The following is a 64,239-nucleotide window of genomic DNA, read 5'->3' on the forward strand; positions in this document are numbered from 1 at the left end:
ACTGAAACCATTTCGTGTGATTACAGGTGCTTGTGATTTATTTTCCCCCATTCCCCATCTCAGAATAAGCTAACCACTGACTACTTATCTAAAAAACTGTGCCCTGAACCACAGAATCATAATATAATCATAATAACATCAACTGAGAGTTAGAAGAGATGTCAGGGGATCATATTGTTCATCACTTTAACTGCACAAATGAGGAAATTGAGGTTCATAGAGACCAAGATAATAAAGCCCATATGTTCATAAGATCATAAACTTAGATAGAAGAAGGGACCTAAAAGCTCCTCTGGTCCAATCCTTCCATTATGCAATTGAAAAAACAGAGGCTCAAAAAAGCTAAGTCACTACCTGAAATGTTAGGGGTAGTAAGGAACAAAGGCAGGATTGGAACTCCAATCCTTTGACCTATTCTCTCTCCACAATGCCTCACATTTTTCCCAATTCTGTGACACCATAAAAACAGACAATGTGGGAAACTGGGACACATACATTGTTGGTAGAAAATGAACTGATCCAACCATTCTTAAGAGTAATTTGATAACTATGCCCAAAGGGCTATAAAACTGGCTATATCCTTTGATCACTACTGGCCTGTCTCCCAAAGAAATCATAAAAGAGGGAAAAGGACCTACATGTGCAAAAATGTTTGTAGTATTAAGGAATTGAAAACTTAGTGCCTGCCCATCAGTTGGGAAATGGCTGACAAAATTATGATTATATGAATGTAATGGAATATTATGGTTCTATAAGAAATGGTGATCAGACTGATTTCAGAAAGGCCTTGGAGAGACTTACATGAACTGATGCTGGGTGAAGTAAGCAGAACCAAGTGAACATTGTCCACAGCAACAAGATTATATGATAATCAACTATGATATAAACTCTTCTCAGCAGTGCAGTGATCCAAAACAATCCCAATAGACTTGGGATGGAAAATGTGATCCATACTCAAAGAACTGTGGAGTCTGAATGCAGACTGAAGCATATTATTTTCACCTTTTTTTGTTGTTGTTTGATTTTTCTTTTTCATGGTTTTCCCCTTTTGTTCTGATTTTTTTTCATAACATGACTAATATGAAAATGTTTTAAATGATTGAACATAATCTATATCAAATTGCCTGTTGCCTTTGGGAGGAGATAAGGGAAGGAGGGAGAAAAAAATTTGGGAACTCAAAATCTTAAGGAAATGAATGTTAAAAACTTTCTTTACATGCAATTGTAAAAATAAAAAGCTATTGAAATTTTTAAAAAGAAAAGTTATTTCTTATTATAATATTGACTTTCAACTTCTGGAGAGAAGAATATTGCCTAGTCCCCTCTGTATTAATCCCTGAGCTATTCTCTGTGAGCAAGCTCACATAATAGGCCCTTAATCAACATGGTAAATGGATAAGAAAATTCAGAGCAAGGTCAGAAAAAATTCTGCATTCAGAGTGAAAGTGAGATGGGTAGCCTGGAGGGGGAAAAAGATAAGAGTCGGTCAGGAAAGACTGCTCTCACATATTGCCCAGGTCAAGAGTCAGTATAGTATAATAGGAAAAACAATCACAAAATCTGCATTCCAATGAGTGTAAATTGTTTGCATTTTTGTTTTTCTTCCCAGGTTATTTTTACCTTCTGAATCCAATTCTTCCTTTGCAACAGCAACCACAACAAAAATATTCCGTTCTGCACACATATATTGTATCTAGGATATACTATAACATATTTAATATGTATAGGAATGCCTGCCATTTAGGGGAGGGAGTGGAGGGAAGGAGGGGAAAATTCGGAACGGGAGGGAGTACAAGGGATAATGTTGTTAAAAAAAAAATACCTATGTACTGTCAAAAAAAAAGTTATAATTATAAAATTAATTTAAAAAAAAAAAAGATCTGGGTTCCAATACTGCCTATGACCCAAATAACCTTGGACAAGTAACTCAACCTTCATGGGTCTGAGTCCTTTCACCTGTAACATACAGGAGTAGATTATATGGTCTCTTATGTCCCTTCTCAATCTTGGACCCCAGTAAGGTAACCTTTCTGCATAAATGGTGAGTTTTCTTCCCCTGGAGTTCCAGTGTGTACTGATGAACTCCCCATCATAGAGCAAAGAAACAACTTCCTTCCCAGCCCCGTAACAAGTAGGAAGGGCCATAGGCTCACCCAAAGAGGAGGCATGATACTTCAAAAGCATCAGAGCATTTATGAATGCAGTCCCTGCCCTTCCCATAGTATCCCACCTCCATTCTGGCCTTCATTTTCATCTGCCCTACCACCAGCAGAACCTTCAGCTCTATGCTGGGATACAGGGCTTGGAAAAGTGAGCTTTTACCTTATTGTGCCAGGAACCATCTCCCACATTGTGCCTCCTAAATGGTCTACCACACTCCCCTTCCCCTGCCCCCACCAGCTCCCCATTATCATTTTTTTGGTCTTCTTCCATTAGGATGTAAACCCTATGTAGGCAAGAATTGTCATTTTTGTTTATATTTGCATCCTCAGTGCTTAGAACAGTGCCTGACATATTCTAAGTACTTAATCATTTATCATTTTTATCAAACTTTATCATTATGTATCTATCTCCTATAGAGAAATGAGGACTTGAGGTTTTGGGAATCAAAGTTTTAAATACATTTCTCTAAACTTAGCTAAGCGGGTCCTTCCCCAGGCCAATGAACAATGCCTTTCTGGTTCTCCCTCCCAATAGCATTGGGAATGACAACAGTCCCATATCACTGAGGGAACCAGCAAGTGAATAGTAGGCAGATGGCAAGGCTGGAGTCAGATGGTAAATGAGAGACAGCAGCTTGAACTCTAAGGAATCCACTGTCCTCTGAGGGGAGCGCATTATCCCAAACTCCAATCTCAGGATAGATTTTCTTGAACAGAGAAGTTCTAGAAGGAAAAGAAATACACCCTAGAAGCGACTTGAGGAGAAGAAAAAGGGCACCTGGGAGCAGGCTGTCCAAAATCCAGCAGCCATGGCCTCCTCCTCTAAGGGACAGGACAAAACTTTAGAAAGTCAAAGAATTGAAGGAAAAGAAAAGGGGCTAAGAAAGTCCTTGCCTCACCACTCCAAAAGTGCACAACCAAGGCTAGAAATCTGCACAAACTACTATAACCAATATTTTCTAGGTACAGAGCCTTATACTGGATCCTCAAGAGTTACAGATTTTAGATAAACCCAGCCCTTTTTTAATTTTTTCTTTCTTTTTTTTTTTTTAAATAGTTTTTACCAGATATATGCATGGGTAATTTACAACATTGACAATTGCCAAACCTTTTGTTTTAATTTTTCCCCTCCTTCCCCTCCCCCAGATGGCAGCCCTTTTTTTCAAGGCACTCAAGAAGGCAGATAAGATACCAAAACAGAGACCTAAGATATACACTATTACATGAACTGTCCAAAGCAAGAACCATGCAAGGTCTTTAGGAATTGCACAGAGCTCATTGGCCTCCGGTCAGAATCTCTGCATTCAGATATGATCTTCGAAGTTGGCTCTCTTCCACCCTTAGACATGTTAATTTCCGTGGACCTCAGTTTCCTCATCTGTAAAAAATAAAGAGCTTGTAGCCAACGGCCTCTGAGCTTCCCTCCAGATCTAAGTCTGTGATATTTCTCAGGTCTCAGATTTTCACAACCTCCATCCCTGCAGCTTTTCCCACTGCTCCCAGGCCCACTGTCTGAGGTCAGGCCTTGTCCCAGCCTCGTTGCGCTGCACAAGTGTGGAGGCAGCGAGCCTCCTTCCCTGAATTCTCTCTAGTTCTCAAATCTCAGGCAATTTTACAAAAACCAGAATTTACATAGTGGCCACACGGTGGCGCTGTGGCTACCAGGTTAGATAGACATCACAGGCTAAACAGATGAATCAAGTCCTTGGACTTATCAATAGCAACCATAAGGTGGCGCTGGAGCGAAACAAATTAAAACACATCCGGCCACACTTATAGAGGCCACAGGATGGCGCTATGACTACATATTTAGATCCGCTCTCCCAAGCTTGCTTATAACTCTCACCCATGCCCATCTCGCACTCCCCAGTCCTGGAGATCTCTGCACTGTGTCTGGTTGCCCCACCTCCCGTCTAGAGGATTCTAAAGACCGCGGCGTTGGGGGAGGGGCAAGGCAATGGGGAGTCCTGCCGCTCCTTCCCCTACCCCATCCCTCCCTTCCGCCTGGACCAGGCTGGAATCCGCCCACGTGGCTGACTAAAATGAAGGACAAAGGGCTAACTTCGCCAAGGCGGAAATGGAAGGGGCCGCTGTGACCTCTGGGAAATAGACAAGACCACAGAACAGAGGATTCTGGGAGTAGTAGTAGTCCTGCTTCCTAGGGACATGACTGTTACCTGCGAAGGGTGACTTTCTCCTGAAACGCTTAGAGTTCTTACTAAGAAGCACAGGAGGGGGAAGAGCTTGTAAGGAAGAGTGACCCCCTTAGCTGTGGCCCCAAGCAACTCACTTGTGTCCAAACCTCCTCATTTAAGATAATACTTGTTAAGTATTATCCTATTCATACTTTATAAATCATTATCTTTTCATACTTTTAAAGTACAATGCTCGGCACATAACATGGCACTAAATAAATGCATGTTTCTCCCCTGCCCCCCACTTGTAAAACATTACAATTTATAACACCTGTAGTAGTAAGCTTTACAGAGTTTTTGTGAGGTTTGTAAAAGAGATAATTTGTGTAAAGCACTTTGCAAAATCTTAAGTATTTCATACCGGTAAATTGCTGTCAGTAGAAGCAGGGAGATTGAGGCTCAGAACCAGGAAGATGACTTTGTGCCCCTTCTCTGATGCTGACTAGCTGCATGCCTAGGACACAACTTTTCAGCATCCCACTCTCAAAGGCCATTCTCTAAGCCTATAATTTGTAGTCAGTCAATAAGCATGTAATAAATACCTACTGTATGCCAGGAACTATATTTGGCACTAGAGAAACAAAAGCAAAAAACAGTCCTTTGCTTTCAATTTAATGGAAAGGGGTAAACAAGTACAGAGTATATGTAAATAAATATATGTAATTGTGTTTATACAATTTATATCTAATTATAATAATATATAAGATAAAACTAATAATTATATATAATTTATTTGTGTATTGACATAAGTATATGTATGTATGTATACCCACAAGATCAATTAGGGCTAGTTTTAGAGAGAAGGAAAGAAAGATGGAGAAAGGATCTTAGCTGAAACTTGAAGGAATCCAGGAGAATCAAAAGGAGAAGAAGAGAAAGGGTTCCAAGTAAGACCAAAGCCATATGGAAAAGAAAAAATAAAGATGGTCAAAAAAGGAGTAGCACAATTTCCAGAAAGGGAGAGCTTATGATGCTGCTATCTTCTGTCATGATCAAACCAGATGGATAGTATTATTGCAGTGGGAGAACAAGTTCCACAGGTAAGAATTACCTGGACACCGAACTGGTTACTCAAAGGAAAAGGCATATAGAGCAGGATGGGACCAAGCAGCATCAGGGGACTGGCTGGTCCAAGGGGTATTTCTGAATGGGTGTTTTGTAGGGAAAGGTAGGGCTAAAGGGGTGGGGGAGATGCTTATTCTTTGCTTATTGGTTAGACCCCCTCAAGGGAAATGTTTACTTCTTAACTATTGGCAAAATTTTGAGAAAAATAAGTAAAAGGTAGCAGGATCCAAGCTACCTGGCATGCTGTTTACCACAACCCAAGCCCCCTGCACTTGTCCTGGTGGGCAACAACAACTTGTTTTTCTTCCCCCCTATCCCTAACTACAAACAGAAGCCCTGCTGGGATCCATTCCACTGTATCATATGCCCCATTTGCATATTTGTTTATACACTCAAAGCCTAACACACAATCCTTGACACATAACATCAAAAATGTTTAACACCCAAAGAAATACTAAAGAAGGGAAAGGGACCTGTATGTGCCAAAATGTTTGTGGCAGCCCATTTTGTAGTGGCTAAAAGCTGGGAAATGAATGGATGTCCATCAATTGGAGAATGGTTGGATAAATTGTGGTACATGAATGTTATGGAATATTGAACAATAGTTCTGTAAGAAATGACCAGCAGGTTGATTTCAGAAAGGCCTAGAGAGACTTACCTGAGCTGATGCTGAGTGAAATGAGCAGAACCAGGAGATCATTATATACTTTAGCAACAATACTGTATGAGGATGTATTCTGATGGAAGTGGATGTCTTCAACAAAGAGAAGATCTAATTCAGTTCCAATTGATGAAGATGGACAGAATCAGCCATACGCAGAAAAGGAACACTGGGAAATGAGTGTAAACTGTACTTTTGTTTTTCTTCCCAGGTTATTTTTATCTTTTAAATCCAATTCTCCCTGTGCAACAAGAGAACTGTTCGATTCTGCACACATATATTGTATCTACTATATACTTTAATGTGTATAAGACTGCGTGCCATCTAGGGGACAGAGTGAAGAGAAAAGGGAAAAGTCGGAACAGAAGTGAATGCAAGCGATAATATTGTAAAAAATTACCCAAGCATATGTTCTGTCAATAAAAAGTTATAATAAGATAAATAAATAAATGCTTGACAAATGTTTTGTCATTCATTTTGGGAATCATCCCAGGAGGGGCATTAACAAATAGGGCCATATTCATAGGATAGTGATAGGGGGGGTCAGGCTTCTGGAGATCATTCTACATGAAAATCAACTGAGGAAAATGGGAATGTTTACCCTAGAAAAAAAGAAGATACAAGGAAGAGAGGAAGATTACATCTGGAAGACCAATTAAAATTAGTCTAATTGGCCTTAGAGGATGGGGGAAGGGAGGGATATCATTCGAAACATTTGGATATAATATTTTTAAAAAGAAAGAAAAAAGAAAACTTTCTAATCATTAGAGATGCCCTAAAGTGGAACACAGTGCACTGGAAATCATGGGATTTCTCCATCACTGGAAGTCTTTAAATGGACATGGGTTGTCATGGCGATTCTGTCTAGGGGGCACCCAGGTGGCACAGTGGATAGAGCACCAGCCCTGAAGTCAGGAGGACCTGAGTTCAATTTGACCTCAGATACTTAACACTTCCTAGCTGTGTGACTCTAGGCAAGTCACTTAACCCCAATTGCCAATTGCCTGAGGGAGGGAGAAGGGGAGAGATTTCTGATGGAGTTTGAATTAAGAAGTTGGAGAAAGCCTCAGCTGTGGATCTAGTCACTCCCATAGAGTTCTTGTCTCACCTGCAAACAGAATAAACTATGTGAATGACATGGGACAGAGTAGCAAGAGACCCAGCTCAGATATTTTCTCTTTGTGTAGCCCTGGGAAGGTTTGAACCTCTTTTCTTATCTGAAAATGAGGATTTCTAAGATACCTTCAAGCTCTGTCTGCGATCCTATGAGTTGAAGTTTTCTCTGTCAGTTTTCTCATCTATAAAATGGAGCAGCTTGCAACTGGCCTGCAACTTTGAAGTCTTAGAGAGTGAAATTTTCCTTTTTCTGACTCAGCTTTCTCTTTTTTCTTTAAATAATAGCTTTTTATTTTCAAAATATATACAAATATATTTTTCAATATTCATCCTTGCAAAACCTTGTGCTCCAAATTTTTCTCCCTCCCTTCCTCCACCCCCTCCCCTAGAAACAAGTAAATCAATTATGTTAAACGTGCAATTCTTCTATACATATTTCCACAACTATCATGCTACACAAGAAAAATCAGATCAAAAGGGGGGGAGTAATGAGAAAAAACAAAAAGCAAACAAACAACAAAAAATGGTGAAAATATTATATTGTGATCCACGCTCAATCCCCATAGTCCTCTTTCTGGATGCAGATGGCTCTCTCCATCACAAGTCTATTGAAACTGATTTGAATCACCTAATTGTTGAAAAGGACACATCTGACTCAGTTTTCTCCTCCGTGAAATGGAGCAGTTTGAACCTGGCCGGCAACTTTGCAGTCTTAGAGAATTCCCTGAGAATTAGGGACAGATTGATCACACTCACCCCAACATTCTATTCGATACTCATGCGATTTTTCTCCTAACTTAGAAACAGTAAGCACTTAATTAAGATTTACTGAACTGAATGGTACTGAGACAGGTGAAAAGCCCAGTCTGCAACATCCTAGGGTAACCCTGCCCTCACCCAACCAGGACACCACAGCCCCTAAACCGAACTATCACTCCCAAAATGCATTGAGAGTCAAACCTATCTGCCTCTACACTACATTTCCCAGAGATCTCTACGGTGCTCCTCAACTTCCAACCTGGGCGTTCACCGCTTTGTCTCGTCCAACCTCTGGTCACTTTAACAGCTTTTCGGTCAAACCAGGGTGGGCCTGGAGACCGACCCCGGAGGCGCAGGGGCGGAGGGAATGGTGAGGATGTGAATGGGGGAAGGGGCCCTGCTGGGTTGGGGGCGGCTCTCCATTCCCTTCCCTCTACAAGGACCCAGGGATGCTGAACAAGTCTGTATGTCCTCACTGAAGATGTGTGCCCATTTAGGACTGTTCTGATCTCTATCACCCAAATGCCATCAGGTGGTAACCTATATGACTTCAGCGCCACCGTGTGGCCATTGTATGCAGGGGCTAGACTTTAAGAATTTAATCTAATCTATGTGACCTCAGAGATACAATGTAGCGACTGTGTGCATAAGATAGACTAAGAATCCAGTCTAACCTATGTGACCTCAGAGCTACAATGTAGCCACTGTCTGTATAGGATAGACTAAGAATCCTTTCTAATCTATGTGACCTCAGCGCCACCATGTGGCCATTGTATGCAAGGGCTAGACTTTAAGAATTTAGTCTAACTTATGTGACCTCAGAGATACAACGTAGCGACTGTGTGCATAGGATAGACTAAGAATCCAGTCTAACCTATGTGACCTCAGCGCCATGGGCTAAACTAAGAATAGTCTAAACCTATATGACCTCAGCGCCACCATGTGGCCATTGTGTGCAATGGCTAGATTCTAAGAATATAGTCTAACCTATATGACTTAAGCGCCACCATGTGGCCAGTTATGTATATGTCCTAGTTCTATCCTAGCTAGGTTTCCAAACACTCTAACTCAGGTGGCTACTGCGCCATCCTGTGGCCGCCTTATATAACATCTTCAGCATCATTGTGTGAACACTGGATCCGTAGGTTACCCTATAAAGCCACGAGCATCATTGTGAAGCTACTGTTTACAGATCCTGGTCTCTATCCTAAGCTACCCTAGGTTTCTAGCCCTAGCACTCCTGTGCATATGACCTGGGTCTGCATCCTAAACTTTTCCTCCAGGGCTACCACATGGCCTGTTAGTTTCCTTACTTGCATAGACTCAGTGACCCCATGTATGTCAGATCCATCAGACCACCCATCCTCTGAACATCGTGATCCATTCTGATTTTTTTTTATTATAGGCCTGGTTTATGGCCATCGCCTTTGTTGTCACCTCTCTGATCATAATATGGCCTTCTTTTATGCAACCTGGGCCTTCCCTTGCCAGTGTGCTTGCAGCACCACCTATGGCTAGTCCACTCCTTGGTAACCAGAGAGCTCTGTACACCCTCTAAAATTTGTTGGCTTTTCAGTTTAACATTCATTCCTATAACATCAGAGCTGAAGAAAATCAAGTTCCCTGATTTTATGGGAGGAAAAACCAAATGTCAGAGAAGGAATATTCTTGGATATATAGGGACAAAACTAGGACAGTCTCCTAACTCTCCCAACCAGGAATTTTTCTAAGACTGCCCCAAAAATTCAGGAGAGAATTTTCAGATTCCAGTCTGAGGTTCTGAAGGGCTTCTTCCTAGATGACAAATGGGGGTCCCAGAAAGGTCTCAGCTAAAGAAAGACTCTGATTTTAACCTTGTAGTCCCTCAGATCCACTGTGGGATTGTCAAAAACCTGGTTCTGGGCCATAAAATAGCTGAGAGAGGTTAGCCTGAATAAAAGAAGATCCATGGGGGACATAATCAAATATGTCAAAGCTGGTTATCACTTGGGAGAGATTTGTTATACTTGTTCCCCAGAGAGCAGAACTAGGAATACTGGGAAAACATTGCAGGATGAGATTTTGGTTTCATAAAAGAGGAAATTTGCAATTAGGCCTGGTCAGAAGGAGAATCTATCTTTTGCAATGGAGTTCAATTACTACTTATATGGAGTTAGGCTAATCATATAACTTTTCTGGGTCTATTTTCTTACATATAAAACATGAGGGTGTTAGATGAGATGATTTTTAAGGTCCCTTCCAGTTCTAAATCTATGGTCCTATGATTCTCAAGAGATAGTAAGCTCTCAGTCAGTGAAAGTCTGTCTCCAAGTGGTAGTCAGATGATCAGTTATTAATCTAATTGTAGAGGGACTTTCTTTTCAAATAGGCATGGGACTTAAGTTCTTCTAGGGTTTATAGCATTTGGAAAAAAGCTCTGAGGGCAAGAATATGTCCTAGGAGAAGCAGTGACCTCAAGTCCCTTCCACATTTCAGGAAAGCTGAAAGAGGAGTGGATCCTGTCCTTGCTGGTGCTAAAGCCTGCCTGGGAGCTCAATGACCAAGAGTGAGAGGAGGAAGTGACTTGGAAAAGTTGAACCAAAATGGCTGGAAGGAGAGGTGAGAACTCCAGAAGAGTTGGGGGACCAAATGATATGTTCTGGATGTGCTATAGGCCATAAGACTCGTGGAACACTTATTCTGAAAAAAGAAGTCTGGGCTTTCAGCTGCAGTATATCTTCCAACTTCCCTCTTTAGTAGAGATCTTAGGAAAACATCTTTTTCCCATGGAACAGAGCAGTCGCTTTCAAAAGGATTTTCTTTCCTGGCTTTTAGTCAGAGAATCTAAGAACTTTGCTTTGATCTTGTTCAAACACCTTCCATGGCTTTTCATTATGTGTTCCTGATCATCCTTTGGCACAGAAAATGGCTACTATACTAAGCTTCCTGCTGGCTCATGTTAATAGTAAGAGCAGAACAAGAATCCGTACCTCCTTATGCCAAGTTCAGAACTGGTCTGATTTCTTGGTCTCTCTGATGGCAAAACAAACATATCACAATTGTAGGACTCTAGAGTAGTCAGTGAATGCCCCCTTCCCATGTGAGCCACTGGAAGTATTTCAGCTCAGTCAGTGAGGAGCTGAAAAAGACTTTGGGTTTAACAGAATTGGGTTTAAACTTTTAATTAAAAGTTTAAATATCCTATAGCTGAAAACAGAGCTGAGAATTTAATTCCTGGGTTCCCCCCACCCAGGTCTACCCTTGTGTAGACCTGCTATGACCTTAGAGCCGGAACATTGGCTCAGTGTTCTAGAGAATATTATCCATGAATTTCATATCTCAGGTCCTAGGAAACTGTTCAGGCCCTTCTTGAGTTCCTTTTGAATATGGGAGCAGCATCCCTACCTTCTATTTCTTCCATATAGCCTTCTCTGGTTTTTAAAAATCAGGAATATTCCTTCCCCCAATCACTATTTCACAAATAGCGTTGTTCATGTACTTTCCCAATGGATTTATCCTATATTATTGTCTTATCATTTGTTGTTGTTTCAGTTGTGTCCAACTCTTCATGATCCATGGCATACCAGTACTGTGCATGAGGGTTTTTTGGTAGAGATATTAAAGTGGTTTGCCATTTCCTTCTTCAGCTCATTTTACAGATGGGAAAACTGAGACAAACAGTTAAATTATTTTCCCAGGGTCATACAACTAGTAAAATGTCTAAGTCCATATTTGAAAATGAGTCTTCCTGACTTCAGGCTCAGCATTCCATCCACTGTGCCACCTAACTCCCCTTATCATCTGTCTAGTTATCTGTATATTTGTGATTTAGCCATATACTACTCTTTGAACCATATATCATGTCTTAGCTAAATGCCATGCGTAATATTATTTACCTAATAGATCTTTAATAAATTCTTATTACAGTATATTGTTATTTTGTATTGTATTGTGGGGATTTCCAGCCTAGACTGGTATGGGATAGGATTTTTCCCTTATACTTACCTTCTCTTCCTTCAGCTATACCCTTCCTGGACTATCTCCCAGAGGAGGCAGAAAAGGTTGTTGGGCTCCAGACAGTGCAATTCCAGGTGAATTGGACTTATTCTATCTCCTTAATTTCCCTCTCATGTTTCAAAGGCATTTCCTTCCCTTATCCCACAACTTCTTTGCCCCACAAGCTTTATTTTTAGATCTGAACCTCTCAGTGGTTTTCTACCAGGAGAATGGCACAAAGAATTAGCAAACTAATACATTGAATGACAGAATCAGGACTCAAAGTATTTACAGTATGGAAGGATGAGACAAACTAATTGGACAAAGTCTAATGGTGATAAGTGTAAAATTCTCCACATGGGTTCAAAAAGTCATCTGTCCTATCCAAGAGTAGAGAAGGCATCAAGCTAGATTTTTCTTTGCCTTCTACTTATCATGAACCAACAGTGGGTTTTGTTAGACAAAAACATTCAGAGTCCTAAATAATCTTAACTAAAAAAGTCTAGTGCTCAGAACAAAAGGGCATAATAATCCTGTTGTCTGCTGCTCTGGTTGGAACACACCTAGAGTTATGGAGAGAAGATTGAGAAACTAAGGATTATCCAGAAGAGGAAAGGTAGAATGACCTTGTCATGTGAGAGTCAGGCAAAGGAATTGGAAATGTTTCATAAAGAGAAGATATGAAATAATAATGTGAATAACTAGAATTTGTGTAATACTTTAAAGTTTGCAAAATATCTACATTGTTGTTCAGTCTTGTCCAACCCTTCATGACCCTATTTGGAGTTTTCTGGGCACAGATACTGGAACGGTTTGCCATTTCCTTCTCCAGCTCATTTGACAGATGAAGAAATTGAGTTAAGTGATTTATAGGGTCACACAGTTAGTGTCTGAGACTGGATTTGAACTCAGATCTTCCTGATTTCAGGGCAGGCACTCTATTCACTGTACCACCTAACTGAACATCAGAACAACCCTGTGATTCAAACATCTTCCCAGGTACATAAAAGACTAGCATGGGGAGCAGGGATTTGATGTGTTCTCCTTGGCCCCACAGGGCAGAACAAGGACCTGATGTATCTGGTCCCTGGGGACATGGTCTCCTCCAACACGATCCTGCACCCCACTCTGTGCTCTTCATCCAGTAAGCATTTAGTAAATATTTGGTGAATAGCTAAGGCTGTTTCTTTAAAAGGAAGAGCCTCCTTACAAAAATAGAATCAGCTGCTTTGTGAGAAACCAAGGACACTTATATGTCAAAAGTCCTTGAGATCATTCATCAAAAAAACATTTACTAGTGATTGGAGCTACAAATATAATCCAGGCAAGGAAACATGGAATAAACTAGGACTTTGTAGTCTTTAGGAAATAAGATTCATGGGAAGGTGAAAAAGAGGAAGGAAGGAAGGAAGGAAGGAAGGAAGGAAGGAAGGAAGGAAGGAAGGAAGGAAGGAAGGAAGGAAGGAAGGAAGGAAGGAAGGAAGGAAGGAAGGAAGGAAGGAAGGAAGGAAGGAAGGAAGGAAGGAAGGAAGGAAGGAAGGAAGGAAGGAAAGAAGGAAGGAAGGAAAGAAGGAAGGAAGGAAGGAAGGAAGGAAGGAAGGAAGGAAGGAAGGAAGGAAGGAAGGAAGGAAGGAAGGAAGGAAGGAAGGAAGGAAGGAAGGAAGGAAGGAAGGAAGGGAGGGAGGGAGGGAGGAAACAAACATTTACTAAGCACTTACTATGTTCCAGGCACTGTGCTAAGTGCTTTATAAATCTCTCATTTAAACCTCACAACAATTCTGTGAAGTAGGTGCTATTACTATACTCATTTTACAACTGAGGCAGAGGTTAAATGATTTGCCCAGGGTCACATAGCCAGGAAGTATCTAAGACTAGATTTGAACTCTCCAGAGGCAGAGCTCTCCCCTGGACATAACAGTTGTGTTGTGTTCAAGGATTCAAAAGTCAGTCATATTTATTAAAAAAAAAAAAAAAAAAAAGATCTTAGATTGTCCTGCTTGAGCAGCATTGGGAGCTGGCTGGATATCAGGAGAAACTTCCTAATTGTTAGAGGGACTGACCCTTGATGGAACAGCCTGCTTCAGACGATGGCATGTTCCCTCTCACCAGAGGCCTTCGAACTAGTTTTGTACTTGATGAGCACTTTGCAGTGGGAATTCTTTCCCTGCATGAACTGACCTCTGGGATCCCTTCCATCCCTGAGAATCTGAGCCAGAGAGTTCCTTTTGATGGTAAGGATGAGATTAGGAGAATGTAAGCTCTTTGAAGGCAAGGACCATGTCATTTTGGATGTATAACCCCAGCCCCAAGCATGGTGCCAGCCAACACAATAATCACTTACTGATTGATTGATACTACAATTGGACTAAACAGCCTATAGGTCAATGCTGTCAAACTCAAATAGAAACTAATCTTTTCAGGTGCCTATTGATTCCGAAAACTACAAAGTAACATTATCCACCTAGAATTCTATTGTTATTTATTTTGTTAAACATTTCCTGATTACATGGTAATCTGGTTCAAGCATTCAAGAACAGTTGGTGACCAGAGAGAGTGCAATGGGTTTGACACCTCTGCTCTGGGGCATTATCAAATCTGAAATTATCTTGATTATCCTGGCAAACTTTTTCTTACTAATTCAACTCACTTTCTTCTCTGATTATCTGGGTGATCACTTTCTGAGCTCCACAATTTCAACCTTGATTATTTAAATATTCATCTTTATTAAGCCTCTAAGAGTTTGATGTTCAGGCTTGAGTAAGGGATCAGATCTCAGAGAGCATTTGATCCACTTCCTTCCTGAGAAGGAACCCACCTTGACACCATCCCTGACAAGAACTCCATTTCCACAACCACTTCCCATATAATTTGTTTTAATTCCTCCCCAACCCTCACAATGGTAAGACCTTCACTCTTCTCCCTCAGACCCCTGAGGTCTCTGGATGAGCAGAAACATGTTCTGTGTTTCAGAAATCCATGGCATTCAAGGACGTGGCCATGGACTTCACCCCACAGGAGTGGGTACAGCTGAACCCTGCTCAGAAGGAACTGTACAGGGAAGTGATGCTGGAGAACTTCAAGAACCTGGTCTCCTTGGGTAGGAACAGTTTCTCATTACTCCCAACTGGCCCACTCAAACCACTCATTTTGGTGGCCATTCTCCTCTATTCAGAGAACAAAGAAGTGGGAGAAGAGTTTGAAATCAAGACTCCCACCTTCCCAGTCCTCTTGGGTCTCAGAACCAGGGCATTTCTGCCAAGTTAATAATTTATTAAGCATACTTACTGACTTGATAGAAAGCTCTGGTTCTGGGACCCAAAGGGACTGGGAAGGTAGGAGATAAGCGCTGGGGATTCAAAGAGAGAGGGAGAAATGTTCCTTCCTTCAAGGAATTCACAATCTAATGAGGGAAACAACATGGAAACAACTATGTACAAACAAGCTATATAAGGATAAACTGAAGGAAGATGTTAATATTGAGAATTGTGGGGTTTTAGCTGAGATTTGCAGGAAGTTAGAGAAGCCAGGAAGAAGAGATGAGGAGTGAGAGAACTCCAGACATGGAGGACAGCCAGTGAAAATGCCTGGAGTCTTATTCCCTGTTTCCCAGAAAAAGTTTTGTGCTTTATATGGGTATTTTTTATGAGAATTTTTCATTATGTAATTCCTAAGGCTGTAGTTTTCCCATCTTCTATTTCCCCAATTTGATGACTCCCTCAAGGAGCCAAGGGAGATGCCTCCATTGATCATTAGAGAGAAATCATTGGTTGATCTCCTTCTGAAGTCTTCCACGGGGTTTCCCTATTATCTTCTCTTCCCCCAAAGACCAAGGCACTACAATGTAAGCCCCATGAGAGCAGGAACTATCTTCTTTCAATTGTGTCTTACCCTAGCCCTAAACATGGTGTTCTGCATGCAGTGAATGTTTAAAACAAATTTATCAAATGAATGATGCTGGCTGAATGGAGTTCCTATAGAGCAAAACTATGGGGTGACTGTGTCCCAAGCCTGGCCTCTTTTCCCATAAACAGGACAGTAATTAAACCTGAAGATTAATCACCTATTTGGAGCAAAGGAACATTCCTTGGGCCCAAAAGAGAAGCAGCTCTGGAGCCATCTGTCCAGGTGAGTGAGGGCCAAAAACAGTTGCAAGTCATTGAAAGGAGTCCCTCAGCTGGTTCAGGAACATGGAAACCCCTAATCAACTAATTTATTAATCTTATCAAAAAAAAGAAAATGTAATTAACCTGTGTTTGATGAAGCCTAAGTCTTTGTAATCCCTGTATCCATTTCTAAATATTTGCCACCCATCTCTTTAATGAACTGTCCTTGAACTTTCCTAGGACTAGAAGTCAAGCTCAGTAATCTGTGGTTTACAGACGCTGTCCTCAAGGCCCTTCTTTTGAAATTTGGGACATTTGCCCTTCTGTCCTCCATGATCTTTCAGACATCACTGTTAGTGGCTCCACCATCACATCTACCAGCTTTCTCTGGCCATGTGATTTGACTCATCAAAAGCAACAAGATACTCCTTTTTATTTCATTGCACTTATCTTGTTTCTGGTATCAGTTAGTCATATTTGTTGCTATTTCATCATTTCTAGTATGAAGCTTCTGCCAAGGAAAAAACAGAAATAAAAATAAGTTCTGAACAGCTCTACCTTCTCTCTGTTCTTAGTTATCATCATCTCATCCACGCCAAGCAAAGGTCTTATCCTTTCTTTGATATTCCTTTTTCTTCCAAATAAAACAAAATTCCTTTTTGTGGTCCTTGAGCTTCCCTTGCCTGCCTCTGCTTATTCTGAGCCTCTGTGTTCCTCACACAGTTTTTATAGAATTATACATTCACATCTTGTTAGCTAAATGGCATATTTAGGCAGAGCACTGGAAATCTTCCTGAAGGATGAAGATATTTGCAGACTGTGTGATCCCGGGCAAGTCACCTAATCTGTTTGTTTTTTCATCTGTAAAATGGGGATAATAATATCACCCACTTTACAAGATCCAATAAGATAATCATTATAAAGTGCTTAACAAAGCTTGCTTTGCAAATGCTTGCCAATATTAAGTACTATATAAATGTTAGTTATTACTATAATTATTATCTTCCATCTTTTTTATTTTTTCAACCTCTAAGTTAGTTAGTGAGTTCCTTGTGCAGCCATATTGGTCTCTGGGGGTCCTCTTTACTAGAATTGTTTCCTTTCATTTCTTCAGAACTTCATTCTTGAGAGCAAAAAAAAAAAAAAAGAAAGAAATATATAAACATATTTCAATATATAATGTACAAGAGTACTTATGGTTTAATGACCCCCTTTCTTTTCTTTTTTCTTTTTTTTTTTTCTTTTGCTGAAGCAATTGGGGTTAAGTAACTTGCCCAGAGTCAAACAGCTAAGAAGTGTTACATGTCTGAGGTCAAATTTGAACTCAGGTCCTCCTGACTTCAGGGCTAGTGCTTTATCCACTGGACCAACTAGCTGCCCCATGACCCCCATTTCTATTGGAAATCATACCACTGCCCTAAAGCATTCTACTCCATGGGTTCCTATTTTTTTTCTCTGAACTCTTTTGAAATCTGCTTCCCCAAAATCTAAGTTGCATGTCAGACTATGCCTAAATTCTCTCTTCTCTATCACAAATTTTAGACTGTATTACTCACATATTTCCGAGGTTCCCATCATTTCTACCCCAGCAATCAATTTCCTCTCTTTAATAAGAATCTGATCCTGGATATAATTTCCTTTATCCATCCATCTTTTGAAGAATGAAATTATAATTAAGGTAAATCAAGAAGTTAAAGATTTTCATTGCTTTTAGCAATAAGGAGAGAGAGCTCTAGCAGATATTGAGGTCCTGTCACTACTATGTCATGTTCTGTGCCACACTTCTCATCTGTTTCCCAAACTCTTCATTTGTTTACTTCTTCTGCCTGGGTGGTTTGTAGTTTATTCTAATAACAAAGTTACTTTTCTTCCTTTGATTTTCACCTAAATGCTTAACCATCATATTTCCCTTCCCTGGTTCCTGGATTTGATCACATGATTATGTTGTTTTAATATACCCCAGTCCTTCCCTTTTACCTAACCTATTATTTTAGTTTCAGTGTATCCTTGCCAAGCCATAATCCAATTCCACTAATGGTAGCTATGAGGTCAAACTTGACCTCTCACATTAGGATCTCAAGTTCCTCTCATTTGTTGAGTAAACTTTGAACATTTGTCTAGAGCTACTCGAGGCCATGGTTTTTATTACTGACTCCTTTCTTTCCTTTTGTCTCCAATGAATTTGTGGTATCTCGATAGCTTATTCTTTTTCTTCATATTTGTAGTCTTTTGTTCATCTTCTTTGTGTCTAGGAATCTATCAATACCAAACTATAAGCCATGATCCACAAATAGAAATCCCATTCTCAAATATCATCATAGAAGAGAAAATATAGGAGCTAAGAAAAACCTTAGCACCAAGCCAGGAAGGCTCTTAGAACATGCAATGTCAGAGCTGGGAGGGCCCTTAGAATCCAGGATGTCAGAGCTGGGAGGGCCCTTAGAACACAGGAGGTCAGAGCTGGGAGGGCCCATAGAACAGAGGATGTCAGAGCTGGGAGGGCCCTTAGAACCCAGGAGGTCAGAGCTGGGAGGGCCCTTACCAGGAGGTCAGAGCTGGGAGGGCCCTTAAACCCAGGAGGTCAGAGCTGGGAGGGCCCTTAGAACAGAGGATGTCAGAGCTGGGAGGGCCCTTAGAACCCAGGAGGTCAGAGCTGGGAGGGCCCTTAGAACACAGGATGTTAGAGCTGGGAGAGCCCTTAGAACCCAGGAGGTCAGGGCTGGGAGGGCCCTTAGAACTCAGCATGTCAGGCTGGGAGGGCCCTTAGAATACAGGATGACAGAGCTGGGAGGGCCCTTAGAATATAAATCAAATAGGATTTCCCCAAGGACTTTCCTAACTAGGAGATATGATTCTGACACCCCTTATCTCCAAGGTGACTTTATCATAGTCTTCACTTTGCTCCGCTCTTCTGCCATGTGTTGATCTTACCTTTATCTTGAAAATATCTTCCTTCTTGTCTTTGAGAACCCACATGATTTTACATTGTTTTCTTCTTCCTGTAATTAATCTAATTCCCTTCCTTCTGGTGATGACTCTGCCTTTTTCCCTGTCAATCACAGAGCCATTTAATATTTTCAGTTGTATAGAACTAAGAAGCCCCTTTTTCACAGACTTTCCTTCCCAGTCTACATCAGTACCTGGATGTAATTTCACCTGGATTCACTCTTTTTTGTCTCTCATTATGGCCAAACTCTGCTGAGCTCTGCTCTGTTTTCAGGGAGTAAAAAAAAAAAAAAAAAAAAAAAAAAAAAAAATTCCCTTTTCTAATTCCCATCTATCTTCTAGAATCAAACAATCAGATTTCAATGATCTCACTCCTCCCTCTGCTTCTCCTCTGCCCTTGGATCATGGTTTGAGGGCCACTTCCAGTCATCCTGCTCTATATATTGCCATCAGCTGACTCTGGAGGAGAAAGTGGGGCAGGGGACCTTGCACTGCCCTCCCTAGCTGAAATCCAAATCGCTTGCAAATTATGGCATCATTTCCATGATGTTACAATACTCCCTGAGAATGAAGGACAAACAACAAGAAGATCAAAGCTTATGGTTTGCCCTAGCTATTCTTAATTATCCAACTCCAACTTATTGATGAGTCAATCATAGAAATATGAAATTTTGTTTTTGGGAAAGAACCTCAGAAATCATCTCTTCTTCATCAGTTTTCTGAAGATAAATGTTGGAGACTAAAGGAGTTTCAAAGACCCACAGCTGACTTCAATATCACTCAACAGCCTGACTATTTAAAGAAACACAGTTTTGCAGCACTACTGTCGAGTATTAACTCTATGTTAATATGTCCCAAATATTAAAAAGAAAAAAATGGTCAAGTTTGTGCACAATAACTGCCTCCTATAGCCCAAGCAACTCTGATCTCCAGACAAGTATTTTTGCTTCTTAACCTCAAATGGATCTTATGCCAGACCTTGCATAGGAGGAGTAGCTCTCTTTTCTTTAGCACTTCATGGTTTACAAAAAACTTTCCTCAACAGCTCTTTGAAATGTAAATACATAAAAAAAAAAAAAAAAAAAAAAAAGAAGGTATCTTGCCCATTTTACAGATGTGGACACTGAAGTTCAGACAAGTGAAGGGAGTTGCCACTGTCACACAGCCAGTAAGTTTGTGAGCCTGAGTTCAAAGCCCTGATCTCCTGACTTCAGTTCCTTACTCTTGACTTGTAGAACCCGTCTTCTTCCATCCAAACCAGTTTCCTTTTCCCCCCAGTTTTCTCTATCACTGGTACTACCATCTTCAGTCTGAGGCTAGAAAAATCATTCAGTAATTCTTTGAGTCTTTTCTCTCCTTTATCCATTTTATCTGTTGATTACAGAATTGTCAGTCTTTTCTACGAGACATTTGCCCTTCATGAAGTTTCTTCTCCATATCTTCTCCCCCAATCCACTTTAGATCATTACCATTCTAAGGATCCCCTCCCCCATTCCACCTTCTTCCTATCTCAACTCACCCGAATACAACCACCAGATGAATCTACATAAGACACTTCTTTTGCCATCTTACTCTTCTGCTTAAGAGTCTATAATGAATCCCTATTGCCCAAAACCTAAACTCTGCCTGGCTCTCAAGACCCTTCATCAACTGATACATCCAAATCCATTTTTTTTCTACTCGTTATTTTCTATCCCAAACCTTCCAATCTTCTGAACTTCCTTGTTGTACTGTTCTGGAACCCACCAATCCTCCCAATCACCTGGGCTCCCTCTGTGTCATCTTTGACTCCATTCATCTCCCACATCCAGCCCATTGCCAACTCCTTTTTTTCTTCACATCTCTTCCTCCTTCGGGTCCCTTTCTCTCCCTTCATAGCCAACAGCAGAGTTCAGATCCTCACCATCTCTTGCCTGGATTATTACAACAACTTTCTAATTATAATTAATGGGCAGGAACTGGCTTTCTTTTTATTAATTGTATGATTGATGCTTAGCACAGCACTTGGCACACAGTAAGCACTTAATCAATGTTTATTGGATTGGATCGATTGGTCTTCCTGCCTAAAAATCTCTCCTCAGTCCTTCACCCTACTATGCTCCAGACATTGTGCTAAGCACTTTTTACAAATTTCTTCTTTGATCCTACAACATCCCCAGGAGGTAGGTGCTATTATTATCATTCCCATTTCACAATTAAGAAAAATGGGTTAGAAAAAAGTTGAGTGACTTGCCCAGAATCCCACAACTAGTAAGTGAATTCAGTTCCTCCTGACTTCAGGCTCAGCACTCTATTCACTACACACTTGGGCTGACTCTACTTTAATATCTAGCTTTAGGCAAATTTTTATCAGCCCTTGACTTCTTATCTCAATCCTGGCCAGGAACTTGTCATCTACTATATTTTCAGCCCCTCTACTTACAGATTTCCCTAACTCCCCATCTTCCCTTCTCCTGAATCTCTTTGACCACCTTGTATATTGAAATATCTACCTCCCATTAGGACTATATCCTGTTCCTTTCTCATTTCTTCATCAAAACCCTCGATGGTATCCAAGTACCAGCACCTAAGCATTATCCCATTGGTTCAGCTCTCATTTCTGGCACTGTTTTTCTCTCATTCCAAGAAATAGAACACTTTGAAGCCACAGTATTATCTTTGAATCTTTCCTGTTTCTCACCTTTCATATCCAGTCAATTGCCTAGTTCATTTCTTTCCAATTCTGCCATGTTTCTCCCATCCATTCCCTCTTCTCTATTCCCAATGCTAGCCCCATAGTATAGTCCCTTATTACTTTTTGCCTAATCTATTATTCATTCTACTGTGGATAATCATGTTACTCTTCATTCAAAAGTCTTCAGTGGTTCCCATGTCTTCCCAAGGAAAATTCAAATTCTTCTTGTAACATTGAAGGTCTTCTAGAATCTGGTGCTACCCTACTTTGCCAGTTTTATTTCACATTACTACTTTCCATGTAGTCTATATACCAACCCAGTTGGTCTATTCTCTGTCCCCCAAACACACCATGAAACTTACCACCTCTGTGCCTTTACTCACTCTGTTCTCCTGGAATCCCCTCCCTCTATTTCTCCATCTATTGAATTCTGACCCATCCTTTAAAGCCCACTTCAAATGCCACCTCTTCTAGGAAGCCTTCCCTGATCAGGTCCAGCTACTAATGACTCACCTTCACCTAAACTATCCAAAGTATTTTGTTTTGCAAGCTAAATTCCAATCCTAGTTCTTAGAGTTACTAACTGGGGTAGACTAGTACTATCTCTGCTTTTAATCTGTAAAATAGAATTAATATTTTCACTATGTACATCCCAAGGTTTTGGGAAAAATGTTTTATAAGCCATAATAATAGTAATCATTTAGTGCCTACTGTGTGCCAGCAAAGTTTTTCCTGGGAGATAGATGCTATCATCATCCCCATTTTACAGATAAGGAAACTGAGGTAAACAGGTGAGGTGACTTAATCAGGGTTATACAGCTAGTGGGTTTCGGAACCCTTAAACTCCTATACACAACTGTACTCTCTAATGTAAATTTAGGAAGGTTATTTGGAATACTAAAATCCAGTACAGGGAAAGGTGGTCGTCTCTGTTATCTGCCACTTGTATCACCGGTGGAAAAAGTCCAAGGAGCACAAATTTCAGAGCAGAGTCCCTAGTCACAACTCTAGTGTCAGGGATGTAGGAGTCCCTGCCATGAGGCTCTATCACTCCCATTCCAGTCCAGCACTTGCCTTTTACATCCTGAGTAAAAGACTTGGCATGTAGGCACATCTCCTGAAGTGACTATTCTAAAACCTTAAACTTGGGCTTATGCTCTTAAGGGAAGAACTGGAAGATCTGAGAAGGAGACCACTATCAGAAAGACAAAAGTAGATTAAGAAAACATGAAGCAAACAAGCTTCAACAAATGACAGGAGAGACAAAACAAAAGGGACCAAGGTGGAGTGGGATCCAACAAAGTCCATCAGAGTTCTGGATGGAGTTAGATGCCCAACATGGGTAACATGGGTTGGGTTCTTAGGGCTAAACACTGGAGGCAGGGAGCAGGGAGCTCTGACTTAAGGTATAAATCAAGGTTGGGGATATTTCTGGTAGGGTTAGAGGGAATGGAGGGAGGTAGTATTTACATTCCCTGACATCAGGAAAAGGGGACCACAGGTCTTACTCTCTCAGGAGAACTTGGATTTTGAGCTTCCTTGGGTCTGCTTTATTTAGTACATGAGGGGTATGATGGTAAATGCTTAACAATCAGCTTTCTTTCTGGGTACTTCTTCATTTATCAGTGCAGCGGCATGAGAGATAGGTTGCTAAATGTTTAACAATCACCTTTCCCATGTCAAGAAGAAATATAGTACCATCTCATTAGCATTATTAATATTTTCTTCATCATTTTTTTTTAAGTCTGGGGAATCATCAAAATAATAAATCAATCCTGATTAAAGCATTTCCTGCTTTTCCAAGATGTAAATGAAAATTTTTACCATTGGCTACTGAGAGCCAGTTTTAGCTGGTCCCAGCATATTCCTGGATACTGTACTCCTTACATGATTTATTGTGTGATGTTTCGTACTCCCCAGATTCTTAAGCCATGATTTGCAACTCCATATGGAGTCTCAAATTGAAGGTGGGGGAATCACAAAATTATGATTTATTATCAGTATTTGATTTGTATGCCTATTTTAAATGCCTCCATATCTGAAGTCAACATAAAAATTTGTTGGGAAAAAAGGAGTCACAAGTGGAAAAAGTTTAAGAAACCCTTGGATACCATAGTTACCTGGGTTTTTACCTCATATCGTTGTCATAATTCTCTAAAACAACAGGTGTTTTTAAAATGTTTGTCTAAGGAATAAATGAATGAAATTTTTTTCCAGATTGGGAAACAAGGTCTAAGACCAAGGTGTGGTCTCTCATGAAGGATATTCCTGAAAAAGGATCATACTGGGGCAGGATTGTAGAAAAACTCAAAAGACCTGGTCTCAAGGATGCTATGGTGGGAGAGACATGGGAAGGCAGAGAGTTTGAAATGCAACAGAGAAACCGAGAGAGACACTTGAGGCAAATGGCAGTCACCCACAAGAAGATGTCTCCTGGAGAATCAGACCATGAATTGGGAGGAAACACCAAGATGAAGTCAGTTCTGATTGTCCAGGCCAAAGGCAAGAGGCTGCTCTTTGGAGCAAGCTTGAGAGAAAAAGACTCAGACCCAGTTTGGCACCAGAGGAAACTATATAAGTGCCTTGATTATGAAAAGGACTTCAAATACTGCTCTGCTTTTATCCGACATCAAAAGATTCACACTGGGGAGAAACCCTATGAGTGCAGAAAAACCTTCAGTGACAGTTCATCCTTATTAAAGATAAGAGGACTAACACTGGGGAAAAGCCCTATGAGTGTCATGAATGTGGGAAAACCTTTAGTGTCCGGTCATCCCTTACTATCCATAAGAGAATTTACACAGGGGAAAAATCTAATCAGTACAATGGAAAGACCTTTGATCAGAGCTCACATCTCATTCTTCACCAGAAGATGCATACTGGAGAGCAGCCTTATGACTGTAATGTATGTGGAAAAGCCTTCAGTAATAATTCATTCCTTACTAAACATCAGAGAATTCACACAGGAGAGAAGCCCTATCAATGTGACAAATGCAGGAAATCCTTTAGTGACAGGTCATCACTGACTAAACATCAAAGAATTCATACTAGGGAGAAACCTTATAAATGTCATGACTGTGGGAAAACTTTCAACTATAGCTCACTCCTTAAAAAACATAGGAGGATTCATACTGGGGAGAAACCCTACAAATGTAATGAGTGTGGGAAAACATTCAGACACAAACCGAATCTTATTCTCCATCAGAGAATTCATACTAGAGAAAAACCTTATGAATGTAGTGAATGTGGGAAAGCCTTCACCTGGAATGAACAACTTACTCTACATCAGAGAGTTCACACTGGGGAGAAGCCCTATGAATGTCATCAATGTGGCAAAGCCTTCAGCCAGAGTCCACACCTTATTCAACATCAAAGAATTCATACAGGAGAGAAACCTTATAAATGTAGGGAATGTGAGAAGGCCTTCAGCCAAAGCTCATCCCTTACAAAACATATGAGAACTCACACTGGAGAGAAGCTTTATAAGTGCAATGAATGTGGCAGAGCCCTGAGTCAGAGCTCATGCTTGGCCAAACACATAAGAACTCATATTGGAGAGAAACATTATATATGTAGTGAGTGTGAGAGAGGTTTCAGCAATAGACTGTCCTTTATTAAGCATCAAAGAAAGCATGTGGAAGAGAAGCTCTGTACATAAAGGGAAGCCCATCAAACCCCAACTCAACTGGCACAAAATAACAGAATATTGAAAAATTCAGGCCCCTGAGAAAAACTGTAAGAAGAAATAACATGATAAATCTTTGGGACAGTTCAGCCTTTATTAATGTGAAAAAAAAATTTACCAGATAGAAAGTTCATTAATGAAGTGACTTTATCAAATAAGCATTCACTATGCACTTAAGAAAGGAGGGGGATTACAGAGAATAATAAATAAGGTAGGGAAAGTGAATCAAGATGCAATTATTGAATGCCTACTGTGTACCGGGCACTATTCTAAAGTTAATACACAGAAAGACAAAGAAGAGCTCCTGCTCCCAGTGCAGTTAGCATAGTACTGAGGAAGGAACACTGGACGTACCAGAAGACCTAGTTCAAAGCCCAGTTCAGCCATTTACTAAGAATGACCTTATTAGAGTACATCTCTCTCTCAGTTTTGGGAAGAAATTGGACTCAATCTTCTCTAAGTTTTCTTCTGAATCTACAAATAGTTTTATCTTTAGCACTTTGAGAATCATAAAGGACTTTCCTCACCAACCTTTGATGTAAACATTTATTAAGCACCACTATGTACCAGGCCCTGTGCTAAGCATTGAGAATAGCAAGAAAGGTATAAGTCTGTTCTCGAAAAGCTTCCAGTCTGATGGGGAAGAGAAAACATGCAAACAAGGTATTTGTAGGATGAAGCACTATTATTATCTCCATTTCACAGATGAGGAACTGAGAGGTTACTGAATCAATCAAGTCATTTAGTTTGTGCAACTCTCGGAGCCAGGATTGGAATCCAGAGCACCACTCCACTTACCTAGAAAGAGTTCTTATCTGGTTCTAGAATTATAGCACCTGAAATCCAAACCATCTGAAAACCAATCCTGAGAACTGCCTACCTGTATGACCTGATGCAAGTCATTAACCATTCAGTATTTCAGTTTCCTCATATGCAAAGTGACAGGCTTTGACCAGCCTAAGAATTAATATATGGGGCAGGATTCCAGATTAGGAGCTTGGAGGTAAATGAGGTAAAATATAAGTGAAGATAGAGAAGCTGAGACTCAGTCTTTTCCTCCTTCTCTGGGCCTTGTACTTATAGATGTTCATAAATCCTTGGCAAATGGAAGAATGAGTATTTTCATGAAAGATAATAGCTATTTCTCTTAATAATAAAGCAATCCTTTTTAACATGCTAATGCATATAGGAGCTTCTGAATCCTTGAAAAGGAACTGGGCATGACACAAAAGAGAGAGGGCCTTCCAACTGAGCTAGGTAAGATAATAACATTGAAGTCTTGAGAAGGCTTTTTATAAACTTGAAGGACCCGAGGAAGATGGAGGATAAGAAGGGCATAAAGGGAATTTGGAACTTCTCGACACAGAACAGAGATGATGTGGGAATTCCCTTCTTCCCTTCCACAAAGGCCAAAGAGACAAGATGGCAACATTAGAAAAATGGAAGCCAGGAAGAATTGATAGAGACTGGGGACTCAGCTAAAGGAAACTGAATAATGGGCTGAATTCTCCTAACTAGGGGAAAGACTAAAAAAGTTTATGGAAGGAGAAGTAATATTGTAGAGTAGCTAGAGTGCTAGTCTCCTCACTTCTAAGTCAAGAAGAAGAGGGATCAACAATCCCCTCAGGTACTTACTAGCTGGGTGACCCTAAGTCACCTAACATTCTCGGAGTCTTATTACTTTTGAAAAATGATGGTGTTAGACTCAGTGTCCTTCAGGATCCCTTCCTTTTCTAAATCTATGCTCCTGTAATCCAATCCCTTCCTTTTCTAAGTCTAGGCTCCTGTAATCCAACTAGGAAGAGTCTAATAGAGTAAAATTGGCTTAGACATGGACCAGCAAATAAGAGCCATGACTTTTGAGTTGAGATCAGGCACAGTTCAGGAGTAAGTTTACCGACACCACACCCAAGTTGCAGTTCCTTCTTTGGGACATGGAAATATATTGGGGTTTTCTGGTGGCTAACAGGAGGGAGAGTGTTAGAAGAGGGTAATGAAACAAGAAAGGCTCCAGGAAGGACCCACCAGATCTATCTTCTTCTAGTATGGACTCTCCTATCCTTGGGACAGAGGGAGACTGCATCAGGGGCTCCTAACTGCAATTCCCAGAGGGATTATAGCATCTCTTCCTTCTTTATATCCTTAGCTATCATAAGAATAGAATTGATCCATGTTCTAAAATTGGCAATTTGGAAAAGGTATCTAGGCCGATCTATGAAACATCTTAGAGAAAGAAGGTAATACCATTGTCCAGGCCACTACAGAAAGTGGGGTGCTTGCAGGTGTTTTTATGAAGCTCCTACAGGTCCCCCTATACCTCTTATTGGACCCCCATCCCTCTCTTTGAGTCTCCATCTCTCCCAATAAGCCTCCTCATCCCCTTAATGAGTCCCAGTCTTAGCCACAGATGTCCCCAATCTCCTTACTATGCCCCCATTTACCTCATTCAATTCCCATGTAACCACCCATGTCATTAGTCCCCTGCACCCTTGCTGAGTCCCATATCTCTCTTGCTCAGCACTCCGATCTCTTCACTGGTCCCCTTAACATCCCATCTAAGCCCCATCCCTTTCACAAGCTATCTATTTCACAGACTGTCCCTGATAATTGAGCCCAATCCCTTCACTGACCACTACTTCATGAAAATTAATTGAAGCTTGCAAGACAAATTAAGCTTTGATAAGGATCCTTCCACAGATGGGTTGCCCTAAATCCTGCAAGGTCAGAAAGGAAAAAACCCAGACCAGGAGAGGGGTATTAAGGAGGTGTGAGTTTCAGAGCTGATACAATTTTGCAGGATGATGAATTTCTGAAGACTATGATGAATCCAGAAGAAAATAGGGAAATGAAAATCTTCAAAACATAAGACTATTGAGGTTTGGAGGGATATTAAAATATGGGATGTGAGAACAAGGAAGGTCTTAGAATATAAAACTCAGGACACAGACTGTTAAAGCTGGGAAGGAACTTAACATGGAGACATCACAGTTTAGGAAGAAAAATCTAAAAAAAAAAAAAAAAATGTAAACTCCTGATTTTACAAATGAAAAAACTGAGGCTCATAGAGAGGAAAAGACTGAATCCAAAACTGAAACTAAAATCTTATCTGCAGGCCAAAGTTCTTTTTTCTACAGCAAGATGCTCCTCCAAGAATCTTTCCTGGTGACCTCAATCTTAGGATTCTCCTCTTACTAACAAAAACAAAATAAAAAACTAAGGGGATGAACTGAGCCTTGAGGGAAGTTAGGATTTCTGAGAAGCAGAGGGGAAAACATCCAGACATAGGGCACAGCAAAAAAAAAAAAAAAAAAAAAAAAAAAAAAAAGCAGGAGTCCTGAGTCTGGGGAACAGCCAGGAGCCCAGGTTGGCTGAGTGCCTAAGCAACATGCAATAATCCTGGAAATGTCTCACATAGCAATAACCGCTGTCTCTTACCACACCATTCAGTGTTTGCTCATATATTGTACGTGAGCCTTCTATCTCCCTAATGAATCACAGACTGTTAGCTCATGCAAAGCAGTTGAAATCTTGGGTGTAGTCCCAGATCTGCAATTAATTCATTATGTGTCCTCGGTTAAATCCTTTGCCAGCTCCAAGCCTCAGTTTCTCTATCTTTATAATGAAGGGATTGGATCTGATGGTCTCAAAGGCCCTCTTCCCTCTTACATAGAGTAGGCACTTTTAATAAAGGCTTTTTGAATTGAATTGAATTAAATACAATTTAAAATTTGATACATCAACTGGGAAACAGTAGAACTAAATTCTCATTCAAGCTATGATACTGAGTATTTTTCCCAAGGCAGAGAGGAAGGCTGTTTAAAGCAATAGAGGTTTGGCATTGAGAGGACACAGGGGTGAATCCTGGATCTCATCAATACCTGTGTGACCTGGACAAGTCAGTGAATTCCACATCTGTAAAAGGAGAGAACTTAATCAGATGACCCTAAGGGCAAGATGATGTTCCTTCCCTGGCCTTGTGGTCCCTTGACAGACTGCCTGGCATAGTGGCTAAAGAGCTGGGCAAGTCAGGAAGATCTGGGTTCAAATACTTTCTCAGATTCTTATCAGTTCACTTTGTGGGCCTCAATTTCTCATCTGCTCGGATTAAAGTCTCCTCCAGCTCTAGGTTGCTGATATTAGGAACTGCTGTGGAGGATTCAAAGAGGAGATGGACAGGAGTCAAAATAAATAGGTTATTGTTCTGCAGCTTCCCCAGCAACAAGATCAGGTCCTCCCCATGGGAAAGGATTGGAATCCTGAGGTTGGAGGAGGGAGGGAGGATTGAGGGCTCACTCCTTGACAAGATGAGCAAACCACCATAACGACAGCTGCAGAGAAGTCCCTGCCTCTTTCCCAGTTGCTAAGTGATAGGTGGATGCTGGTATGCCAGGCAAGGTTCCCCCGCATTAGTGAGAAACCCCACAATTTCTAATGGGGGAGGAGGGGAAGAATAGCTCTGTCCCCTAGGCAAAAGAGAACACATTCCTTGGCCAACTAGGCTAAACCTAGAAGCCTGGCACCTCTGTGGTCACAGCAGATATGAGAAAGAAAGGAGGAAGGAAGAAAAGGAAGAAAGAAGGAAGGAGGACGGGAGGAGGGAAGGAAGAAATAAAGGAGGAAAGGAAGGAAGAAAAGGAAGGGAGGGAGGGAATGAGAGAGGGAGGAAAAAAGGGAGGGAGAGAGGGAGGAAGGGAGGAAGGAAGGAAAGGAAAGAGGGAAGGAGGGAAGGAAGGAAGGAAGGAAGGAAGGAAGGAAGGAAGGAAGGAAGGAAGGAAGGAAGGGAGGGAGGGAGGGAGGGAGGGAGGAAGGAAGGAAGGAAGGAAGGAAGGAAGGAAGGAAGGAAGGAAGGAAGGAAGGAAGGAAGGGAGAGAGGGAGGAAGGAAGGAAGGAAGGAAGGAAGGAAGGAAGGAAGGAAGGAAGGAAGGAAGGAAGGAAGGAAGGAAGGAAGGAAGGAAGGAAAGGAGGGAAGGAAGGAAGGAAGGAAGGAAGGAAGGAAGGAAGGAAGGAAGGAAGGAAGGAAGGAAGGAAGGAAGGAAGGAAGGAAGGAAGGAAGGAAGGAAAGGAGGGAAGGAAGGAAGGGAAGGGAAAGGAGAGGAAGGGGAGGAAGGGAAGGAGGGAGGAAGGAAGGAAGGAAGGAAGGAAGGAAGGAAGGAAGGAAGGAAGGAAGGAAGGAAGGAAGGGAAGGGGAGAAAGGGAGGGAGGGAGGAAGGAAGGAAGGAAGGAAGGAAGGAAGGAAGGAAGGAAGGGAGGGAGGGAGGGAGGAAGGAAGAAAGGGGGAGGAAAGGAAGGAAGGAAGGAAGGAAGGAAGGGAGGGAGGGAGGGAGGAAGGAAGGGGGAGGAAAGGAAGGAAGGAAGGAAGGAAGGAAGGAAGGAAGGAAGGAAGGGAGGGAGGGAGGGAGGAAGGAGGAAGGAAGGAAGGAAGGAAGGAAGGAAGGAAGGAAGGAAGGAAGGAAGGAAGGAAGGAAGGAAGGAAGGAAGGAAGGAAGGGAGAGAGGGAGGGAGGAAGGAAGGAAGGAAGGAAGGAAGGAAGGAAGGAAGGAAGGAAGGAAGGAAGGAAGGAAGGAAAGGAGGGAGGGAAGGAGGGAGGAAGGAAGGAAGGAAGGAAGGAAGGAAGGGATGAGAGGGAGGAAGGAAGGAAGGGAAGGGGGAGGAGATGGAGGAAGAGGAGGGGTGAGAGAGGGAGGAAGAGAAGAGAAGAAAGAAGATAGGGAAAGAAGAAAGGGAAGGGGGAAGAGGAAGAAAGATGGAGAGAGGGAGAGAGGGAAAAAAGAAAGTGAGGGAGGAGAAAAAGAGGAAGGGTTGAAAGGAGAGAGGGAGGAAGGGAATCAGGAAAGAAGTAAGGAAGGAAAGAAGGAAGGATTGGATGTGGCTACCCCTGATATTCCTAATAAGTACAGACCAAAGGAAGAGGAAAATGGGGAGCCTCCATCTATAAAAATGACTTAAATTTTTAATCTTTTCTGTTCATTTCCCAATATATATTTTCATTTCCAAATACACACAAAAATCCCCTACTCAGAAACAATAAACAATTTAACACTTTTTAAACAAACGATAAAAAGGGAGAGGGGGCTACACAACTAACACCACATCAACAGCGTATGCAAAGTTTTGTACTCTGGGCCCAAAGAAAGGAAAGAGGTGCATTCTCCTGTCTCTCCTTTGGTTCCAAGTTTGATCATGATAATTTCTGAGCGTTTCCTTTTGATTGTTTTGTTGTCGATCTTCCTATTTATATTATTGTAGTCTTGTATATGCTGTTCCCCTGGTTCTGCTCACTCCACTTTGCATCAGCTTTATAAGTCTTCCCCGAATCACAATATCTCCCTGCTGAATCACCAAGGAGGGTGTAGCTCCCCACCACTGTTATGCTGTGCCCTTTTACCCTTTAGACACCTACCACCCGAGGTTCCTGGGGGGAGGGGGCCTTCCACCTGACACCCAGGCACCAGACACACACTCCCTCCTGACTGCAGCCCGAGCCATCGCTCTTCCTCTTTGTCTCTCAGCCCCTGGGAGCTCACCATGGAAACTGGAAGACGAGTTGGCAGGCCGGGACGCAGCCAAAGAGGAGCAAGGAGATCCCCAGGAGACACTGAGAGGTGGTGAGGCATGAGAAAAGACAGAGGGAGAGAAACCGAGCCAGGCAGAGTGCAGGCAGGGAGATTCCCTCTTACACAGCACAGAGTTGTGAACAGATGGGGAGAGCTACGGAGCCAGCCACTGAGACCGGGCGGGGAACTATCCCCAGAAAGACTCTGATACGGGATAAGCAGAAGCTGTCCGTAGTATCAGAGATTTAAGAGGGGTCTGGTCCGTTTTTCAGAAGAGCAAACAGGGGCTAGACGGCTGACGCGACTCCGGCCAGAGTGGGAGCACTCAGCCCCGGGTTACTAAGTAACACAGGTGGGATTTCCATCCCGGAGTCCTCGGGGCCCAGTCTATTGCCCTCTGCAATTTGCGCTGGCTCCCAGTTCCCTGAGAAGCTCTCCCGAGCCGCGGACACATAGAGACCGAGCTAGCCGGAGACACCGGAAGGAGGGAGCCGGGGGGAGCCGGAGGGGAGGGGTGGGAAGGGGGCTAGGGACCTTGGTTCGAATCCTGGCCCTGCCGCTTCCTCAGTGTGTCACCGGGCGGACCAGGTCCCCTCCGCAGCTCTCGGATCCCTCATGGGAACGAGGGGGCTGGTCTCCGTGGCCTCTTAAGGCACCTGGATCTAGGAGCGTAGGATCCTAAGGAAACACATATGAGGAGAGGCTGGGAGCCATCGAGAGTAGTGGGGAGACCGAGAGAGCCCGGGGCAGAGCCGGTGACACCGGGCGGGAGATCCTGGGAGCACCTCCGGAAAGCTCAGGAGCGATGCCCGGGGAGAGGAGACATGGACAGAAACGAGCCCCTGGGAGCCACAGGGGCCAGAAGACCCCGGCAGAGAGGAGCGGGGGGAGCCCCGCGGAGGGGGCCCAGGGCTAGGGGCAGCCCGGTCCGGAGACAGGGACGCGGCGCCCGGGAGTCGGGGCGCCGCCGGGCGCGGGACGGCTCGGCCACACCCCCCGAGGGAGCCCCCCGGCCCCCGCGCCCCGCAGCAGCCTGGCGCTCGCAGCCTGGCCCCGCCCCGCAGACCGCGCCGCAGCCGCCGCCGCTCGCAGCCCCTCCTCCGGGCTCCCGCAGCCGCCGCCAGCGACCCCGCCGCGCCTGTCCCTGCCTGTGCCTGTGCCTGTGCCTCTGCCTCTGCCCCTGCTTCTCGGGCCCGTCCCGGAGGCCCGCGGCGCGCCGGGGCTGGGATGCGCAGCGGCTGCGCGGGGCTGCGCGGGGCGCGGGGACCGAGGGGCCGCGCCGGGGAGGGGCGCTTTGTCTGCGCTCCGGCTCGAGCTCGGGCTCTAGCTCCGGCTCGAGCTCCAGCTCCGGCTCCCGCCTGCCACCGCCCCCGCCGCCTCTAGACTGGGAGGGCCCCGCTGGTCCCTGCGGAGCCCCCGAGGTAAGTGGGGGAGACTGGAGCATGCAGACCCGCGGGGATGCAGATCGGCGGGGTGGGACGCTAAGCCCCTCCCCATTCCAGCCCCCCCCCCCGCTTTCTTCTCGCAGAGCCCCCTGCTCGGGGATGGCATGGGGCGTCTCACATTCCTGGGCCCCCCATCTACCTAACCCCCTCCCGGTCCCCTGCTCCGGGACCTCTCCCATCATCCTCACCATCCCCCCAAGAGCTGGGGCAGATCGGAGGAGGCGTGAATCAAACCCTTTCTGAGGTCCCCTCATCCTCCCAATTCTGAAATGCCTCCCAAAAAAAACTGGGCACCCCTAGTCAGAAGATGGGATGGGTTCAGAGAAGCAGGCCCTGCCCTGGCTCCCATCACTGGCCCCCTCAGTACCAGTCCTTGCACACCCGCATGCATGCATGCATATCCCTGCTCCCCTAAAGGAGATCAGCATTCACCCTTTTCTTTTCCGTGCAGCCTTGGGGCCTTGACCTGACTGCCCTGTCCCTAGCCCCCAGAACATCATGCTATCAGCCAAGGAGAAGGCCAAGGGTCCAAAGGACAGCATGACACTCCTGCCGTGTTTCTACTTTGTGGAGGTGATGGAACATGGGGACCCCTAGACACACAGCCCCGTCAGGGGTGACTGCTACCCCGCCCAAGCAACGGTTCCTCCTCCAAAAGAGCAGGGCCTGAAGGGGCCCTTTGAGGCATAAAATATGGAATGTTAAAGCCAGAAGGGGTTTTAGGACACAGAGCATAGAATTTCAGAGCTTGGAGGGACCTGAAAGCACAATGAATGGAAGAGCTGGAAGGACCTTTAGAACACGGATTGTCAGAGGTGGGAGGGGCCTTCCAACATAGAATGGAAGAGGTGGGAGGGACTTTAGAACATAGACCAAAAAATGTCAGACACAAGAGTTCAGCCCTCTCACAAGAGAGGAAGCAGGTCCAACAGAAAGGGACTTGCCCACACAAGTCAGAGCCCAGATTTCCTGAGTCTCTAGTTGATTTTTTTTTTTCCTTCTCCACCACCTTCAAGGTCTCTTCGATCTGATTTTCCAGCAGGTGGAAAGAAAACAGTGTCTGAGCACTTAGCTAGCTGGTAGTGACAGCAGAAGGCAAACAGAGTGGTGTCCAGCAGGCCTGCCAGCAGACAGCCAGATATCATCGGGGGGCCTAACCACAAGGTTTTGCCTTCAGTTCCCCACAGAGACTGTGAGGGAAAGGAGGAGGACCACATCCTTAGAGGGATGGAGAGAAATAATCTCCTGGGGTGGGGGAGCAAATACCCCGGTTAATTGTCAGAGCAGGTTAACACTAGATAAGGCCCAAGAAAGATCAGCAGCTGGATGGATCCAATCCATGAACCTTGAATTGATCTCAGGGGAAACAGTACAACCCCTTACCCCTACCATACTTCTTACAGATGAGGAAATTGAAACTTAGATATAAGAGACATAGCCAGTCACATCAAGAACAGAATTCAGAGATCTTCTGACTTAAATCCAGCACCCAAGTCTTTGCACCCCTATTGCCTGAGGCTTGGCAGGGATGGGCCTGGGGTTGAAGGGATGATAGCAACCCAAGCTATGGGCCTTAAGGAATGGACATGTGGAGCCATGAAGAGATCAGGTTTTAAAAGACATGTTAAAGCTTTACTGGACCCAATTAATCTTTAAACGATGCAATTGCCAGTAATGGAAAGGTCCAGTTTAGAGAATGCTGGATCTTTAGTGAGAACCCCTGCCCTCTGTGAGCTGGGCCAGCTCCAATTCCATCTTCTTCAGGAAGCCTGCCCTGAATCCCAGGATTTCTCCCATCTCTCAACTGAGATTTGGCTGGGAGAAGTAAAGAAACACCAGTGAGCCCAATGTGAAAGAGATGGAGAGAACACTAGCTTGAATGGAAAAGAACAGTGTGCGTTGGGGACATCAGAGAGGGGGAGGGAGTACAGACTGTGGAGGGTACACAGCCTTATAATAGCAATCATTAGTAATAATAATAGCTAGCATTTATCTAGTTCAAAGATTTGCAAAGCACTTTACAATTTTTTTTAATTCAGATAGGTGACCCAATAAATAAATTGTTGGAATTGGAGTCAGAAAGACCAAATTGAAATGCAGATTCAAATACTTAATAACTGTATGATCTTGGACAAGCTCCTTAACCTCTGCCCCAGTTTTGTTATCTATAAAATAAGAACAATAATAACTTTTATCTCCCAGGGTTTGTGTGTGGATTAAATGAGATCTGATAATGAGATATACAAATAGATAGGGTTCTTAGATGGTGTCTATGGTCATGTCTATGGTGTTTGCCAGAGGATGCATTAGGAAAGAGGCTTGGGAGAGGAAGCAAGCAGGGGGAAGGGGCTGGGATGTTGGTGAAGAGAGAGTGGAGAGTCCAGAGTGGATTTGGGAGCTAGAATCCAGATCAAGGGTTTCCCCACACCAACGCCCTCTGTCTTTTCCAATCTACCAGCTCCCCATTGTTGCCTCCTCCATTGTGACCCTTTACTTTCTGGAGCTGACCGACCTCTTCAAACCAGCCAAGGTGGGCTTCCAGTGCTACGACCGGACCTTGTCCATGCCCTATGTGGAAACCAGTGAAGAGCTCATCCCACTGCTCATGCTCTTAAGCCTAGCCTTTGCTGCGCCAGCTGCTTCTGTAAGTCTTCAGGATCTCCTGTGTGGGGATGGGTTTGTGACAGGATGGAGAGTGGATGTGGGCATGAGACTTCAGTTCTAGTATCCACTTTGACCCTGGGCTCCAAATCACATGACCCTCTAGAATATTCAGACTTATTGCCCACTGGTTCCTCAAGGAGGGAGAAACCATGTACTTATGAAGGTAACACATGATAGTCCTTAGAGACCTTGATGATTGACTAATAATTATCAGAGTTGGGACAAACCTTACAGCATAAACAGAACCTTAGAACATAAAATATCTGAGTTTCAATAGACTTTAAAACATAGAATGTCAAAGCTAGCTAGAAGGGACCTTAAAATACAGTATATAAAATTTTTAAACAGAGAGACCAAGAAATACAATCTTGAATAGACCTTAGAACATAGAAAGAATAAAGCTTTGAAGGGACCTTAGAATATCATACCTGAAATCAAATCTGGAAAGGGTGGTAGAACAGAAACTGTCAGGGCTAGAAAATGCCTTAGGACATTAGAATTTCAAAGCTGAGAAAGTCCTTAGACTGTCAGAGCTGGGGGGGGGGGGGAACACTTAGAAATCATTGAGTCCAATCTTCCTTTTAGAGATTCAACAATTTAACTTTAAACTTTACCAAATAAGTGCCTGCTAAGTGCAAGGTATTCATTGGAATAGAAAAATAAAAATGGGTCAGACCCTATTCCCCCCCCCCCAATTTGGATGGGGGAAGTGGTGATGATGAGAGTGAAAGAGGTACTGGGTTCAGTATATTCACAGATTAGGAGAAATCCAAAGTGCTCTGGGAAAATTTGAAGAAGGAAAAAGCATTTTCTTTCACTTGAGGTGAAGATATTAGCCTGGAGAGGAAGGGGCTTACTGAGGTCACATTCCCACAACTGGTGGGACTCAGTGGAAGAGAATGGAGAGGGCTTGGGAAGAGCCTGACTGCTAAGACTTACTCCCATACCTTCCTTGGTGCAGATCATGGTCGGGGAAGGCATCGTATATTGTCTCCAGTCCAAGCTGAAAGGCCGCACTAATGCGGAGGGCAGCATCAATGCTGGGGGCTGCAACTTCAACTCTTTCCTGCGCCGCACTGTCCGCTTTGTTGGTGAGGATTCAGCTGAGGAGCCCTTGGTGGGAGAAGCCAGTTACCCTTTCTCTCCTTCCAGATTGGCCAAGGTCACTCCCCTGCACACATCCCCTACCCTGAGATGATCGTCCAAATTCCATCCCAACAACCAATCCTCTCCCTATATTCCTCTCTAGCTACTTCTTCCTATATTCCTCTCTACCTACTTCTTCCTATGTAGGTTTTCCTATCACTCCTACCTTCCCAGGTTGTAGTAGGGATCAGGAGAGACCATTTTTGTAAAGGACTCAGCACAGTGACTGGCACACAATAAGTGCTTAATAAATGCTTGTTCCTTCCTTCCTTCCCTATCTCCTCTGGTCACCCACACACATTCTATGTCACTGCTAGACTTTGGATCTCCCTTGGGTTGACCCTCACTCCTGTGACCTTTCTCCCTTTTCCCATTTGCCTCCTTCCTCCTGGATCTGGATGGGTGTAGGTGGCAGCTTTCTGGGACAACGTGGGATACACAAACAGCCCCTCTGACCCTTGCCTCCTCCTTCCTCAGGCGTCCATGTGTTTGGCCTGTGTGCCACAGCCCTGGTCACTGACATCATCCAGTTGGCCACAGGCTACCATGCCCCCTTCTTCTTGACGGTATGCAAGCCCAATTACACCTTGCTCGGCATTTCCTGTGACACCAACCCTTACATCACCCAGGACATCTGTTCCGGCCAGGATGCCCATGCCATCCTCTCTGCCAGGTGAGCTGCTGCTCTGGGGGTGGGGGATGGAGCCTGAGAACCAGGGGTCATCTGTGCCCCAGGGCAGGGAGCACCAAGGTACTGCTTGACTTTCAGTCTCATTCATCTGGATTTTACTCCCTGGCAGAGGGCATAAACCCAATCTACTGGGTATATATTTATTTCTAAATTCTAGGCTTTAAGAGAAAGCTTGGCAAAGGGAATAGAGGGCTGGTCTGGAAGCCAAGAAGCTCTAACATTTTCAGTTGTTCAGTCCTGAGCCAATCCCTAAAGAGATGAAGGTCTATGTCCTTTGAATTGTTGGGTTTAGAATCTTTGGAAATAGATTCTAGAGCCAGAAAGGAATTGTGGAGACTATTCGTAGAAGCTAAGACTCCAAAAAGGGCCTGCCTGGGATTTCACAGGTTCTAAGTTTTAGTGTCAACACTTGAATCCAGATCTTCTGACACCAAACTCAATAGTGTGATTTCAAAGCACCTTTAGGATGACAGAGGGCAGTAGTGGGTGGGAGGGGGACATATTTTCTAAATCTGGAATCAGAAGATCTAGATGCAGATCCTATCCTGCACCTGGGAGATGCTAGGCAACTCTGTTTCCTGTAAATTTAGGAGGTCCGACCAGATGGATCTCTAATTCCATTCCAGCTGACATTTCATTTCTGAAGGATCTTTCGAGCTTTTGCTATCATGAGCTAAGAACAGAGATGCCCAAAGCTGAGGTCCATATAAATGAGCAAGCCCAGTCCCTCCATTTTATTGATAAAAAAAAAAAACTGAGACTTGGAAAGGCCAGGGGCCTTCATTGAGAGGATTAGGACCCAGGACTCTGAGGTCACATGGGTCAGTCTCTTCAAGTTACAGATATAGGGATTGGGGAGGGAGAGTGAGAGCCTAATGGGATACTGACTCACTTGGCAGGAAGACCTTCCCATCCCAGCACGCCACCCTTTCGGCTTTCGCAGCTGTCTATGTATCGGTGAGTGAGTCTTCATAAAGCCTCCTATTCTCCCCCAGCCCCTCCCTAACCCCTGACCTGCCCCCCTTCCCAAGGACCCCTGAATATGGAGGGCTTCTGTCCACTCCCCCTTCTCAAGGACCCCTGAATGGGCAGAGTTTCTCCCTGCCCTCTCCTTCCCGAGGACCCCTGAATGTGGAGGGCTTCTGCTTGCCCCTCTTCCCAAGGACCTCTGAATGTGCAGGGTTTCTCCCTGCCCTCTCCTTCCCAAAGACCCCTGAATGTGGAGGGCTTCTGCTTGCCCCTCTTCCCGAGGACCCCTGAATGTGCAGGGTTTCTCCCTGCCCTCTCCTTCCCAAAGACCCCTGAATGTGCAGGACTTCTGCCCATCCCCCATCCCATCTTCCCAGCATGTACAGGCATGCATCTCTGGGAATGAGGGTCCAGGTGGACCCAAGGCCTCTGGAGGGCCAGCTCTGATGGGCATCTCTCCACACAGATGTACTTTAACTCCATCATCTCAGATAGCACCAAGCTGCTCAAGCCCATCCTGGTCTTTGCCTTTGCCATTGCTGCGGGGGTCTGTGGCCTTACCCAGATCACCCAGCACAGAAGCCACCCCAGTGACGTCTACAGTGGCTTCCTCATCGGCGCTGGCATTGCTGCCTACCTGGTGAGTCTGGGAGCAAGGGGTGGAACGGACAAGGAGAAGATTCGGTCCTGCCCTCTGAGAGCCCCCAAAATGCCACAACCTTCAGAAACCCCTCCTCCTCTGAGGAGAGCAGAGACAGCCCCTCCCCAGGGAGCCCATGGTCTCTGGTAGAGACCTAATCCCTGCCTTCAGGGCCCCGCCGGGGCTTTGACACTTTCCCTTTTTTGCTCAGGCCTGCCACGCTGTGGGTAACTTCCAGGCCCCTCTGGAGAAGCCCCTGGCCCCCCCACCGGCCAAGGACGCCCTGCGGGCCCTGACCCAGAGAGGCCATGACTCTGTCTACCACCAGAACAAATCGGTCAGCACGGACGAGCTGACCCCCCAGACGCGGTTGGAGGGGGTGCCCCGCCCTGTGCCCCGGGAGAAGACGTCTCTGGGCAGTCTCAAGCGAGCCAGCGTGGACGTGGACCTCCTGGCCCCTCGGAGCCCCATGGGCAAAGAGAATATGGTGACCTTCAGCAACACCCTGCCCCGGGTCAACACTCCTTCCCTGGACGACCCCGCCCGGCGCCACATGACCATCCACGTGCCCCTGGACGCCTCCCGCTCCAAGCAGCTCATCACAGAGTGGAAGCAGAAGTCGCTGGAGGGGGGCCGGGCCCTGGCCCTGGCCGAGGAGGTGGGGCCTGGACATCTCCGGGGGGCTGCTGAGCCCATGGCTGAGGAAGAAGAGGAAGAGGAGGAGGAGGAAGAGGAGGAGGAGGAGGAGGAGGAGGAGGAGGGGGGCCCCATCCCACCCTCCCTGTACCCTACGGTGCAGGCGCGGGCGGGGGCTGAGAGGGCGGGCCTGGGGCCCCGGGTGCTCCTGCCTCCGCGGGCGGGCGCGCCGCCTCTAGTGCACATCCCCGAGGAGACTCAGGCCCCGGCCGGTAGCCCCGCGAGCGCCAGCCTCTCCCCCAAGAGCAGCTCAGCCGTGCGCGCCAAGTGGCTCATGATGGCCGAGAAAGGGGGAGCCTCTGTCCCAGCGCCCCCGCGCGTGGCCAACCCGCCCCGGCTCCTGCAAGTCATCGCCATGTCCAAGGCGCCCGGCATGGGCCCGGGGGGGCCGCCCGGCCCGAAGGCCGCGGAAACGGCTTCGTCCTCGAGCGCCAGCTCCGACTCCTCCCAGTACCGCTCGCCCTCCGAGCGGGACAGCGGCAGCATCGTCACCATCGACGCCCACGCCCCCCACCACCCCGTGGTGCACCTCTCCTCCGGCAACGGGCCGTGGGAGTGGAAGGCGGCTGCCGGGGCCAAAGCGGCCGAGCTTGGGGGCGACCCCTATGAGCTGGGGGAGCTGGCGGGCCGCGATTACCGGGGCGGGGGCAGCTTCCGGGCCGGCAAGGCCCCCGGGGTGTCCCCTGGGTCGTCCATCAGTGACGTGGACCAGGAGGAGCCGCCGCGCTTCACCGGCGTGGCCACCGTCAACCTGGCCACGGGCGAGGGCATGCCCACCCCCGGGGAGGGGGTGCTGGGGCCGGCCAGCAGGGAGTCCACGCTGCGGCGCAAGCCCGGCAGCCTGACGCTGTCCGACAGGGACGGCCTCGGAGAGGCTGAGGCCGAGAGTTACTACAAGAAGATCCCGGCCGGCCGCCGCTTTAAGGACTAGGAGCCCGCCCGGGCCGGCTGAAGGCCGGCTCTCCCCGGCCCAGGGATTCGCGGTCTCTCGGCGCTCAGGGCGCGCAGCCAGGCTTTCATGTGGCCTGGGGCCCAGGGGCCGGGAGGTGGCAGGGAAGGGGCAGGGGATGCTGAGGGCTGGGAGGGAAACGTGCTTCCAACGCTGGCCTCCCTAGCTCTTGGGGCCTTTAGGCTTGGGGGGAGAGGGTACCAAACCCCCGGTGGGGTGGGCGTGGGCACAGTGGACTGTATCCAAGGGATAACTGTAAATAGGAAATGGTGGGGAGGGGAGGAAGGGGGAGGGTGGAGTAGGAGCTGGGGGCCCTACTCCTGGGGTAGCATGGGTCTGGGTGGGTGAGGGAAGCTAGAAGGCAGAGTCCAGCACTGATTGTAAGATACTATACAATACAGGGTTTGTTGAAAAATAAAGATTTACAAACACCAGATGCTGTATCCTGAGAAATTTCCCTTCCCATTCTCCATCCTGGCTCTGGGACCCCAAGGATGCTGGAGATAGACACCCTGGGGTCTTCTACTCATTCCCAACACTGGTCAGATGGATAGCACCCTTCCTCACCCTCATTTATCTGAAGGACGGGACTTTCCCTATCAGTGTCACAGAAAATCTCCCGAATCCCCTCTAATAAAAGGCAAAAAAATCAGCTTCACAAATACAGAATGGAGAAATGTAGCTAGACATTCATTCAAAAAAGATCTGCAGGCTCTTTGTGGTAGCAAAGAATTGGAAAAGGAGCATGTGCCCATCAGTTGTGGTGTGACTGAACAAGCTGTGGTACACGAAGATAACAGAAAATTATTCTATAAAAAAGTAATGAACAGTGGGGCAGCTAGGGGGCGCAGTGGATAGAGCACCAGCCTTGAATTCAGGAGGACCCGAGTTCAAATCTAACCTCAGACACTTAGCACTTACTAGCTGTGTGACCCTGGGCAAGTCACTTAACCCCAGCCACAGGGGTGGGGGGAGTAATGAACAAGCTAATTTTAGAAAGGCCTGGAAAGATTTACATGAACTGATACTGAACATTATACACAATACATTGTACATAATAACAATAGACACAATATTTTGTACCAGAAATACATTGTAGAATGTGCAATGATCAGCTATGAAAGGCTTGGTTCCTCTCAGTGGTTCAGTGATCCAAAGAAATCCCAATAGATTTTGGACAGAAAATGCCATTTGCATCCAGAAAAAGATCTAAGGAAATATTGTAAATCAGCATGTTATGTTCATTTTTTTTCTGTTTTTTAAAATTTCTCCCATGATGTTTCCCTTTTGCTCTGATTTTACTCTTCAAACATAATTCATAAAACTATGTGTATTAAAAATAAACTAAAAAAATAAAGAAAAACTTTTAAAAAACGATCTGCATGTATTAGTGTGCCACAAGTTTAGTTTGAGTCAATGATATCATGGCAGCAAAAAAAAAATTTTTAAATTAAAAAACAGTTAATGGTATCCTACCATCATTGAAGAAATGCCTTGAGAAATGCCTTTATCACAGCAAAGGGCCCCAGCTCTGGAGGCTGATCTCAAAGCAAGAACATCAGGCTCTTTTTCTCTCTGACACATTATCCCCACACCAAAGTACAGCTCTGGGGAAAACCCTTAAAACTTGCCTGACTTTCTTGAGGTCCCTCCAAAAGGGACCCCTTCTAGAAGGGTGCTCATTGTACAAAAGAGGTCTGTTATTTACTACTTCCAAAATAAAAGAAATATTTAAAACAAAAGATTAAAAAGCATATGTTAACAAATATTTAAAAGAGTGAAACATTAACTCATCCCTGGGAGAGCTATAATCTTTAAGATTAAGTACAGTACTAAGTACAGAGAAATTGTTTAATAAATCTATTCACTGACTTTTATATATAGTTTTAACTATATATCCTATCTTGACAATCAATGTTTTACTTGTAAGGAAATCATGTTTTCTTTGATTATTAATATTTTTGCTTCTCTTTCTCCTGATTATCCTTGACTTCATTTATTTGCATTTCCAATCAGTTATTCTCTTTTAAAATTCTGTGATGAGACTTTCCAGCATGGATTTAAGTTTTGTTTTATTTTGTTTTGTTTTCTCTTCTGCCAATATTTCTGCTGGGCAGGCTATACAGTTTGTTTTCACAATTCTTATTTCTTCTTTCTACCATCAAGAATAGTATATTGTCACTCCACACTCTCTTTAGTGTTCATCAAATATAAATTCATCTACCTTAAGTTTTTTTCTCACAGATGTCAGTCAGCTAATAAACATTTACATATAATTCAAGATATCAGCCTCATGATATCATTGGTCCTGAACAGCAAACATTTATTAAATGCCTAATTGTCTAGCACTGGAAAAAAAAAAATTAAAGGCAAAAGCCCTCTAGGAGTTTACACTCTAACAAGGAAGAGAATATGCTAATAACTATGTATAAGCAAGCTATATGTAGGAGAAATAGAAAATAATTAGTACAGGGAAGACAATGGCATTAAGGAGGAATCAGAAAAGATTTTTTGTAGAGAGTGGGATTTTGTCTGGAACTTAAAGGAAGCCAGGAGAGAAGAGGAGGGAGAACATTCCAAGCCCGGGCGACAGCCAGGGAAAATGCCTAGGAGCTAGGAGATGAAGCTTCTTATTCAAGGAATAGTAAGGATACTGGTGTCATTGGACTGAAGAGCACATGATGGTATATAAGAAGGCTGGAAAGGTGGGAGGGAGTTTTTCCCAGATCTAAATGCCATACTCCTTTATGTTACTAATATCCTCCCTGCTAGTTTAGCTACTTATGTTTAAGGTTCTTAATTTAGTTTTCTTTTTTTCTTTCTTTTCTTTTTTTTTTTCTTTTTTTAACCCTCTTGTTCATTTTCTGACTGATTGGCCCAAAGAATGAAGTATTAAGCCTGGAGTCAGGAAGACTTGAATTTAAATTCAACTTCTAATACTCTCACTAACTGTGTGAAACTGGCAACTCAACCTCTATTTGCCTCAGTTTCCTCAACTGTAAAATGAGGATAATAATAGCATCTACATGCCAGGGTTGTTGTGACATCAAATGAGATATTTATAAAAAGGGGCTTGGCAAAATATCTTGCCCATATAAGCTATATAAATGCTGATTCCCTTTCCCCTTTCCCCCTTCTCTTTGATGGTGATTTCCTTGGGAGTTGGATCTCAAAATCATTTCAGCCCCCTCTTATAATCAGCAATTTATAGGCTCCCCAGCCTGTGTGTTTTGGATTTCCAAGGCACTGGGAGGAGGGTGAGTAGATTTGAGTGGGTTGGCACTTCTGCCCAAGTGCTGTGTAGTGGGCAGTGGGGGAGGGATATTGGAGTGAGCCTGTTAGGGACTATCAAATAGCTTTCTTTGCTGTTAGTTCATTGAATTATTACCTCATTTGCATTCTTGGTATCCTAGAACCACAGAGACAACTGAAACTGCTAATCTCTTCTACATAATTCCTTTTAGGGAGAGGTTTGAGAGGTGGGAAGATCCTCCATCTTATTGTTCTCTTAACCCAGTTTTTTCTACAGTAATCCATCACTTGGAGCGCATAGAAACCCATCAAGAAATACAGAAAACACTCATAAAAGTCCATCACTTCTAATACTCTCTCCTGGGAGGTTTATGAGACTGGCATACAGATTTCACTCAACATAGCACTGTCCAAGTAATTCACCCAAGTCCATATCTTCTGATCATGCATGGCTCGTCTTCCTGGGCAATAGGAGAGAAAGGGGCAGCAACAGGAAGCATTTAGGATTTGTTAACAGGCACCTGAATCCAGGAACTATAGAACTCAGGAAGGAAGGAAGAAGGAAAGAAGGGAGGAAGGAAAGGAGGAAGGAAGGAAGGAAGGAAGGAAGGAAGGAAGGAAGGAAGGAAGGAAGGAAGGAAGGAAGGAAGGAAGGAAGGAAGGAAGGAAGGAAGGAAGGAAGGAAGGAAGGAAGGAAGGAAGGAAGGAAGGAAGGAAGGAAGGGAGGGAGGGAGGGAAGGAGGGAGAGAGGGAGGGAGGGAGGGAGGGAGGGAGGGAGGGAGGGAGGGAGGGAGGGGAGGGAGGGAGGGAGGAAGGGAGGAACAATCATTTTTCCTTTTAAATCCACTGAGTAGGTGATTTCTCAATCTCTTTAAAATATTATTACCAGTTCCCTTGAAGATTAATCATAGCTGCCCTAAACTCAGGGCATAAAGCCAAGACACATGTGTCACCAGATGTATCAGGGTTGCATGCTCAGACTTATAACTCCATGAGTTTGGCATCCACAGACCTTAAGCAAGAAGTTTTCAGGAAGGGTTCCCTTAATTACTCCCATTACTATAAGCTGTATTAAGAAAGATATAGTGAACCAATAATCCTAGAGAGTCAATGCAGGAATTTGTTTTGTTTAACTACCCATATTTGTTACAAGAATTGTGTTTTCTTTCTTTCTTTCTTTCTTTCTTTCTTTCTTTCTTTCTTTCTTTCTTTCTTTCTTTCTTTCTTTCTTTCTTTCTTTCTTTCTTTTTCTTTTTCCAATGAGGGAGAAGGAAAATAAAAAAGAAAAGAGATTTTTTCCATTGAAAAAATACCATGAAATAATGATCCAGGTCTGGCTAGAAATACTTCTCGAAATTCTGAGACTTAGATTATATGGCCCAAAATGAAAAAGGAATTTGTTCAAGATCAAAGACTAACACCGCTGACCTTCATTATTCCAGGTCACCCTTACTACTATGGCCCATAACTCAGACATTCCCAGATGGCTGGACTTCCCCTGGCAGGTCCTAATAACTCTGTGTAACCAGTCCCACCAAATCCCATTACTGACTGGTGTCCCTTCTATTTTTTTCCCTACACACACTTCAGTCAAGCCTATGAGTGGACTTTGGCTTTTCTACCCTTCCCCCTACTTTCCCTTTCCTCCCAAGCTTGGAAGTCTGGGATTCAAGTCTAACTACCATTGCTTCAAAGTTTAATTCTAGGGAAAATCAGGCACTTTTAAAGAGGAATGATGGTGAGAATTCTGGAAAAGTCATCAGAAGACCTGGGATCTAGCTTCAAATCTTCCACTAAATTTAGATAAATTATTTTCCCTCTCTAAACTCTCATTCTACCACTTGTCAAATGAGGAGATTGAACTAGTCTCAAAGGCTGCTTAATGCTTTGACAATCCAAGCCTCTTCATGTATGTAAGCAAGGAGGGGAAATTAAATTATATAGTCGTTACAAGTCTCTTACAGCTCTCGATTCTATGATATAAAGTATAAAATTGGGCAAAAGTTCCTATAACAAAAACCTAGAGATCTTAGTGGACTACAAACTGATTGAATCAACAGTACCATGTGACTCCATGATCCAACAGTGTGGGAAGGATTCCTTGCTTCTCATCCTGACTGATTATTGACTCTCTGCTCCATAAAGGATCTACCCCATATTTTATAGACACACTTTGTCCAAGATCACCCTCCACCCATTCTGTGCTTATTTGTTCTATTTTATGTCACTTTTCCCCTTAGAATTTAAGCCCATAAAGGACAGGGACAAGCTTTGTTTTTTCAATTTGTTTCTAGCACATAGCATAGTAAATTGAAAAAAACAAAACATTACAGAATCTCAAAGTAAGTTTAATAACTTTGTCAATTTATTGATTAATTAAGGCCTTCTAAAAGATCTTTTAACTTTTCATGGGTATCACTACAGACTTCAAGCTGCCTATGTTATCCCTCAGTTCCATACCACCTTTTCCAACCATTATTTCCTGTATATTATTCTTTTTTTTCCCCCCTGAGGCTGGGGTTAAGTGACTTGCCCAGGGTCACACAGCTAGGAAGTGTTAAGTGTCGGAGATTTAGATTTGAACTCAGGTCCTCCTGAATTCAAGGCTGGTGTTCTATCCACTGCGCCACCTAGCTGCCCCCTCCTGTATATTATTCTTAACCACACTTTTTTGAAGCCAAGTTAACAAAGACATTTTCCTCACTGCCCCTTGAGTCACTGACAATTGAGATCCTTCAGAGATTGTAGTACAAACTTGGTTTTGGTGATTTAACTTTTTTTTTTTTCAATTAACACTTTCCTACCATTGGTATGTGAGGGAAAGAGAGAAAAAGAAAAAATTTTTTTTTAATTCTTAATAAAATATACATAATCAAGCAAAATAAAATCTCTACTGACCATGTCCACAGATGCATATCTCATTTTGCAGATTGAATCTGTCTCCTTGGGAAGCAGAAACATGCATCACCAGGAGTCCTGCTTGATTGTCACATTGATTAGAATTCTTACCTCTTTCAAAATTGTTCGTTCTTATAATGTTGCTGTTGTATGATTTAATATTCTGGCTCTGGCTACCTCACTCTGCTTCAATTATAAAAATCTTCCCAGGTTTCCCTAAAACCTCTTCTTTCATCATTTCTTATGGCACAATAGTATCCCATTACACTCATCTGCTATAATTTATTGAAGTATCCTTCAATTGATGGAGGTCCCTCTCAGTTTCCAATTATTTGCTCCTACAATCACTCAATTAATATTTATTAAGAGTTTACTATGTGTGCTATTCTGCATAGAGATACCAAAAAGAGATAAAAGAAAGTCCTTGAAAGACTTACATGAATTGATACTGAGTAAAGTGAGCAGAGAATATTGTAAATAGCAACAAACATGTATTGACCAACTATGATAGACTTGGCTCTTTCAACAATATGGTGATCAAGGAAAATTCAATAGGCTTGGGATGGAAAATACCATCTGCATCGAGAGAGAAAACTATGAAGACTAAATATGAATAGAAGTATTGAATTTTCACCTTTTTCCTGTTGTTTGTTTGCTTGGATTTTGTTTTGTTTTGTTTTGGTTTGGTTTGGTTTGGTTTGGTTTGGGTTTTTTTTTGTTTGGTTTTTTTTTTTGGTTTTTTTTTTCCCTTTCTGATCTGATTTTTCTTGCACAATGAGACAAATATGGAAATATATTTAAAAGAACATTTATTTAACCTATATCAGATTGCTGGCTGTTTTGAGGAGGGAAGGAAAGAGGGAGAAAAACTTGGAACACAAAGTTTGGCTAAGGTAAATGTTGAAAACTCTATTTGTATTTGGAAAAATAAAATACTATTATTGAACACAAAATAGATAATTTTGATTACATTAAGGTAAAATGTTTTTGTACAAACAAAATTAATGCAGAAAAGATCAGAAGGGAAGCAATAAAGTAGGAAAACATTTTTACATTCAGCAGTCCTGATAAAGGCCTCATTTCTAAAATATATAGAGAATTGACTCAAAAGAATTCAAGCCATTCTCCAATTGATAAATAGTCAAAAAATATTAATAGACCATTTTCAGATGAAGAAATTGAAACCATTTCTAGTCATATGAAAAGGTGCTCTAAATCACTATTGATTAGAGAAATACAAATTAAGACAACTCTGAGGTACCATTACACACCTTTCAAATTGGCTAAGATGGCACTAATACATTGCTGGTGGAGTTGTGAACTGATCTAACCATTCTGGAGAGCAATTTGGAACTATGTCCAAAGGGCTATCAAACTGTGCCTATCCTTTTGACCTAGCAGTGTTTCTATTGGGCCTGTATCTCCAAAAAAAAAAAAAAAAAAAAGATCATAAAGGAAGGAAAGGGATCGATTTTCTATAAGAAACAATCAGCAGGATGATTTCAGAGACGCCTGGAGAGACTTATATGAACCTGATGCTAAGTGAAATTAGCAGAAGCAACAAGAAGATTGTATGATGATCAATTCTGATGGACATGGCTCTTTTCATCAATGAGATGTTTCAGACCAGTTCCAATGATCTTGTGATTAAGAGAGCCATCTACACCCAGAAAGAATTGTGGGAACTGAGTATGGATCACAACATAGCATTGTCATCTTTTGGTTGTTTGCTTGCATTTTATTTTCTTTCTCATTTTTTTTCCCTTTTTGATCTGCTTTTTCTTGTGTAGCAAGATAAATGTGGAAATATCTATGCATGTATTGGATTTAACACATAATTTTACCATATTTAACATATATTGGATTACTTGCCATCTAGGGGAGGAGATGGAGGGAAGGAGGGAAAATTGGAACATAAGGTTTTGAAAGGGTCAATGCTGAAACATTATCCATGTATATGTTTTGAAAATAAAAAGCTTTATTAAAAAAGCTTTTAAGAATAAAAACTAAAAAAGCTTCTTAAAAAAAGAAATCTATCATTTTAAAATAAAATACTATTAAAAATTTAAAAATCATTGCTTTCAAGAAGTGTGCCATCTAATAAAGGAGACAAGTGAAAAAATATATAAAGAAAGCTATATACAAGATTAAATAGGAAATAATTATAGAAGGAAGATACTACAATTAGAAGGGTTGAGAAAGGCTTCCTGTAAGAAATAAAGGGAAAAAAGGGTCTATATTATAAACAAAAACTTTTGTACAAATACATTAATTCTCTTTAGAGTATAGACCTAATAATGTTATTGCTGGGTCCAAAGGAATCCACAGTTTAGTAATTTTTTGTTGGTAGTTTCAAATTTCTTTCCAGAATGGCTACACCAATTTACATTACTAGCAATGGTTCCTTAATATGCCTATTTATTTGAAATTCTTCCAATATTTATAATTTTTATTTTTTGTCATCTTTGTCAATCTGATAGATGTAAAAAGAAAATTCAGAGTTGCCCTAATTTGTATTTCTCTAATTATTAATTCAGAACTTTTTTTCATATTATTGTTAATAGTTTGGATTTTTTCCTTTGAAAACTGCCTGTTCCAGTTCCAATAGACTTATGATGGAAAATGTCATCTGCATGCAGATAGAGAATTATAGAGACTGAAGGTGGATTAAAACATAGTATTGTGTGGTTGTTTATTTGTTTACTTGCATTTTTCTTTCTTTTTTTTTCCCTTTTGATCTGATTTTTCTTGTACTAAATGTCAAATATGGGAATATATTTAAAAGAACACGCATGTTTAAACTATATCAACTTGCTTGCTGTCTTAAGGAGGGAAAAGGGGAGGAGAATTTGGAACACAAGGTTTTGCAAAGATGAATGTTGAAAACTTTTTGCAGGTATTTGAAAATATAAAATACCATTTAAAAAAAAAAGAAAGAAAGAAAGCTGCTTATTTATGAGTTGACCTTTGATAGATTGAAGAATGGCTCTTATTCTTAGATATTTGAATCATTTCCTTAAATAGCTTAGAAATAAGTCCACTGTCAAGGAAATCTGCTACAAAGGATTTTTTTTCTAGTGAACTATTTCCTTCTAATTTTAGCTACTTTTGTTTTGTTTGCACAAAAACCTTTTAATTTTAATTTAATTTTATATACAAGCTTCATTAGGAAAGTAGAGCAAAGAAGGATCAGGAGATTAAGAGCATCATTGCTCAGAGAGCAATGAAAAGAAGAGAAAAGGAAAATGAGTCTCCAGAGAAAACTTGGTCTGAAACTAAGCTATTTAATAGTATTTATAAATGACATTACGACAAATAAACAAAAATATAACAGGTTTCTCAGTATTGCCTTAATGATCTATCTCCTAGATACACATGATAAATTACACATAGATGGGTAATGCTTATCTGAACTGTACCTTCTCAATATTAATAGGGCTATATAAGATAATGAAAACTCATCAAGAAACTGAAGTGAAAAAGGAGAGGCTACAAGGAGAAATCTATCATCTTTTTTTTTTAATTAAAGCTTTTTCTTTTCTTTTTTTTTTAACATTTTTTAAATTAATTTTTATAATTATAACACTTTCTTTGACAGTACATATGTATAGGTATTTTTTTTGTTTTTTGTTTTTTTGTTTTTTTACAACATTATCCCTTGTACTCCCTTATGTTCCAAGTTTTTCCCCTCCTTCCCTCCACCCCCTCCCCTAGATGGCAGGCATTCCCATACATATTAAATATCTTATAGTATATCTTAGGTACAATATATATGTGCAGAACCAAATTTTGTTGTTGTTGTTGCAAAGGAAGGATTGTATTCGCAAGGTAAAAATAATCTGGGAAGAGAAACAAAACAAAACAAACAAACAAAAAAAACAATGCTCACAGTTTACACTCATTTCCCAGTGTTCCTTTTCTGGGTGTAGCTGATTCTGTCCATCATTGATCAATTGGAATTGGATTAGCTCTTCTCTATATTGAAGATATCCACTTCCATCAGAATACATCCTCATACAGTATTGTTGTTGAAGTGTACAGTGATCTTCTGGTTCTGCTCGTTTCACTCAGCATCAGTTGATGTAAGTCTTTCCAGGCCTCTCTGTATTCCTCCTGCTGGTCATTTCTTACAGAGCAATAATATTCCATAACATTCATATACCATAATTTACCCAACCATTCTCCAATTGATGGACATCCACTCATCTTCCAGTTTCTAGCCCCTACAAAAAGGGCCGCCACAAACATTTTGGCACATACAGGTCCTTTTCCCTTCTTTAGTGAAATCTATCATCTTAAAATAAAATAAAATACTATTTAAAAAAACTCAAACCAAGTACACACAGAATAAATCCAGGCTGGAGATAAAGACTATGAAGACCATTAAAGAGAGTTTTTAAAACAACTTAAGAAAGGGAAGAGACTAGGTAACTGAAGGAGGAGGGGGAAATCATAGGCAGTATATAGAAGCTAAAAAAATTGGCTTGATATTAATGGTACATAGGTACTGCAGTATTCAGAAAGCTGGCCCTAGAGTCAATAAGATATGACAGATTTTAATACTTTGTTGTGGAATGTAATGGAAGTCCCTAACTTCTCTGTCTCAATTATCTCTTTTGTTAAAAAAAAAAAAAAAAAAAAGGAATAATCATAACAATTGACTCCCTAAGCTGTTCTGAGAATTAAATGAAATATTAGTAAAAGTGTTTTTTGAACCCAAGCAGTATATAAATGGCAGCTATCATGAAAGACTTCATTGAAAGGCCTACTTTTAACTCCCTATCCTCCTTGCCTAGAATGTTTTTGGACCCTCCTGAATCCCTTCAAGCCTCAACTAAAGCTCTATCTCCTTTCAGAGGTCTTTCCTGATTCAATTATTAGCAACCCTCTAATTACGGTGTATTTTTAAATACATTACATTAACTCATCTCTGAAAATGTTGTGCAATCTATTTGAATGTAAGTTCCTTGAAGTCAGGGATTGTCTTATTTTTATATCGATATCCTCAGGTCCTAGCATAGTGTCTAAAATACAGAAGATGCTTAATAAGTGCTTGCTAATTGACTGTCCAGATGTCAGGAGATGACAGTGCTGTCATCCATGATACAGATGCATTATGTATACATGATTCGGCTCAATCCTGGGAGCCATACTTTTTTATGTTATTCATATATAATATTGTAAGCATACTGTATGACCATTGGGATAGTGTAGTATTGAACTTCTCCATTTGATTGTGAACTGCTTTGACCCTTTTTGTATCCCCAGTGTTTAGCATACTACATGTTATATAATTGGTGTTTAATAAATGTTTTTTGATTAATTGATGGCTTGATTGATTTCATAAATTGCCTTCCTTACGACTAGACAATATATTACTCCATGAATTAATCTAGGAGACAGTGCAATACCTGAGTTGTCCACTAGCTGCCACTCTCCGTGAACCATCTCTGATCATTCATGGTGCAGTCTCCAAAAGGCTGCAGTATTTCCTCTGGTCACCAGAGGCCACTCAATCTGCAAATACCTGAACACCTATTATGGCTTCAAAGTTCAAACAAAGGGATGATGTGAAATGTGGGTCCAAATGATTAAAAAACGTAAATGAATTACTTTCAAGTTCCCACTCTAAATTCCTTATTGGCTCTGGGTATTGGGTACTTTTCCTGGGTACTCGAGACCTTCATGCTTTCTCATATATTCCAGTCCTTACCTCTATTTTCCCTTCCCAAATACCTCTATAATTCTCTTTTCCTCTTTTGTTCCTGGTCATTAAAGATAGTCTCGGGCCACAGCAACCTTAAGTCAACATGCCCCAACAATTCACTTTCCCAAATTAAGCTTCCACTCAACTATTCAATGAGCAAAATGTCCCAGTTGGATTCTGCTCTCTGCTTCCAATCCCCTGCCAAGAAATCTCCATCTCTAGAGCAAAGGGAAAACTAGAAGAAACCAAGATCTGTGTGCACACCCTCTCAGGTCTTTTAAATTCTTTGTTTTCTTGAATATTGTACAGTTGTGCTCTCTAAAGAGAGGGAGGAAGGACATAGGGATCATCAGAGATTTTTCTCTTCCTGAACTATCAATCACCGTTATCACTGCAGGATGGGAAATAATGATTCCAACAGATGAAAGAACAATTCATAGGTATAGAAGAAAATCCTGAGGAAGATTGAAAGTCTGAACTGTATCCAAAGGAAAGTGACCAAAATGACAGACATTAGAGAACACACCATGCAAAGACCAGTCAAAGCAACTGTGGCTTTTTGCCTGGAGAAGAATCTGAGTAAAGGCATGAGAGCTATTTTCATTTTCTGGAGAGCTGTCACTGAACAAAGGAAGCTAAGTTTGTTGGTTTGTTTATTAGTTTTTGTAGTTATAGGGGCTAGATCTATCAGTGTAGGATACTCTGAGGAAACTTTTCTATTAATGCAAGTTTGTGATTTCTCTGCAACTTGTAGAGCAGCTTAAAGTACTAAGAGTTATAATAACAAATATGAATAACAGAGAATTGATAACCAAATGTAAGCAGAGAGTAAGAGAATATTTGGCGGCTGAGTCCTATCGGTGATATTTGAAAAATCGTAGAGATCTACCATAGCCTCTTTATCTTTAATGACCAAGTGTCCCAAGTGTGAGAAGTAACTTTATTTAATTTTATTTTGCTGAAAAGGTAACACACTTGGGGAAGGACTAGTATCTTTTCTTCCTGAAATGTGAGAAATATGGAAATGAGAATTGTGGAAGGAATCTGGAATTCATAGCCTGAAGAGAAGCCCTCATAATTCAGCTATGCAATCATATTAACCCCTAGGCTCAAAGGCTATGGAAGACAGGGTGCTGAAAGTCATATCTTTAAATAAACAGAAATTCTGGGAAGTTCCTTACCTCTATTATTCCCTTAAATCCACAAGCAAAAATCAGCCAATCTTGACAATTACATCCTCAAAAACCCTAAATACACTAGGGGGAAAAAAGGATAATGGTGTCAGAAGTATCACATGATTGGAGAATGACAAATATTGTCCTGATTTTCTTTTTTTTTTTTTTTTTTTTCCCTGAGGCTGGGGTTCAGTGACTTGTCCAGAGTCACACAGCTAGAAAGTGTTAAGTATCTGAGACCACATTTGAACTCGGGTCCTGAATTAAAGGCTAGTACTCTATCCACTGCGCCATCTAGCTGCCCCTGTCCTGATTTTCAAAAAAAGGAAACAGAACAGACTTTGCCAACTACAAGCCATTGAGCTTGAATTTTATTCCTGGGAAATAATATTGTTCTCAAAAGTATCTGGTTTTGGGAGGATGACAAGTTCAATATTGGTTGGTAAAATGTGATCATGGGCTTCTTTAAGCGGGTCAGAGCTTCCAGAAACATGGATCATCTTGTCCCTATAGTCTACTATTATTTGACTTGATCTAGAGGAGAGTGTTGAATTCTGGGTGCCATAGTTTTAGGTCATGGATAAGATGGAGGAAGGCCAGGTTGGTAGAGTCTTATGTTCATGCCATATGAGAATCAGTTAATGGAACTGGAAAAATAAATCTCAGAAGGAATCTCATAGCTGAAGTCAAGTATTCACAGATCTAGCATATGAAGAAGGAACTAAAATAGTCCATTTGACCCCATTTGGTTTTCAAAATCAAAAGCAATAGTAAAAGTTTCAAAGGGGGGAAATTTAGATTCAATATAAGGGAAAATTTTCCAACAATAAGAGCTGTTGTCCCAACAATGTGATAGGCTCTCTCTCCTTGGAGGTATTCAAACAGAAGCTGTATGACCACTTGTTGGGCAGGTTATAATGTCCAGTCCTTTGTGTATAGGATAAACGAAATGGTTACCAAGGTTTCATCAACTCTTAAATTCTGTCAGATTGGACTGAGCCATCTATATACCCAGAGAGAAAACTGTGGGAACTGAGTGTGGATTGCAACATAACATTTTGACTCTTTCTGTTTGCTTGTATTTTGTTTTCTTTCTCAGCTTTTTTTTTCCTTCTTGATCTGATTTTTCTCATGCAGCAAGATAATAGTATAAAGATCTATACATTTATTGGATTTAACATATATTTTAACATATTTAACATGTATTAGATTACCTGCCATCTAGAAGAAGGGGTGGGGGGAGGGAAAAATTCGGAACAGAAGGCTTTGCAAGGGTCAATGTTGGAAAATTACTCATGCATACGAATTGTAAATTTTTTTAAAAAGGAAAAAAAGAATTTGTTCTACTGGAGGTGGACAAGGGAGAGATGGAGGCAGGAGGGGGTCAAATATATGTAGGAAGTGCAGAGAAACAGGTCTAAACAAAATGCAAGGAAAATGTTCCTGGAATCAGAAAATTTCAAACCTCTATTAAAGATGTATTCTTGATCAGGTATGTAAAGATGATCATTCAGGGTAATAAGGTATCTATTTGAAGACCTCCAAGTACAGGGACCCACTAATACCTTGCAAGAAATTCCTAATGACATTGATCTTTAATGCTATTGTTTGTCTATATTCTCAAAAATGTCCATGATATCAGGAAAGTGATGATTCAAAAATGGTTTTGATTTAAGGGAGGGCTGTGTAATCACACTGTGCTAAGCACTTATCAAATTGTGTGATTATTTGATTTGGAAAGCTTCACCTTCTGGGTCCAGTGACAATTTATAGATCAGGATGACTTTGATATTACTCTATGTCACCCTACTAATTTATAGGGCTTGCCTTCCACAAAAACTTCACCAATCTTTTCAGAACAATTGATGTTCATCCATGTCTCCACCACCTTATATATTGTGACACTGATTTCTTGCGTCCAAGTACAAGATTTTAAATTTATTCCTATTGAATTTCATCTTCACCTAGATTTAACATTCTGTGTTCTAAGGACTCTCCCAGCTCTGACATTCTGTGTTCTAAGGGTCCTCCCAGCTTTGGCATGTTTTTAGAGCACTTCCAGTTCTGACATTCTGTGTTGTATATACTATATTCTAAGATCATCCCTTCTATCTCTGACAGGCAAGTGCCCCCAGACAGCCCATCATTAAGGATTCTCGCCAGGGAGCTAGTTGTTGCCTTGGCAACTTGTATTCCTTTCCTTCCATTTATTCAGCAAATATTTACTGATGGCTCTGAGAGATCCAGTGGGCGGAAAGAGTATGAGGAAAGGAAAGCTGGGTTAGGCAGCTAAGTCTATATTTTCTAATCCAGCCTCTCGACTTCTGGGTCCTGAGAGTCCTGGGGTTCAGGTGCATCCTTGTTCAATGCATTCTCTACAATCTGCCAAAAGCACTCTTCCTAAGGCACTTGTCTGATTAGTCTATTCCTCTGCTCAGAAATCTTCACTGGTTTGCTCTTAGAATAAATATAAAGTTCTCATCCTATCATTAAAATTCCTCCATAAATTGGTTCCTACCTATACTTGTTTCATAGCCCTTATTTTCAAATACTTTCCATTTAACAGAAATTGGCTGTTAGGTGAATTATCCCCATCCCCCATCACAACATCTTTGCAAAGATTGGATCCAGTTTGGGGGGGAGGGGAAGAGAAAGGAGGAGAAGGGAATAAGTATTTGTTAAGTAACCACTAAGCACCAGGCACTGTGCTAAGCACTTAAATATGTCATGTAATCATTTGATTTGGAAAGCAGTTTTTCCTCACCTCCACCTCTTAAAGTTTCTTTCCTTCAAGAATCAGATTACTTACTACCTCCCTAAGGCAGGAATTCTTGAATTTTATTTTAAACATTTTTATTTTCATATTATTATTTAAACATTTAATTTTAATATAATTATTGTGTTAATATTTTACTTTAATTTTAATATGTATTTTAATTAATTTTCTTTATAATTCTACATGTTATTTTATGCATACATAAACCACAATATCACTGAAGAACTGAGAAGAGCCAAGTCTTTCATATTCTTGCTGTTATTGTATATAGTGTATTCCTGGTTCTGCTTGTTTTACTCAGAAACAGTTCATGTAAATCTTTCCAAGTAGGCAGATAGTCAACTGACTCCAGAATTTTGAAATATGAAGCCATACTATTGGAAAAAACATGATTTGGTGTTAGGATCATATAATCTCAGACCAGCTGATTTCCTAACCACTCATCCTGGGGACTCAGAGTCAGAACATTGTTGTGGAATTGATGGATTACCAAACTAAAATAAAGACTTACAGGAATTCTGAACCCAAGAGGGGTTAATTGGTTTATAGATGGTTCCTTACAAGTGGTGGATGGAAAGATGCAATTATAGATGTAGATAAGAGCTCTCTCATCCAATTAGGGAACTTGCCTAAAACCTGATCCACTCAAACCTGTGAATTGTATGCCCAGAATCAAGCTCTAAAGTCATTAAGTAGAAAGGATGGAAATTATATATTGACTGGAATGGTACTTGTTTTGGGCAAGATATGGGAAGAAAGGGAGATGGTGAATATTCAAAGAAAAGAATTAGCATTATTAAGCTGCTGGTTCAAGTTCTAGATAACTTGCTGTTGCTGGAGTCTATCTATAGCCATTATACATGTGAGGGGACACCAGCCAAGAGATTTTTTGAAGGCAGAAGCAATTGCTTTGTCAATAAGGAAATCGAGGGAAGGAAAATCTGAGCAGGATCAACAGGTGTTAGTTTTATTCCCACTTTACCTCAGAGTCTGTTTTCTCCTGTACTTAAAAAAAAAAAAAATGAAAGCCCAGAAAAAAAGCAGGGACGATAGTTCTGATCCCGATGCTCAAGAGGTTCTGATCAAAGCAGGTATGAGGCAAGTCTTGCAACACTTGCACCAAGGCAGCCACTAAGATATCCAAAGCCTGTGTGATGTGGTTCTGAGCCAATTTGTGTCACTAGGTCTGTATAAATATAGCCTAGCAGGTGATAAATGATTGCCTTGTTTGTTGAAGGACACCACAACAGTCCAATGTCTTGCTCCAACAAGAGGGAAACCTCCAGGGCTTTGACCTTTCCAGAGCCTCCAGGTAGACTTTTCTGAGCTGCCACCAGTTGATCATACTGGACCACTTGAACTTGTGGGTGGAAGCTTTCCCCTTGTCTCAAGCTACTGTTCCTGCAGTTAGCAAAGTCATATGATAGATAGAATAGATAGATTTGGATCAGGGAACACATTTCACTGCTAATATATTCCAATCCCTAAAAGAAGCCTTAAAAATTTCTTGGGAGTTTCATATTCTTTGGCATCCTCCTTCCTCTGGCAAGGTCGAAAGAATGAACCAGGAGATAAAAATACAGTTAACTAAATTAGCTCTTGAGACCCAGTTGCCTGGACCAAGTGTCTGCCATTGGCACTTATCAGAATAAGGACAAAACCTTATAAAGACACTGGTTTATCTCTCTATGATCTTTTGTATGGCCATCTATATCCAAGGTTTTCTGAGAAAAACTGGGACCCTATCTTAGAAAGAAAAACTAGATTTATAAGGGATATTAGCTGCTTTGGCTAAACATTTGCATGAAATACAGCTTAAAGGTCTTACCTCTGAGGTACTCCCTCTAGGCTTTCCTGTACACAAGTTCAAAATGGGAGACTGAGTACTGATCTGGAAGTGGAAGGAGCTGACTCAAGTCTGGGAAGATCCCTTCCAAGTACTCCTGACCTCAGATACAGTAATAAGAACCCAAGCACAATGCTGGACTCACTACACCAGAGTAAAAGGATCAGTGGACCTTCCTGTTGAATGCACAGTTGATCCAGAAGAAATGTAGGACCAGAAGCTGTATCTCGGATGCACTCCCTTCATCAGGTGACAAAGCTCCCTCCCTCCCCCCAGGCACCAATGAGGAATTGGAGTTGGAAAATTAGTTGTTAATTCTTACACTTTTTATTCTATTGACTGTATTTATCCTTAGGCTGTTCATTTGTGTGAGTGATCCAAATTACATCAGAGACATCAAAGTACTAGGGAAAATCTGAGAATTGGCATTGTGGGACTGTCAGTATAAAGATGGGTACAAAAGGATAGAGGGATAGGTTTTATTACCCATAGGTAGAAAGTTATATTACTATATTTGATTTCAATCCATCCTGAAATGGCATTATTGGATATGTATATCCACCTCCCTGGGAACCAGTAGTCTGGTAAGACCCAAATTCTTTTTCTTACTGGAACAAGGAAGCATCTAGGAATCCAGTTATACAATAATCTCAAGGAGACAAAAAGGAGTATAGACACTTCCATTACCCAAATAGGAGATGTGAATGGGGAGGGGAGATGCTTGGCCCCTGAGAGAATCATAAAGACTTATGTACCAGCTACATGGGCAAAAGGAGCTGGAGTTATAGGAAACCTGTATATATATATTGAACAGGTTGATAAGGTTAGATGGCCAAAGCCTTAGAGTTAGCTGACCAGGCCACCCAAAGTGGAGAAGCAGTATTAGAACATAAATTGATGTTAGATTACCTCCTAGCTAAGGAAGGTAGAGTTTGTGGGGAATTAAATCTGACTGTTGTATGAATATCAATGACAATGGTAAATTAGTCAAGGAAATTACTAAAAATATTAAAAAGCTTGCCCATATTCAATTCAGATGTGGAAATTCCCTTTTGATACCTCGTGCTGGTCTTGGTTTGGTGGGAGTTGGAAGCAGGGTCATTACTTTAAGCACCATTATCTTATTACCCACTTACCTTGCATGATGCATTTAATCACTAGAATAAGATTCCTTAGCTAAAATGATGTCAGTAAAAGCTTCTACTGATGTGGGGATGCTGGTTCTAAATAGTAGAGTGGGTTCCAGCTGATAATGCAGATGAGTTTGGCGGTTTGACAATTGTTATGAGAAATCTTCAAAGTAGGAAATTATATATGTAAATAATCAGGGACTGACTAGAACAAGTGAAGATTTCTCAGATATTGTAGGGTAAATTGGAGCAGACCCTGAGTTTCAGGTTCCAAAAAAGTCACATGACCATTATGAAGCTGAATCTGCATTGTTCTCGCCAACAGGATAAAGGAGGACTAGAAATATTTCAGATATATAACCCAGCTTTTGCTTACTATACTGCCTGGTTAGCATTGGTCCATTTCTTGTTAAAAAAAAAAAAAAAAAAAAAAACAAAACAAAAAAAAAAAAAAAAACTAAAATTTTCTGTTGTACCTAGAGATGACTCCGGAGTAGTCAATTTGGGTATGAAGGAACTCTGTCCCACACATTCATACATTATATAATGTTTTAGCATATATTGATCCTCACAACCCTTGGAGGTAGATACTATTATTATCCACATTTTTACAGATAAGTAAACTAAGGCAGAATTAAGCTACTTGAGAGTTTACAATTAGCATGTGTCAATTTTGAACTCAAATCTTCCTGATTTTCAGCTTATCCACTTTATCACCTATCACTATCATAAGATAAATTACAAAAAATTTGAGAGGATGAGACTTTTTTAAAAGGTATAATTTAAGCTGAAATCTAAGGAAAATAAGATAGAGATAAGGAGTCAATGCACGGAATCAAGAGATGTTCAGTTGTATTCCACAGCAAAGTGCCATTGAACACTGCAATGAGCAAGAACCTGGTCAACAGCCTCTCACTGGAGAGGTCAGAGAACAGCAACTGTCTGTATCAGCATCGTCCGCTCACATGAAGAGATCCATTCTATAAGTCTGAGTTAGACCTCCAGCAGTCACTGGCAAGTGGCTCCCATAGCACAACTAACCACTTCCTTAATTTTCAATTCTTTGCCATCCCAAAAAGAGCTGCTATAAATATTTTGTATATGTGGAATCCTATTGTTCGTTAAGAAATGAGCAGATAGCTTTCAGAAAATTCTGGATTTATATGATGCTGAGTGAAGTAAGCAGAACCAGAACATTGTGAATAAAAACAAGATTATATGACCAATTATAACCTTAGCTCTTCACAATATGATAAACGAAAACAATCTGTTATGGGCCAGAACTCTGAAACAAGGATTCTTTGAAGGTGTTAAGTCAGTAGAATTGATGAGACAACATTGTCTAGTTTAGCATGGGGCTTAAGAGTTCTCAAAGATAAGTATGATTGATTTAATCTTACAAGTAGTAATGGCTTCCTAGAGATGTAATTATTGGTTTATTCTCAGTGTAGAGCATATGAGCTGAGACAAACTCAGCCAAGAGAGGCAGAGACAGATTCATTCCATGGTCCATCTTTGTGCTGGCTGGAGGCTGAAGCACAAAGCCTCGGACTCAGACTCACTTCATCTTGCACCACCGTGGTGGCCTGTTCTGCAATTTTTCACTGAAAATAAGTCCTCTCTGAAGGCCAAGAGAAAGCTAGCTGAGCACCAGGCGAAGGAGACAATAAAGACTTTTGGACTTTTAACATCTGGCTATTCTTGTGATTATTGAACTGAAAAGAAGGCTGCCCCAGAGAACTCCAGAAAACCAAACAAGAACACTACAATTCACAAAGACTCATGATGGAAAATGCTATCCATATCTGAAGAAATAATGCAGCTTTTTTCTTTGGGATTCTTTTGTTCTGATTCTTTCAGAACATGACTAATATGAAAATGTTTATTATGATCATATATGCAATACCTATAAAGTGTTTGCTGTCTTAAGAGGGGGAAAAGGAGAAATGGAAAAAAAAAGTATTAAAATTAAAAAAATTTTAAATTTTACAAAAAGTGGTTCTGCTGAGATTATGACCCACATACCTGACAGGGTCTACAAAACTGGAACGTATTGATATCCCAGAACCAGTAGCTCCTACCATACTCTTACTATTCATTCCTCATGCTTCTCCTACATTGGGAATCAGTGTTGCTTGATGGAAAGAACACTGGATTTGGAGAAGGGGAGTCAAATGTAGTGTGAAAATGAATGTTGAAAACTATCGTTATGTGTAATTGGAAAAAATAAAATACGATTAAATAGACAATAAAAAAAAAATATTTAGTTGGCAATGTGTGGCTGGAGCTACTGTTCAATTCTTCCTGTTGCATTCTATTCTTGCCCACCATAGACTTTTCTATTGTCCTTTGGGTTACCTCCAGTTTACCACATCCATTCTTTGGATGTGAAATGCATGCTTCAGTTTCCTTGAAGAGTCACAGACATCAGGAAATGTGACAAAGAAGCTGTTGTGGGGCGGAGGGTAGATTCAAGATGGTGGAATAAAATCAGGACCACCTCAAAAGTTTCCCTCAAAAAACACTCTCAAAAAAAAAAAAAAAAAAAAAAATGAAACCACTCTCCAGATAAACTCCAGATAGTAGACTGAAAATACTCAGTCTCACTGGGGTGAAAAGGATGTTCAGCCCAGCTCAGATTCTGGGAAAGCCAGTGAGGTCTTCATCGAAGCAAATCAGCAACAGAGACCCTCAGCTATGGCTCAGCAGATGAGCAAATCAGTGAGGCATCTTCCCATCAGCTCAGAAGACAAAAACCAGGCCGTTTGTTTCCTGAACAGAGCAGGCAAAGCTACTCCCCACAAACATAAGGGACTCCTGTGCTCAAAGCTAAGGCTCAGCTGCACAAGCTTGAGGTTATTAGAAGTCCAAAGCAGTACTAACAATCCTGTTCATTACTAGGAATAATTTCTGGGTTGTCCATCCAATTGAAGATCAATCAGTCTATAAAAATAGGCATTTTTCATGCACCTTTTTTTTCCAATGTGGAGTCAAGATCAAATGAATTCTTGACAAATTGTGGCTCAGCCATGTTCCAGGGCTTTTTGTGATCAGTTCAATGTCATCCACAAAGAGAGAAAGTGAAGGAGATTGGCACTGGAAATCTCTCCCATTCAGACACTATACTCCATTTTTTCCAAAGCCATGTGGCAAGTATGTTCCCTTATTTTAGAGCTTGCTTATTATTAATTATCTGTTAAACATGTTTCAAACAATCCTATAGGTGTCATATATACCCTGTAGATACCTGGAAGCTTATCCTTATACTTGTGGAATTTTACCCTGAACAAAATAATGACAAAGAAAGAAGCTGAGATAACTTGCCTCCCAGCCTAAAGTGGACCAATGTGGGAATAAAACTGCATGGGAGGAATCAGCCCAAACAGCTTACAGACTAAGAAAGCCACAGCAGGACAAAGCAATCACCATGGAAGCAGTAAAAGATAAAGCAATGAGATTGTCAGCACCAAGACTCCACGATGCAAGGCATGTTTGGGCAAATTCTGTTTTTGCAGGACTCAAGAAGGGCTGGCCCAAGGCTGATGGCCAATCCTTGCGCTCCTTTCCTCAGAGTGTTTCCTAAATCTCCATTTCTCCATTTGTTTTTTGTTTTCTTTATGTCTAATTGAAGTAGTTAACCATTACATTTCTATTGCACAACTGTGGCAGGAGGAAATAAAACTTCCCTCCGAGGGACAGATTGAAAACTGTGGCATTTGCTTAGAGCTCTATTGCTCTTGTTCAAGATTCCCAGCAAACAAGAGAAGTATAATGTTGTGAAAGAAAATTGGATTGAGCTCTTTCTAAGCTATTGTATCAGGTATGGTTTTAAAAAAAACTATTGTGTAACAATTTGGCTAACATTGCATAGCCAACCACTGGACACTTCCTTTTCTAAAAGTAGGTTTGAATGGAAAACAAGCTATAAATTCAGCTTGGTGCTCATGGCACATGCACACTGAATAACTTGTCCAATTACAAATTGATCCAGAAGACTGGTAAAGACCCCTCAAACACAGGTAAATTACTTATCCTTTCCTCAATTCTAATTATGCAACCTTTGACACACTTTTATCACTCTTTAATATATCTTCAGGACACCACCCTTAGTTGTCTTCCCACATCTGACCATTCTTCTCTGTTCTCCTTTACAGGATGCCCTCAAACCACGTGTCCCACAAAAGTTTATTCTGCCACACACTCCTTTTTCTTCTATAATGCGGGGCTAAACATGAGCTTTCAAACTTGTTTTGGATTCAAGTATCTACCTATTCTGCCCAAAACTCACTGACCTCCAGTTGCCAACTGTCTTTCAGACACCTCAAAATGGATCATCTAGTAATTATCAATTAAACATGTC

The 64,239-nt window shown here is 41.9% G+C and overlaps 2 protein-coding genes across 4 annotated transcripts; both read left to right on the forward strand.

The window, feature by feature from the left end:
- The first annotated feature begins 8,209 nt into the window (after nt 1–8,209).
- Nucleotides 8,210–29,228, forward strand: LOC141561786 (uncharacterized). 3 transcript variants are annotated; one of them, XM_074301821.1, is made up of 7 exons: nt 8,210–8,328; nt 10,434–10,556; nt 11,958–12,028; nt 14,904–15,030; nt 15,965–16,058; nt 23,874–24,330; nt 24,414–29,228. In XM_074301821.1, the coding sequence occupies exons 6-7, from the start codon at nt 23,912–23,914 to the stop codon at nt 25,312–25,314; spliced, it is 1,320 nt and encodes a 439-aa protein (XP_074157922.1). In that variant the 5' UTR covers nt 8,210–8,328; nt 10,434–10,556; nt 11,958–12,028; nt 14,904–15,030; nt 15,965–16,058; nt 23,874–23,911; the 3' UTR covers nt 25,315–29,228. The 3 variants fall into 3 exon arrangements, with proteins under 3 accessions (XP_074157922.1, XP_074157930.1, XP_074157940.1); XM_074301829.1 differs by lacking the exon at nt 14,904–15,030; XM_074301839.1 differs by lacking the exons at nt 14,904–15,030; nt 15,965–16,058.
- A 3,749-nt stretch (nt 29,229–32,977) lies between these two features.
- PLPPR3 (phospholipid phosphatase related 3) lies at nt 32,978–41,362 on the forward strand. The gene is made up of 8 exons (XM_074301851.1): nt 32,978–33,316; nt 33,792–33,913; nt 35,799–35,984; nt 36,966–37,095; nt 37,628–37,823; nt 38,741–38,798; nt 39,277–39,450; nt 39,662–41,362. The coding sequence occupies exons 2-8, from the start codon at nt 33,839–33,841 to the stop codon at nt 41,075–41,077; spliced, it is 2,235 nt and encodes a 744-aa protein (XP_074157952.1). The 5' UTR covers nt 32,978–33,316; nt 33,792–33,838; the 3' UTR covers nt 41,078–41,362.
- Nucleotides 41,363–64,239: the final 22,877 nt, after the last annotated feature.

This window comes from Sminthopsis crassicaudata, chromosome 1 (genome assembly GCF_048593235.1).
Source record: "Sminthopsis crassicaudata isolate SCR6 chromosome 1, ASM4859323v1, whole genome shotgun sequence".
NCBI lineage: Eukaryota > Metazoa > Chordata > Mammalia > Dasyuromorphia > Dasyuridae > Sminthopsis > Sminthopsis crassicaudata.

Excerpts from the sequence above, each read along its gene's own strand:
- LOC141561786 (XM_074301821.1), top strand. The coding sequence starts at position 23,912 with ATGAAGGATATTCCTGAAAAAGGATCATACTGGGGCAGGATTGTAGAA. Across the intron at positions 24,331-24,413 it reads CCCTATGAGTGCAGAAAAAC|CTTTAGTGTCCGGTCATCCC; the intron begins CTTCAGTGACAG and ends ATGTGGGAAAAC.
- PLPPR3 (XM_074301851.1), top strand. The coding sequence starts at position 33,839 with ATGCTATCAGCCAAGGAGAAGGCCAAGGGTCCAAAGGACAGCATGACA. Across the intron at positions 37,096-37,627 it reads CCGCACTGTCCGCTTTGTTG|GCGTCCATGTGTTTGGCCTG; the intron begins GTGAGGATTCAG and ends CTCCTTCCTCAG. Across the intron at positions 38,799-39,276 it reads TCGCAGCTGTCTATGTATCG|ATGTACTTTAACTCCATCAT; the intron begins GTGAGTGAGTCT and ends CTCTCCACACAG.